Source organism: Apus apus, chromosome Z (assembly GCF_020740795.1).
Source record: "Apus apus isolate bApuApu2 chromosome Z, bApuApu2.pri.cur, whole genome shotgun sequence".
Taxonomy (NCBI): domain Eukaryota; kingdom Metazoa; phylum Chordata; class Aves; order Apodiformes; family Apodidae; genus Apus; species Apus apus.
The window spans coordinates 50,240,196-50,312,284 of record NC_067312.1 but is presented as its reverse complement, the minus strand read 5'-3'; the positions used below and the strand labels follow the sequence as shown (position 1 = coordinate 50,312,284).

The following is a 72,089-nucleotide window of genomic DNA, read 5'->3' as shown; positions in this document are numbered from 1 at the left end:
GCTCTGCACTTGCCTAGCATGATTGCTGTCCTGATTAACAAGTTCTATTCAACTCTAGTTTGAGTAAGCCCAGTAAATCAGGCCACCCCAAGAAAAGCAGAGAATTTTGATTCCTCTTTCCAGTTTTGGATTGGTGGCAGGCTCTAACCCCACCTTCCCCAGTGTTGCGCTTTTGAGCACACCTTGAAGTCAGCGTTAAGCATCTAAGGGAATCTGAGCTTCAAAACAGGCAGCTTGATTTCAGGGACTGCCTTTAAGTACCATTAATACCAGGCAGTTAAATTATTCTCTCAGGGCCAGGCATGTAACAATGCTACCTGAGTTGGCCATCTGATCACACTAAGCTGAACTTTCTATGCTTGGCTTTTTGAGCCTCTTCATATTTTTAAAAATAAATAGAGAAAATTCCAAGCACAGCAGAATATCAGAGGGAAAAAAGAATCTCTGCTTTCTGAGATCTCATACTGTTTCAAATAGTTAAAAACTTCCATTGGTCTCTAGAAGAACTCCATTACAGACTATACATTTCTGACAGAGAATATTTATTGTGGTTTTGGAAAACACTTTGTTAAGTTTGAGAAAATTAGGCAAAATCAATTTAGGTGTATGCTGGTTCTGCTTATACAGTGAAACAGTAGCTATCATGGCAAATTATAAAGTAAATACACTGTATTTTGATGATCACAGAAATGTTTAAGATAAACATTAAGAAAGTGTCAAAATAAAGGTAACTTCCTATCCAGTGGAAATCAACAGAAGCAGTAGCATATTTCCACTCCTCTCTGACTGATTTCTTATTTTATACGGTTAATGCTTTAATTTTCAATTGAGTTTGACTAATCATCTGAACAGTATGTTTTTATAGTCAGCAGATATGGATGGATTTATACTCTGTGAAAAGTGGAATGGCTCAAATCCGTGAGGCTTTACTACAGAGTGGCTGGTTCAGAGTTTAGAAGTCAGAACCAGAGGGCAGCACTACATGGTGGATGTCCCTTACAGACTAGCCTATCAAGACATAATGTTGGATAAAACCTTCCATAAACAGATGGAAGAAGCTTCAAGGTTACGGGCCTTGGTGCTCACTGGAAACTGGAACTGCTATTACATCTTCTGGAAAACACGTACATATGTGATGTCCAATGCATACATATGCAACATGTAAGATCATTATTCCTGTGGGCTGCAAAATCACAGAATCATAGAATGGTTTGGTTTGGAAGGGACCTTATCATCTAGTTCCAACCCCCCTGTATGGGCAGGGACACCTTCCACTAGACCAGGTTGCTCCAAGCCCCATCCAACATGCCCTTAAGTCTGCCAGGGATGGGGTAGCCACAGCTTCCCTGGGCAACCTGTGCCACTGTGTCATCATGCTCACAGGAAAGAATTTATTCCTAATATCTAATGTAAATCTGCCCTCTTTCTGTTTAAAACTGTTACCCCTTGTCCTATGTCCTAAAATGTCCTCCAACCCAGCTTTCTTGTAGGCCCCTTTGAGCACTGTCCAGACACTATAAGGTCTTCTGGGAGCCTTCCCTTCTCCAGGCTGAACAACCCCAGCTCTCTCAGCCTGTCTATATTCAGCTTGACTGTATTCAGTGCTGATTGCAGTGCTACTACATAAACAGAATTTTATCTATTAGTTTATAGCTAACTTGAATGCAGCCATCCAGGCCATAGTGACCTCAGTGCAGCTGCAGCCTAGCCACATAGTCCCTATGTGTTTTGTTTTCTTTATATTGTTTGCCACAGAGAATGGGAGGAAAGCACTAAAAGTAATTCTTTGAAGTTCATTTTGCCCCTAAGGCAAACCTGCGGATAAAACCTTGGCAAGGTAATCACACTGCAGTTCCTGAGGTGGCTGCAGAAGGAAGCAGGGTTCCTGAGCTGGATTTAACCTAACTCCATTGGCTACTTGCACTACTACATCACAATGCATGCACCTATGGCAAGGACCAGGTATTTTTAACACCCACTATGAAGCTAGTGTTATCAAGTCACACAGAATTAGCACATAAATGAGAAGAATGAGAGAGTTCATGCTTATGCCCATTGCTTTTCGTGAAGTACTCCTGGTTAGCATGATTAGATAACAGTATCAAAATGAAGCAATTTGCCCTTCATCAATTTTCAGCCTCCTAGTTAAGCATTTGGTCCACAGACCAAATAGCACAGATCTTTCAATAATCATAGTCTCATGCAAATCCCCAAGGCAACACCACCTCACTCGTGGGGAATCATGTTTTCCAGTGGAAAATGAGCACGTTTGTGGGCAGCAGAAGAAAATCCTGGAGAAACCTGCAGCCAAAGCCATATTCAATGGACAACTAACACTAACTATCTGCAAGTCTCAGATTAAACCAACATGATCTTCAGTGTCCAGAAAAATAATAAAATCCAGAAAATATTAAAATACAGAAAGCTATTATGTAGTGGGCTCACTGTAGTCTGCCTTGTAAATATTTGTCCTATTAGCGGAGCGCTACTCAGGGAAATCCCCTGAGGCTGCTGTCTCGTTCTGGGAAAGCTTCTTGCCCCATTGCTGAATCCTGGTAAAGTAAATAATGTTTACCTAGAAAAAGACAGATTTTGTCAAAGATTATTTTAACACAGGAGCTGGGATAAAAACTGTCTGGAGAGGAAAAGTCAATGGTGAGAACAGTGGTGCAAGGAAGCACTCATCTAGTATTTAAGAAGGGAATATAAAACAAAGGAGCACTTTGTTATTCATAAAAACACATAGAGCTTGAACAGCCATCAAGAGTGAATCTTTTAAACTCTACCTCGAGGCACAAACTGTTATACCTACATTTTTTTTTCTGACAGATGGCCTGCCAGCATGCACTTGTTTATGTTAAGCTATGAAAAGGATATGGGTGTTCAAGACAAGCTTCTATGGTGCTATTCTTCAAACAATGTTCTCTAATGTCTTTGCTATGCTACTCACGCAGTTTCACTGTCCTGGTTTTAGCCAGGATTAAGCCAATTTTTCTTTTCACTGATTTTTTTTCCTTCAGTAAGCTTTCTTGTAACTAGCAACTGTGTGTTCTGCTAGGCTGATAAGACAGTGGAATGTTTTTCTAACTACTGAGGCTTCAAGGTTACACCTTCACTCCACCGGCTCAGACACTATGGGGAGATCTCTGACCCCCCCGTGGGAGGCTGAGTTAGACAGACAGCAAAATTGGCCAAAGATATTCCATTCCATATATCTACGTAAGCTCAGAGGAAGGACAGAGATCTTAGAAGACAGCTTCCTCCTTCTTCTCGCCGCTCTCTTCCGTCCATGGCCGGCGTCCGGGGAGGACTCTGCTCATCCATCACCGCCGACCCTTAGGCTCGAGCTCTCCTGACCCTCATAACTCTCCGCTTTCTCCAGCAGCGGCTCCAGGATTTTCTCGGGACTCTTGCCAGTTCAGGGGAGTGCTGTGGGAGTCGCTGGGGGTGGGGGGAGGCGAGAGGCTTTTGCCCATATCTGAATATATCTGTATATAATTGTATATATTTTCTTGTGTGATTCATTAGTGTTTTAATTAAAGCTGTGTAGTTTAGTTTTCAATCCAGCCAAGTCTCTCTCCTTTTCTCTCTCTCCTTCCCTGACTGGGTGGGGGGGGGAGGGGATCGAGAGCATTGTTGTCGGACCTGAGTCAAACGCTGACAACCTACATTTTTTTTTCTGACAGATGGCCTGCCAGCATGCACTTGTTTATGTTAAGCTATGAAAAGGATATGGGTGTTCAAGACAAGCTTCTATGGTGCTATTCTTCAAACAATGTTCTCTAATGTCTTTGCTATGCTACTCACAGTGTAGCTTAAAGGCCACTAGTAAATATCTTCCCTACTTAGGAGGAAAAGAACACAACACTCATTTGCTCATTGCAGATGTTTTCTGTACTCTTGAAGGCTGTAATTTCCCCTCAGGATTCTTGTATTTGGACTGAATAACCAAAATGTTTTCAAACTATTTCTAAAGGTCAGTTAGATTTCTGATCATTAGTGGTCAGCATTTTTCTTCAACAGAAACTAGACTCAACTTTGCATCTGAGAGATTACCAGTCTCATTTATCTTTGAAAATGACATTTTAGTTTACACATCTCGCTATGCTGTTTGCTTTTCATTTTTCCTGCAGTCTCACATAGGTGAATGATGCTTGGTTTTATTAGCATATTTTTTTATTCAGACCTAAAACTAAAAGATTAAACTGTGGCTAGATGTTTAATTTAATTGAAGGAAGTGAAAATAGTACCAGAGACCAAAAAAAGGAAGGTAATTTCCAGCATTCTTTAAAAATTAGTATTATGTTTATCACTTTCACTTCCTCCAATGCTAAGGATGTTAGAGGTTAGCTGGTTTAATTCCTCAGAAAAAAAAAAAAAAAAAAGAAAAGAGAAGAAAAAGAAAAAAATTGGGGATTTCACAAATTTTATAATTATTTTTCTCTTTGTTTTAGAAATTATCCACATTTTTCCCTCTGAATATTGGGTTTTTTTGGTTGGCTGGTTGGATTTGTTTTTGTTTTTCCCCCCTCTTGTTTTATAATTTTCAAAATGGGCATCTGATTTGACATTTTCATCTTCAAACTGAAAATAATTCCATCATTAAAATGGAAGCATAGAAAGCTTTGATATTGGAGGAAAATATCTCCAGAATTGGAAAGTATGAGAAAGACACATTTATAAATTTCTTGAATAATGTGAGCAAAAAGATAATGTTTAGTGTAGCAAGACCCAAAGAGTAAGGAGTGTGGTAGCAGAATGGTCAAGACAAGTTCTGCATGAAGATAATGCTTGATGACTCTGACACTCCCTTTTTACTTCACGATCATACATTTTTAAACTCTGGTATTTAATTTGCTTAGTGAATGGACTAAATTCATATGGCCATATCTGAATTTTGTGCTTACTTCCAGGGCCCAGGAAGACTGATTGTACGGAGGGATGATTTACTTCTTATTTGGATCAACCCTTCTGTGTATCATCTTGCCTGCTGCTGTTTTGAGAGCTCATTCTGTGTAGCAGCCCCCATTTCTGAAAGGTGCTCCATGGGTTTTACATCCTTCTGAGCATAGTGTCAGCCAGGCTTTGTGCTTTCCAGTGGAAAAATCCTGAGATTCCTGGACATTTGAACAGAATGGATGGTCGGCTGTTTTCTTAGCAGAGCCACATACCTGACAAGCTGAAGAAGCAGGGGATAGTAAATTCCTGTTAAGGGAAGAAATCCAGAAAAGTTGTTGAGGTGGAGGGACAGCAATAAGACCTCCAGAAATCATCTCTTTATATCTATCATGAACTAAATTATGGTTTTGCCAAGATACTTACTACCAACTTCCAAAATCTGGTAATTGGCAGCAATGTGCCCCAGACCAAACCTGATTTCTGAGGGTGCTTTTGCCCAGGCTGGACCTGGAACAGACCCAGGAGAACAGAAAATCAAGATCAAGTCCATAATACTGCAATTATTCTATTATTCTGTCTCAAGTAATTAACACTTTGGAAAAGAGTACTAACAATAGGTCACTTAAAAAATGGATGCTGCCAAGGCTTATTAACTCATTTTCTGACAGTCAGTGGTTCAAGGACTTCCTCATCTGGAGGTTTCTTTCAGGCAGTGTCATTCAGTAGCCCTCAGTGGACCTATCCTGCAAGAATTGATCTAAGCTCTGCCTAATTTAATTCTTACATTGGGGTTCCAAAGCTCCTAAGGCAATTTATGCCACAGTTTGACTATGTGTTTTGTAAAAAAACACTTCCATTGCTCATTTTAAATCTGATACCTTAGAGCTGCATGTCCCTTCTTTATAAGAAACAGTGCATATTCATTTCCTAGCCACCTCTTTTTTCCATTCCTTGGAAATTTTATGAATCACCTTCTGCAATTGACTCTTACGGGTGGAAGAGCTGTTAAGTCTCCTCTCAGAGATGCTCCATCCTTTGCTCTTTTCCCATCTGTCTTTTTCTCAGATGAGGGAACCAGAAATGGACTTGGTATTCATGATGCAGTTTTTGAATCCATACAACTGCAGAATAATTTTTTTTTTCAGTTCTTTTCTAACTCATGTTATGGTAGCAATAATGTTACAGCCAACACCACTAAGGAAAAGCTTTAAATTAAAATCAGATGACCTATTGAAAGATTTTATACTTATCCATAAATCTTGCCTTCTTGATAGGTCACTGTATTTTATTTGCCTTTTTGAATGTTTCTGAATATTTAGCTAATGGCTTTACATCTCTGATCTGCAATATTTTACTTAACCTAGAAAACACAGGTAGGGCATTTCCTTCACATATACATTATGTATCATCTAATACTACTCAATGTCACCTGCCGTTTTAGGATGCTCTCACTCTGTACTGTGTAAGTCTTAGTCAAGCAAGAGTCAAGTTGCTCTAAAAATTGTCAATGATTAATAAGTAAAAGTTCTCATCTCACTATTCAACCCTTTTGTCTAGGTCATAAATGAGAGTGTAAACATGAATTCCCGAGAGATCTCACCAGAAGCATTCTTCATTGTTAAACTTCAGTTTATTCCTGGTATTTATTCCTGTCACCGTTTGACTCAGGTCTGACAACAATGCTCTCGATCCCCTCCCCCTCCCACCCAGGTAGGGAAGGAGAGAGAGAAAAAGAGAGAGACTTGGCTGGACTGAAAACTAAACTACACAGCTTTAATTAAACACTAATGATATAAGAAAATATATACAATTATATACAGATTTGTTCAGGTATGTGCAAGAGTCTCTTGCCTCCACCCACCCCCAGCAACTCCCACCACACTCCTCTGAGCTGGAACAGTTCCAAGAAATCCCGGACCTGCTGCTGGAGAAAGCAGAGAGTGATGAGGGTCAGGAGAGCTCGAGCCTAAGGGTCTCCACACAGCAGCTTTCCACTTCTGGCAGTTCCCTACAAGACAACAGGAGCCATCAGTGAAAAGAACAAATTGTTTCTCAGTCTCTGGTAGATGATCATATGGTGGAGCTTCTTGAGCCTGTCTCACCACTTCTTGTGGTGGCATTCCAAAGTGGGTGCCTTCTGGCCAGTTTGTAATTGCTTCAACAATACCTGGACAATTAGGCCTTCCTATTCGAGCTCGCTGGGTGATTAAAGCAGTCCATCTACTCCAAGTCACATCGGTGGCAGGATGGACAGGAGAAAGGTTGTTCTGGAACATGAATCTCAGGACTGGTAGTCTGGGCACCAGGAGGAGCTGCACTTCAATGCCAATCACTTCTGAAGCAGCTCTAACTCCTTCATATGCTGCAAGTACCTCCTTCTCAGTTGTTGTGCAGTTGGCCTCGAGTCTCCCCTGGTTCTTTCTGCCAGAGGCTCCAGTTGAGACCATTGTGTCCAGCTGCAGTGTAGAGCACGTTCTTGATGTCTGGCCCTGTTCAAACTGGTCCAAGGGTCATTGCCTGCACAGTCTCCTTTTTGATCTGCTCAAAAGCTTTCGGTTGGTCAGGACCCCATTTAAAATCACTCTTCTTTCAGGTCACCTCATAGAGAGGTTTCACAATTTCACTGTAACATGAAATATGCATTCTCCAGAAACCAACAGTCCCTAAAAAGGTCTGAGTGTCCTTTTTAGTACATAGTGGGGCCCTAGCTGTTATTTTGTTAATCACATCCATTGGGATCTGGCGATGACCATCTTGCCACTTGATTCCCAGGAACTGGATCTCTTGTGAAGGTCCCTTGACTTTCCTTCTTTTTGCAGCAAAACCAGCATCCAGAAGAATTTGGATGATCTTTTTACCTTTCTCAAAAACTTCTTCTGGCGTGTCACCCCACACAATGATGCCATCAATGTACTGCAGGTGTTCTAGAGCTCCACCCTTCTCCAGTGCAGCATGGATCAGTCCATGGCAAATGGCTGAGCTGTGTTTCCACCCCTGGGGCAGTCAATTCCAGGTGTACTGGACTCCCCTCCAGGTGAAAGCAAACTGTGGCCTGCACTCTGGTGCTACAGGAATAGAGAAAAAGGCATGAACAATGTCAATAGTGGCAACACCACCTGGATGCTTTCAACTCCAGCTCATACTGAAGCTCTAGCATGTCCAGCATAGCAGCATTGAGTGGTAGTGTCACCTCATTGAGGCCACGATAGTCCACTGTCAGCCTCCACTCGCCGTCAGGCTTTCACACTGGCCAGACAGGACTGTTGAAGGGTGAGTGAGTCCTGCTGATCACACCCTGGCTTTCCAATTCCCGGATCAGCTTATGGATGGGGATCACAGAGTCTGTTGGTGAGATATTGTTGTCTGTGCACCGTTGAAGTGGCAGTTGGCACCTGTTGATCTTCAACCTTCAGCAACCCCACTAGAGAAGGGTCATCTGAAAGGCCAGGCAAAGTATGCAGCTGTTCAGTGACCTCAGTCTCTACAGCTGCTATACCAAAGGCCCACCGGTACCCTTTTGGGTGACAGAAGTATCCTTTCCTGAGATAGTCTGTGCCAAGGATGCAAGGAGCATCTGGGCCAGTCACTACAGGGTGCATTTGCCACTCCTTACCAGTGAGGCTCACATCGGCCTCCACAACAGTCAGTTGTTGAGAACCTCCAGTTAGAAAAACATTCCACTTATCAGCCTAGCTAGAACAGAATGTTGCTAGTTAAAAGAAAGCTTACTGAAGGAAAAAAAAAAATAGTAAAAAGTAAAATTGGCTTCATCTTGGCTCAAACCAGGACAATTCCTCTATATTTAGCTAGTTGTTAGTCATCAACCTTATTGCCTCACAAAAAAAGTTCGTTTCTTCAAGAGATTGTCATAGGAGACCTTGTAAAAAGCCTTGTAAAAACTATGCTTTGTAAGCTGACTTACTTAGCATATTTGACTGCTTCAGAGTAAACTAGTACACTTGGTGAAGCATGATTCCTCTCCAAAAAGCCACTCTTTCTTCCCAAGTGTAACATTTATCTCTGTTATCCACAGGTTCTCTTCCTTATTGCTCTATTATAAATTTACCTGGCACTGCCATTAGACTTACTGGTATTTAGATACCTGGCCCACTCCTGGAGCCCCATTTGAGAATCTGCTGCCATGCTTGTCACCTGCCAGGTTTTCTGTGTCAGGGCTATTCAACCAGAAGTTGCACACTGCTGCTGCTATCTCCGTTTTTTCCCCTCTTGGTCCTTTCAAACTCTTGGGTGCATACCAGCTGAACTTGACAGTTTGTTGCTGTTCCATTTCTCATTCAAATTGTTTTTTTTGAGAAAATAAGATAATTTTTTTTTTGAGCCAACTCTTTAGACTTCTCTGCAAAGTGGCCCTGGCATATGAATCTGCTTTAGGCAACAACAAAAAACTGCTAAGGGATTTTTTTCCTGGGGCATTCCTTCACCTTTTTTTTTGTCTATTAACTCCACAGCTTCCTTGGTATGTTTTCAGTTTCTTTCTTTCTTTCTTTCTTTCTTTCTTTCTTTCTTTCTTTCTTTCTTTCTTTCTTTCTTTCTTTCTTTCTTTCTTTCTTTCTTTCTTTCTTTCTTTCTTTCTTTCTTTCTTTCTTTCTTTCTTTCTTTCTTTCTTTCTCTCTTTCTCTCTTTCTCTCTTTCTCTCTTTCTCTCTTTCTCTCTTTCTCTCTTTCTCTCTTTCTCTCTTTCTCTCTTTCTCTCTTTCTTCTTTTGCTTAATTTCTAAAGAGTTCATTGGAGACTCTGCCTCTCACTTGAGCTTGATTACTGTGTTAAAAAATTCCTTGTCTCACAACTGATAACCATCCTTCTGCTGTTAAACCCTGGTGCTTTTTTGTGTGCAAGCATGTCCTTTTTTGCTCTGTCATGCACATTTACTTGGATTAGTAAATAACATACAACGATGATAGTTGCAAGTGTTTTATATTTTGACCTGTTACTTTCAAGTTCCTTCTAACAAGTTTCATGATTTTTATGCTGAACAACGCACCCACACCCAGTCACTTTAAATAAAATATTAATTCAGCAGATATTTTTCCCCTCTCTGTAGGAATACTGTACTTGACCATCTCCTGGTACATTCTGTAGGAGTCTAAGGTTTATAAACTGAGTCAGGTTGCTTGGATTTTTTATAGCTAGCTAATCCAACTTTACTTCTCTTCTTTTAAGTTCACTGACAAGTTGATTCAAGAGGTAGCAATTTACAGTGTCTAAAATTTCAGTTCCCACGTCATAATCCAATGTGATCCTTCCATTGTTCATATAGTGGCACACAAACAACTGAAGTATCCCATTGCTAGAGTATTTTCTCAATGACATGAAACTTCATTAGAAGTAAATCCTTCAGTAAATGGCCTATTATAAGTTGCTCAGACTCTATCTACCAGGTGAACTGTTAGTTCTCTTCTTGGTGAATCATAGTGTGTAGAGGTTATGGACAAAACCCTGATCTCAGAAACTCTGAGTAAGGAGTGGAGTCATCATGAAACCATAAAGGTACACCCCAAATTGCCCGGAGCTGGCAGACTATGCCATGCTCCTGGAGCAGCTGCATCATGTTAAGAAACACACCGGAGAGAAAGAATGAATTCCAGTGGATTGAAATCCCATGACTTAACAGGAAGGGAGTAACATTTCAAGAGTAGTACTGCCTGCTCGACTGGAATGAAGTGAATAACTGCAACATATTAAGAAAAGTAGAGAGGATGCTGATGAAAAAGATGAAAAAAATACACATAGAGAAGGGCAGGCAAACAAAAAGACAAGAAGAGGTCTTAAAGTTATATTTAAAACAAACAAACAAACAAAACCAAAACCACAAAAAATTACCACCAATGAACCAGCCAACCAAAAAAAAACCAACCCACCAAAAAACCCACAAAACCAAAATCCAAACCAAAACAAGAAAAACTAAGAACAAGAAAAGAAGAATTCCACCACACAAACATCTGACGTAATTTCCTCCAAGAGTGTTTATAGTGAACTGATTAAAGAATCTGTTTGGAGGAAGTTCTGTGAAAAATTATGCATAGGACCCTGATCAGTTCTCTCAGTTCTGCCATCCGTCTCAGCACACTAATGAACAACTGCGATGGCACAAGGAAGTGGGAATTAGTCTCTTCAGGGTAACTTATGAAATTTTAATGAAACACAACACATGGGCAACTTAGACATAATGTCATAATTCAGGAAACAAAATAGTAGAGCAGAAACTAGCAAGATGATCTTTTAGCAGAAAGTCTGTGAGACAGTCAAGGTGAAGTTAATGAAAACACTGTTATCAATTGCATGTTGTGCATGTGAAAGTTTCAATTTTAAAAAACATGCTTGTGACTTCTGCCATAATCAAAACTCAAGGCAATTCAAAATCTCATCAAATTAACAAGAAGTACAGCTACACAGCAACTGTCATCTAGGTGCAGAACAGGTCGCCATGGCATCAGCACCATGGACCCCTGGAGAATGTAATGACAATGAATAATTTCTCTCTTGCTAAGATAACTCTTAGACCAATTTTGAAGAGTATGTCAAATTAATTTCAGTTCAATCCCTGTTATGCTAAATGTCATGCTCTGAAACAGTAGCATTACAGGGGTCTAAGTAAAAAATGAGAGTCAGAAATCCTGATATTTTACAGCAAGGAACTGAATAATGCTTTGTAATTGCATGTAACCTCCCATTCAAGGAGTTTCTATATTTTTAACAACTGAAACTCATATCAATGCTGTGGAGTCCTAGGCAGGACTACCAAAAACCTAGATCTTTTCCAGCACATTGTCTCCTCTGCTCTGGTCTGTCTTATTGTCAGCTCTGGCAGCACACTAGAGTAATTTCTCCGAAGAGAGCAAAGAGAACTGGAGCTTCTTTCATCACCCTGGGAAACAAGTGCATTGTGTGAAGCAAAGAAGAGCAAAATACTCCTAGCCTCAAGTTTTGGAGTTAGATAATTACTTTTTTCAGCTGTTGGTACAACCTCCCATAAATTTTGTGCTTGCATGCAATTTTCATGTGTACTACTAAGCAAGCAATTTATGACATATTGTTATGAATAACAGAAAAATACCTCTGAATCTTACAAGGAAGAACACAATAAATATATTAACTTTGGCAGTAGCTAGTGCAGATGAGATGCCAAGAACAGTACACCAGTGTAAATGTGCCTGAAAGTCTTCTGTCCTTGGGTACATCTCCTTTCTAAAATGCAGACTACTCAATACACATATACAGAAAAAAAAAAAAAAAGAAAGAAAAAAGAAAGAAAAAAAAAGTGCTATCACTCCCTCAGATATAGAACCCACAGACAATGTCTTGGTGCTACATTTCTATAGCATCCCTTGCTGACAAATCATGGCATTTCTCACTATCACTCAAACAGAAAAGACAGTTGGTAAAGCATGAGCTGATTTGATAAGAAAAGAGAAAGGGTCTTACAGACTCCTAAAAATTCTTCTAATACATTCAAAGCACAAGAAATTTACACCTCTCCAAGCCTTAGACTTTAATAAAATGTATGAAGCTAAATTGTCTACCACTAATCAATTAAAACTGCCAGGTGCAAACTCCATATATTTTTCATACAATCATAGAATAGTTTGGGTTGGAAGGGAATTTTTAAGGTCAACCTCTCTGTAATGAGCAGGGATATATCAAGTTGCTCAGAGCCCTTTCTTACCTGACACTGAATGCTTCCAGGTATGGTGCGTCTACCACCAAGACAGGTGGTAGACTTCTTTTTCACAGATTAAGTAACCAACAGTGTTATACCCCACATATCCTTAGTTCAAAAGCTGTAGGTTTTGTTGTGTCATTTTCGACAGTGAATGAAAGCAAGCTCAGAATTTGAACCTTCTTCCACACCAAAAGGCTGGGCTGCAGCTCCTCACGCAGTGGTCAGGCCCTTTCAAAAATTCATACATGCTTTCTCAGCCCCCGTGGTCAGAAGCTTTGTGGTTGTGGTGAGATGAACCACCGTGCTGCTTTCTTAGCATTGCATTTGGAGATTGTTTTTTTACGTGTTCCCGTATACATGTATGTACATGGACAAGCAGAGGCACATGTGAGCACACAGAGCTCTCTCAGGGCATAACAAGGTTCTTGTCTTAGTAACTACACTATTATCATGACTGTACTGGGGAGATTTCATATATATATGCTCAACGGGAGTGCAGACTGTGAGAAAGTGAGGTTTTACCACAGTAGGACCAGCTAGTAAATCTTCTGTTAGGACATAAAGACGGCATGAATTTAGAATAAAGGTCTATAATTTATTACCCTGCAGCACTGACTAAAAGAAAATAAATTAGATGTTGAAAATAGAATCTGAGTTGCAGAGGAGACTGATTTTTGAGATCTGCATGTTTCTTGGAGGATCTGAAGTTACTTGAAGGTGCAGGACTTACCTTTTCTGGCAAAGGGAAAAGGCTTTGTAACTGACTGTTCTACTGTCTCTCTGATGGATGCAACTACACAAGTGCAAGACAGAACAGAGAAGCCTAAGAGCTTTGTGTTGTCCTGTTGTGAAAGAAAGGTGAAATGCCTCTCTGATCTCCATTTCCATTTCCCATCAGGAAGCCTGACAAAGTAGAGAGGGAGAAAGGACCCATAGAGCTGTTGTCTCACCATTGGCACAGGTAAGGTTAGCGGAATGAGAACTTCACAGGCAGGCTTGGGAGGTGAGAGAGGACAAAACCTGGGATGGTCATCAGCAAAGCAACAAGTTGAGGAGGGAGAGAGTTACAGAGGCAGAGCAGAGAGAAGCTGCCTGGGAAGGCAGCAATGGCATAGAGAGATAAAATACTTGGTGGGCAGTAGGCAATTGACAGTTAGAGGCTTGGAGAGCAAGTACTTACTGAGGGCCATCATCTTGGTCTTGCAGTCTGGAAGCACTGCTTATCACCAAGTTATCAAGAGTGATGCATATACACTGTGAGAGTAGAGGATGGACTCAGGGACCAGGAATAATTTCATTTTTCTTTAGGTCTCACAGATTTTTGGTGATTATTTATACAGGGTAGAATAATAAAAAGTTAATGTTTTCCTTTAAAAAAAAATTAAAAAATTACAGTCTTAACAAAATGCCTTGTTGAAGAAATACAGCCTACTCTGATTTTGATTCAGAAGAAAACACAGATACGTATTTGCTCAAAATTTGTCTGAATATAAGGGAATATTGTAGTATGTTGAGAAAAATTCTGCCATTTTCCCACTGATGAGTCAGTATTTAATTGTAAAGTCTAAATGTGAAAACATAGCTGTCTGATACATATTCCTTTCTCCTAGCCTGTGAGTCAGTGAGACAGAGAGACAGACCACACAGACACATCAGCAGAATATAATTCAATAAATTATATATAAAAGAAAAAAACATATCTGTGCTTCTCTGGAATAAAAATGCCAGCAAATGTAATCAGTATGCACCAAACTCCCACTGTGAAAACGCCAGACATGGAGAGCTAAAGGTTGCTGCCATCTTTAGGTTGCAGAGGACTGCTGCGCTGCACAGAGGCGCTGTGCTTGGCTGAGGTCGGGAAGGAAACCTGCTAGAGGTTTTTTCCAGGACGATGCTTGGGCTGCGGTGCCCTCACAACTCTCCAGAGCACAGCCAAAAACCTTGGGCCAGGACAACTTTGGTTTCATTTTTCACCTCTTATTAGGGGTTACTGGCGACTCTTTCTAAATTGTGGTGCTGTAGTTTTCTGGACTCTACACCTAATTAAAAACCAAAACAAAACCAAAAACAAAAAAAACCCCACACCACTTAGATTTTTAAACAATACATACTTAGCAAATGCCTACAACTATTGAGTAATTTCAAAATGCATCTAACTGTGCAACACAACCGTGTTGAGAGTCACTCCTTTTGAGGTTCTAGTAAAACTATTCCTCTTAAGGAAGGCAGTAAGAAGAGACACAGTTTTGGCATTCTTTTCTCCATGCTGTAAAGGTAATCTCTCCAGTATTTCATGCATGATATAGTCCTGTAACATCAGTCTTGTATCTACAGTGTCATGTTCTTGCTTGTGCTTCATAAGAAAAGATATGCTATATTTGATTTGTGACCTGGTGCTCCAGGAAACTTAAGCTTTCTTTGTTACCTGACAAAGCTGTTTTTCCACACAGAACAAGACTTCTCCTTTTTTTGATTGCATTTTCTTAGAATATTAATATACAAAGAATATTTGATTATTTTTCTTCTCTTGAATGAACTACTATAACAAATTCTGTCTTGCATTACCCGTGTAAATCTCTCTGAGAAACAATTGCATAAGTTTGTAAAAAATTCATTATATATGTTGCATAAGACATGAGGCTTGGAAGATTAAATGCTTGACTTTTTAGGTGCAGCTGTAACAGTCTGGGATGGATAAAGAAAACAGTCTAATCAAATTTGTCAGCAAGAAAATAAAGCATAAGTGTGTTAGCTTTTGCATAAGCATATCTGTAATGGAAAATAATGTAGCTGATATAAAGATGATACTCATTAGGTAAATGGTAAGACTTGAAGGCATTATTCATGTGATACCAGGCCCACTAAAAAGTATTAAAGACCACTCAGGACACTAATATGTATCTAAAAACATATGAACACAAGCAATACCAAAAATACAAGGTTTTTCAGACTCTTCTAGATCATCAGGTTATACGAATAATTAGACTGTATATTATGTGGTTGTGTAGTGCTAAACTACACATAGCGTAGCCATGTCAGCCTGCCAGTCTTCTGTGGACCAGTCTTCAGCTGCAGCTCATGAAGGACTTCTGGTAGACTGGCTTCAATGCAACCAGAAATCATAACCAGTTCAGGAAGCTCCATAAAGCAACATGCTACATGGATCGGGATGAAGGTTGCTTCTCAATAGCGTTGGTAAGAAGGCGTTTGCAAACTAAGCACAGTACAGATGGAAGGCTCTACAGTGAACCACATCGCCATAACCTTAAGTGTCAGATAAAACTTTCTTTGATGTTTCCAGTTGTGACAAAGAAGGCATTGAGGAGAGCTTCGGTAGGCAGGCTGAGGAGGTTTTTTAGCTATGTTAATCTAAGGTGATGGCTGGTTATCCACAGGAAGCCATCAGAGAAACAGGACAAGCATTTACCTGGGAGCAGAAAGTGGATCTGTGAGCTCTTGCTGCACAGATGGGAGATGAATTTGTGCTTACAGGTGAGACGTAATTTGAAGGGAGCAGACAAGAGAACATCAGATGAACTTCTGCAGGGAGGAATGATACATACTTCCAAAGAAAATTCCACATCACTACAGGCAAGTTGATATTCTTTGTTCAATAATACACAGCATTAAGTGAGGTATATTTGTGTATCCTTGATCTTTCTATGGAGACACTGCCTGGAAATGAGAATAAGAGTCAAAACAAAGAGATACGTATGTTGCTAACAGCAAAAAGGGTCCTTGCAATTTCCTACCTGTGTCATGTCTGCATAGTAGATTTCAAGTGCCTGAAATCGTATTAGGCTAATATATGGTATCTCTAGTATTCAGGGAATTTGTTTCTTTTCTGTGACTGTGGTTCTTAAGGGAATATTTTATCTATAATCTAGTCAGTCTGATTTGATGATATTTTCCTGTAGACTAAGGGTCTTGGATGCAGTTCTTACTGACAGTTTTGACATTTATTTATTTATTTATTTATTTATTTATTTATTTATTTATTTATTTTATCCCCCCCCTGGATTGCTTGATCTTGAATTCTCCCCAGCTTAACTATTATTCATGCATTTTAGACATGTCAGACTCTTCTTAGAGTTCCCACTGACATGACAAGAGGCAATAGGCAAAACCCAAAACATTGTATTCCATCTGAACACACATGGACCCACATTTTTACTGTGAGGGTGCTCAAACAACAGCACAGGTTGCCCAGTCAGATTATGGAGTCTCCATACACAGAGATGTTCAAAACCCTACTTGACGTTGTCACAGGCAACCTGCTCTAGGTAGCCTTGCTTCAGAAGGGGTGTCAGACTATATGATCTCAATTAACTCCCTTCCTTACCCATCCTGTGAATCTGTGAAATTTTATCTGAAACCTTGCTGCCATGCTGTAATACACTGACTTTCATGCTTACCCCCACATCTTTAGTGTCTCAGAAAGTGTGAGCAGGTTCTAGAGAAATATATAGTCTTGAGAAAGCCATATCTGTATTGTTTTTTTTGGGAGGTAATTTCCTTTCAGTTGTTTTCTTCCACATCTGGGAGATTCAGAAGAATCAAAAAACTGTCAGATAGTGTAAGTTCCACTGGTATCTAAGCTATTCAGTCATCATTAGATACGCAGTGATGTTCCCTTCTAGGGACTCTATGTCTTGAGACATCAATAACTGGCCATGTAGTATACTGAATCAGCTGTAATTTCACTGGGTTTGTTAGTCCCATTCCTTTCTTTTAATAGTTAGAAGAAGGTTCAGGTTATTATCTGCCAGAAGGTTTGCTTTAGGGGCAACTCAAGAGTTGATTTCACTTGGGCATATTTGCCTTTTTAGAACAAGATGCAAACATTACCCCTTACTGTTAGTTAATATCTTTTAAGTTTTTATCACTATTTGTTTATTGACTAGGAGAGCTTTTGCATTTGTTCATTTCAGTGGAAGGCATATCCTGTTGCTGCTTAGGCATGTGAAAATGGATATGCTTCCTCCTATGCTCTTATTTTCTTCTTTGAATTGTTTATCTCCTGCATTTGCACCCTACGGGATCTGACTCATGCTCTACATTTTTCAGTGCATGAGGGTTCACAAAGAGTGCATATTTCAGGTTCTCTTCTTATCCTGACATTTCCTTTCTCTTGAGAACTTTTTGAAAGTCAACATCTTGCCATCCCTATTAACCATTCGGTTTTGAATCCTCTGCTTGGAAGTCTTGCACAGACTAGGTAGCCCTGGCTGAAGTACCACACCCATCTCACAAAACTGAGAGCATAGGCAGAATGGACACCCTCACACAAAGTACTGAACAGCACAAAGAAGTCCGACAGATGTCTGCAAGCAGAGGGACTAAGACATTGCTTTGCTGTGCTGTGAGTTTTGAGGAAGAAAGGTGACAAACATAGAGAGAGAATGTGCAGCGGTGGCAGCCCAAGGATTGCTGAGTTCTGCTGAAATTTTTGTAGCTTGTAGTATCTCATATATTATTAAATACTGCCATATTAGCCTTTATCAATACCCTCTCTGATCTTTTAAATAAATCTCCAGACAGAGGACATAGGAGATAAGCTACCATAATACCAGGGCGCTGTTCTCACTTTAAAGCTACTGAGGCCATATTTAGCCTCCCTGAGACAGCAAACTGAGGTGCCTGAGCACAGTGCCTCCCCACAATATCCCTCCAGATAAGAAAAAAGAAACATTCCTGGGGTGAATAATACCTCTGGTGAATGCCTAGTACGTTCTAGGGCTTGAGCAGTAGTTAGGTAAAAGTGAGAGCTGGTAGCTAAATGTTCTTGTGTCTGTTTTATGTAATGCAGTTTCACATATTAAAAAATAATTAAAAAAAAAGAAAAAAAAGAAAAAATATATTCAGTGAAACTTGAATTGGACTTTTTCTGGTTGACCTTGGACTTTTTAGCCCTTTGGAAATTGACTGCTAGTTATCTAGAAAGTCCTTAATGTATGATTAGTATTATAGCATGCAGGGACATGTTAAGAGAGGACATATGGAGCTATTTACATGTATGAGAATGCCTGGCACCTCTGTGCCTCTTTCTTCAGAAGATTAAGAACAAACAGGAGACTTGGAGTGAAGGGAACCAAAGGCCTGAGCTTGCAGGACTCCCCGTGATGGCTTTTACAGCTAATACTACTCATGGGTATGGGCTATGTACTAATTTATTACACCATGCTGGCTGACTATGTGGACTGAGAGTCTTCATGAAGTTGGACTACAATGCCCACACAAATCATTCAATGCTGAAATCATGGCCCAGGCCTAAACATTATCCTGAAATGCTTCTAGAAATGTCATGAAAGCATCCTGTGGCACAGTGCCTTTGAGAACTGAGGACAAACTTCTGCTGATGCCCTCTAGTCTTGTGTCTCCATGTTTTCTAAATATTATTTATGTGTCTGTTTTAATTTCTGTGCATGGATTTTGCTATGGGTTTTTCATGTGTGTTTTTGGGGTGTTTTTTTGGGAGGTGGCATTGTGTGATGGTTTTTTAAAAATTTTTATTAAGTAATGACAAATGGATAGTATCATTCATTCCATTTACTGCTCTATTTACCCTTAGATACTTTTTGTTTGTTTGTCTTGGCTTTTTGTTTGTTTTGGGTTTTGTACCTCATGAGTATAATGCAAGCTTTTTATCATGAGGCTGGCTGAATACTGGGGCAGGTGGCCCAGACTCTGCAAAACTTCCTGCGAATTTTCGAAACTCACCTGGGCTAAATCCTGAGCAACCTGGTCTAGCTTGCAAGCTAGCGGGACTGCATGGCCTGCAGAGGTCCCTTTTACTAAACCTTTCTCTGAGTCTATGCACTCAAGCTGTTCTCTGTAGTCAAGAGCACTCTTACAAGAACAAAAATTGAGGATCTGATTCTTCACATAAAAAAAAAGCAAACCAGCAAATATTACAAAAAATAAATAATTAAAAAATAAATTCCAGGTTTCATCTATAGTGTTTGTTCTTTATAAACAGAAACTACAACTTGTGAACTTGTTTTATCAGATAACATCAAGCCAATAAACATCTGCCTTAAATACCTGTTTTCCTGTGTTTGATTTGTACAGCAAATACCAGAATATTTAACAAGACTATTATTAGTTTTGACTCACTAGTTCACTTCAGTAGAAAAGTAATCATAATTTACCAAATAGTATATGAATCACCCCTTGTTTAGATTCAGATTTTGTCTGGTCTTCTTCATATCAGTTTCAGAAGTTTTCCAGAGGCTGCTCTCAACTCAGGTTTTCATGTTTTCATTTCCTTTAATGAGCATTATCAGTTAAAAAAGCTAAGCCTGCAAAAAAATTGTCTAACAGCGAGAAAAAATTAAAATTATGCAGGACAGGTAATTATAATGCATAGAATGAACTAGTAAGCTTTGCAAACTTTAAACAGTTTTTGTATGTTGATAATTCTAGCACAAATATTTTAACAAACATTTGTGTAAAGGTGTTTCAGGAAGTTTGGACTGTTTAAAAGCATAGCTAGAGAGAGAACTTAATTTCTCTTCATTGCAAGGTTTGACTAGACTGACTGAAACACAAGCTATGATCTAGCACAGCCTGAGATGCAAAATGGAAAACAGGACTAGTTTAAATGCCTGAAGTCTAGACTGTCAAATGGGAAATACTCTTCACCGTAGCCCTGAGGTACTTCAGCTCTGTTAAGACTCTCATATTTACTGAAGATCCTCCACAAGCACTGAGAGTGATGTTTCTGTGCAGACCTTCAAACTGTCCTAGGCTTAACTGCACTTGACAGCTGCAGCTGAACTTGTGCCTAACTCTCATCTCAATCCAGAAACAAGATGTTCTCTTCACCAATTCATCTGAGACATGTAGACTAATTAGGGTCTGTATACCCAACTTAACACATGCTGCAGTCTCTGCTCCTCACAGATTACAAGTGGGATGACAACTTTTTAAAGCTGGAGGAATGTTACTGAGATTTTTTTTTTTTCTTCCAACTGTTTTCATATAAGATGCCTATTAGTGCTGCATCAGCTTGGTCTGGGGAACAAGTATTCCCCGCTCATTCCCTCCCAAATGGTCCTTCATCACTGTATTTTGGGAGTTTGATAAATCTGTCTTTGCACAGATGTATGGCTTCTCCAGGAGGCACAGAAGCAACATCTATTGAGTTTTCAAATGGCTGAATGAATATTTTCTAGGTAAAGAGGAGTTTGCTTTCCCTTGGAAGATGGGAAACTAAACCCATATTTGTGGCTCTTCCAGCTATTGCTTCAAAAACTGAACTGCTGTTTTAAACAGCATGCAAAGGAGAGGGACAGGGCAGTTAAGTGATAGGCTTGCTATGTTTTTAAGAAGTGCCTTCTGTTCAGCTGAGACCTGGGTTGCAGTTAGTGAGCACAAACTTGAGATGAGCTGTTCCGCTTCAGCTCTGACTCAAAGGTTTTGGGAATGGTATTTTTAATCCTTCTGTTCTTGGTGGTTCTCTGATTGCCACCTCTAAGCAGGCTGACTCTTGCTGACTCTTTTATCTGCTGTCTGTCAGTCAATTTTTAAGTTCTGAAAATTAGACCAATATGTCAATTTGACTGAGAATGAGTGAAAAGCCTTTCTCATGGCATAATATGTAGCAGCCCTAACTTCTTTTCTCCACTTCTTCCCTCAGTGAAGAAAACAACCACAAAACAAAACAACAGCAACAACAAAAAAAGCAGCAAGCCCTGTGTTTTATTTGTAAAAAGTACCTGCTGTTATCCCGATGTTTGAGAAGCAAGGACGCAACAAATGCAGACTAAGGAATCAGCCCATGTTAGACTGTGGTTAAAGTCCTGACTGTCTTAATTTTCTGCCTGACTGATGAAACAAATTGTAGGTATACAACATGGATGTGTTTGAAATGAAGAAGGAAGTAGAAAAAGTGCCTTAAGGAACATATGGCACTTGTGCATATGTTATCTCTTCACAACACTAATTTAAAAGGGGAGACACTGATTATCTGAATTCTTAGGTGGAATTTAGATAACAAGCTGGTAACTAGTATGCAGGAGTCTGCCAGGACAATATTTTGTCAGTGAAAGGCTCCGAACTGTTGAGAACAGCAATAGATTGATTACATATAGACTCCTACATATTAACCACAATATTTTCTAAATATTTCTAAGAGTCTTCTGAGCTGTATGCAATTCAAAGGTATGTTCCCAGCATCAGGGTCTATAAGAGTGAGGATCAAGCTATCTTCACATGAGATCAACATTATCAAGAGACTAGCTTTCAAATGAAGATAAGAAAAGATTTCATAAGTAAACGTTCTCTGGCAGTAAGGAACACCAAAATCTGGAAATCAAGAAAAGAATGCAAACAAAATTAAGTTTGAGGGATGATTGGAATTGATTTTGCTGCTGAAATGCTAATTATTTATCCTATCAGTTATTATGTAAAAATTACACAGAACAATGAAAATTAAACAAATTAAGTGCAGAGAAATTCAGACAGCTACAGTCAGGAGAAATGATCTTACCAGGTAAAGTGAAGTGTGCCTGTGATTATCTAGTTATTCACACCAATAACTGTCAAGTTTATGCCAACAGCCTCCAAGGTTTGCCATTCAGGAGGAAAAGAAAGCAGATAGCTCACTAGGGAGCTAATGCCTGCTCTATGCTGTCATTGCTGTCCCAAATGCCCACTGTCACCATGAACTCTCCTGGGTTTGATGCCCCGTCAGCAGTTCAGCACCTCTTGAAATGTGAGCATTGCCTGTGCTGCAGACCTGGGTTGCTTTACTGTTCTCCCCTCTGTTTCTGGATTAGTTTATTGATTTTTCCTGTCTACCTTGCTTTCTTATGCTACAGTCGTAAACTCTTGGGGAAGAAAAGCTTTTTACTATGTTTGTAGAGCAGCCAGTCCAGACGAGCCTTCTGCTTGACTAGGGAATTAGAATACTCCCATAATACAAATTAACAGTAACAACATGAAAGTTGAGTAACATGAAACAGACACTTTTTAACACACAACTGGGAACAGCTCTCTTTTGAATATGCCAGAATCAGATGGGACATTTTTCTTTGCTTTTACTGGCTTCTGCTTTATGTTTCACAAATTAATTTTTTAGGACTTCTTAACTCTTTTCCAAGTGCTGAAAACACCTGATTGGTTGCTGCATTTTCCTTTGCTATCACCACTATGGGATTAGGCATTTATACACCATGAAGCTAAAATTATTAAGGGGAGGCTGTGATACAGAACATAAAAAAGAACAGTTCACAAGTAAATACTTTGAGACTTTGCAATGTCACCATCATATTACTGATAAAATGCAATGTGCACTAAGGTGAATCTGAGACATCTTCCTTCCTTCCTGTCTCCTTACTTGGCTCATATAAACAAAAAGGCCTTATTTAGTACTGCATACAATTTGTATTAGTTTATGACTATGCTTCTTGACCTCCTATCACCATCAGTGCCCCATTAGGCTAAGCAATAAACAATCAACAGGAGAACTGTCACTGTGAGATAAAACCTGTGGGATTTCTACAATGCATTTCATAAACCAATGCATTTTCTTAGCACAAGAATACGTAATATGCATTTATATAACACCTGAAGAAGCTCAGCCTAGTCTTTTGGTGTGAAGATTGTTGAATACATGAAACATTTTAATTTCAGTCAGGAAAAGTTTTATCTACAGATCCATTGCCTAAAATCCCAGCTAAAAACAAGAGAAAGGCAGCATCTTGCAAAAACAGTCTCTGACACAATCTGACCTCTTTTCTAATTAACTTGGAAAAGTAATACATCTGATATTATTTATGCTGGTCCTTCATGTGTGGTTGTTGCACAAAATGGTGCCTAATCTTGGGACACAGGGTCATCCATTTTGTTGAGGCCAAGGTGATAGAAAATACACCTGTAGCAGCTGTTGCATGTCTTCACTTTGTTTTGGTTAATTCTATAATCCAATAAGAATTAAAGAGTGTTTCAAGTGACAGAGGATATAAATCAATGGAAGAAACAGAAAGGCTATAATTTAAATACATTTGTGTTTATTTTCAATAGGAAGTACCTTCAGTGCTTAAATGGAACAGTTCAATATGTTGCACAAAACTTAATTTATGAAAGAGTTAATTTATCCAGTGGAAACTTTCATTCACCAGGACAGGTGCTGGTTCTCTTCTGAAGCTTACCCTCTCACAAAAATGTATATGTTAAGTCCTACACCCTAAGGACAATGAACAAACACACCCTTTTCATCACAGCTACTAGTATTCACACTAATGTACAAATTAGCTTTTAATTCCCTAAGCCTGTTCATGAGTGTTGAAAATCTAAGATGTTATAATCAAAGAACCAGAAATCTTTATTTCTCTATTCTCAGATGATTGCAATCTGAAGGACTTTCTTCCTCTCACTTTAATTAGAAATATAGTTGGGAATTAAACCACTGCTACTTGAAAAGTACTAATACAAATTTTCACTATTTTATTTTAAACTTTATTAGGTTATGGGTGGTTCTGCAGCAGTTCCTCTCACTTAAAATTTGCTTTCATACAAAATGACCTGATCTGACCATAGGAATGTGTAACATAAGCAGGCAAGACTGGCGAGACTAGGTGAGACCATGGATTAATTTATCTATCTTGATACACAGTCTCTCCTGGCTGTAAATGGAAGCATAGAACCTTGTCATGGAGGTAAAAATCTCATTGCCACTTTCTCCTGAGAGAAAAAGGGTTCCTATGACCGAGCAATCCCCAATGGATTGTTCAATCTGCCCTGAAATCCACAAGAATTTTTATTATTCACAGTATCCGTTGATAAAGAGTGATATCAAAGGTAGCAGCCTCTGTTGCATAAAGAAGCACCTTCTTTTATTGACTTTAAACCTGACTCCTAACAAATTCCTTTGATAACTCATTGTTTCTGTGCTGTATAAGAGCAGTCAGCAAGGTGATCTTGATTAATTTTCTCCCTGTGAAGCATGATTCTGCAGATCTCTGTCTGTCCTCTAAATTTATCATTTTCAAAACTGAAGTCTCAAAGCCATCACTCCTTTGACAAAAACAGTATCTTTAATAATCTTGTCACCTTTTATCAGCAACTATTCTTGTTAGAATTGCAATCACAGGTCCAAAATGGAGCTGTTTGCACATTTAGGTTACATACAGATTAAACACATCTGTTATAGTTCCAAAAAAAGATGGTAAGGTGGGACAAGATGCATTACATCAGTGATTAAGTACAGAGAACCACTGCATGCTGATGGAACAGTCTGAGGAATGGAGGAATTAATCTCCAATTAAGTATTGTGTTTTTTCATCCCTTTTTAAGGTATATGAGAAAATGAAATCAATTGACAAAATGTCTCATTCCCTTGTCAAGGTCATTATCACTCAGTACAATTATTGGACAATACAATATTTTCCTACTTATTACAGAATCAGATAGTGGCTGAGGCTGGTAGGGACCTCTGGAGATCATCTAGTTCAACTTCTCTTCTCAAAGTGGCTGCAGCTACTGCAGGTTGCCTAAGGCTGTGTCCAGCTGAGTTATTAATATCTCCAGGAATGGAGATGCCACAGTCTTTCTGGGTAACTTGTTCCAGTGTTTGATCATCCCGTACTAAAAAGTTTCATTTTAGGATCCTACGAATTTTTGAGCATTCATGCTAAAGGAAGCCATTCAACACATGAATGAGTCCATTCTGATGCTTATTGCTTTATCTTAAACATGAAAAAAAAAACCCAAACCACCTAGATTTGTTATTATCAAATGCTCAGATCACTTGTTTAGCTTAATTTAAAGAGATACTTATATTTCTGAAACAGAGCAGAGACTTCTGATTAATTTTACTTGATTCTTTTCTTTTTTTTCCTCCTCACATGTTAGGTACAAGTTGTTTTTACTGATGATTATGAAGCAGCTGTCAATGTCCACTTTCCTAGCAAGCAAGAAGTACTAGTGTACTTTGAGAGGCTGATTTTAGATCTAGCTGTATCAAAATGGAAAACACCTTCTATTGTAGCTTTCATACATGACACCCTTGAGTGATACCCTTCATACTCTGTCATATTTTATAGAAAACTTAGAAGTATGCTGGCTAATTTTAGCACTGACTAACAAACTTAATCTGGAAGAAAACCAACAAATTTTGACATAGTTTTCTTTAAACTTGTAATTTTTGTAACATCTACAGTAAAACAAAGCTAAGTCTCATTAAACACCCTATGAACCTGAAGTCTACACAGATAAAAATTAAGAACACAGGTCACTGTGTTCAAGCCATCCCTTAACTCTGTTTTTTTAAGCAATCTAGACTGTTAATATCAATGCATGTAAACCAGTGCTTGAGTATCAAATCTTTCTGTTTGTTGTTGTTTTTTTTTGTTTGGTTGGTTGTTTTTGGTTTTTGTTTCTTTGTTTGCTTGTTTGCTTTTTGGTTGGTTGGTTGGTTGTTTTTTTTTGTTTGTTTGTTTTTTTTTCCAAGCAGAACTGAGCTAATTCTACCTCTTCTGGATAAAACTATCCTTTTCTTCCTGGTTATAGAACATGAACATAGGAATAACATAAAAACATCTATTTCTTAATGATAGTGAGTCAGCCTTGTGTAAAAAAACTTATCAGTGTTATGTGCTATTAGAAACTCCTAGGGGAATTTTCTGTATGAGAATAACTGTAAAAAAAAATGTACCATAGACACAAATCCGTTTACTTTTTCACACTCACCTCATGTTTTGCAGAGTGCACTTACAGAGTTGCCTGCACTTCAGCTTTTTTGATACTGGTGACGGAAGCCAGAATCAGAAGAGTGCAAGCAGTTAAAAGGATAGTGTGGGTGTATGCTTTTGGCATGTATTACCAGAAAGAATGCCTAATTTCAGTGGGAGGAACTTTGCTGTTATTTCAATATGAATTAAGAAATTTATATGAACTAAGAAATACAAATTAAAAAGCAATGATAAAAACCAAACAAAACCCAAGCCTCCATTCAAAGTTTATATAAGCTTCAGTTGGAAAGACTATCTCTGTTGGAAGATTATTTTATATTGATCTTGATTTCAAAGTTGAAACAGTTACCTCATCTTTTCAGGGTGCTGGAGTCCTAAGAGGAATTTTTTATTCAGTACTTGTCTTTTGTCACAAGAGCTTTTGTTAAATATTGGAACAATGTCAAAGTGGACCTATGCGCTTCATAAGCAATGAAGAAATGTGTATTTCTGCTCTGGTTTAAAAGTAAATATAAGATTATGAGTAATTAGCCAGAGTCATATCCTTTATTCTGTGCAACGAAGAGAATGATTCAGCAAGTTCATTGAAGGGACTTTGAAATCCTATTTGCCGCCTGATCTGCTGAACAGAAAAAACAAGCTTCTGAAAGCTTTCGATTTCTGTGAGACTTGTGCTACTACATGCTTCTCTGTGCAATACTCAAACCCTCCCTTCCATTCCAGGTGTTTTAACTTCTGATACTCTCCACATTATTTGTCTCCCTCTCCTCTCCTCTCCTCTCTCCTCTCCTCTCCTCTCCTCTCCTCTCCTCTCCTCTCCTCTCCTCTCCTCTCCTCTCCTCTCCTCTCCTCTCCTCTCCTCTCCTCTCCTCTCCCCTCCCCTCCCCTCCCCTCCCCTCCCCTCCCCTCCCCTCCCCTCCCCGCATGCATTGGTGTACAGGCATTTCAGAAAGCAAGCAGAGCACACTGGTGGGACCCCTGGGAGGCAGGAGGCCTTGTGGCCAGGACCTAAATATCTATCCCTTTCTCTTCAATGATTGAAAATCCTCCCTAGACCACCTTCCTTTAGGCCCTAGCATGTTGTTCTTGGCCTTGTCCCCAATTTGTTTCCCCTTCCCCCTTCACATTTAGTTTAAAGCTCTCTCAATGAGCCCTGCTAACTCCTGCCCCAAAAGCCTTTTCCCCCTCTGGAACAGGTGCATCCCACTTGCCACCATCACGCCAGGTGTCTCATATAGCAGCCCATGATCAAAGAACCCAAAGCCCTACCTTTGGCATCAGTCATGTAGCCATTTGTTGATCTGTAAACTTCTCCTGTTTACCTCTCCACCCATTCTTACAGGAGGTATGGAGGCAAACACTACTTTTGCTCCAGACCCCCTAACCAGCCGTCCCAGGGCCCTGAAGTCTCTCTTCATTGCCTTTGCACTTCTTGTAATAATTTCGTCACTGCCAACCTGAAAAAAACAGCAGTGGGTAGTAGTCAGAGGGTTTTACAAGATAGAAAGTTTCCTTTTAATATCTCTAATCCGAGCCCCAGGGAGGCAGCAGACTTCCCTGTGGGATCGACAGATGGGCCCTTCTGTTCCCCTCAGAAGGGAGTTGCTCACCACAATTGCTTTCCTTTTCTTCTTGACTGAAGAAGTCCTGAGGGGTCAGGGTGACTGACAAGCTCTAGGTGATTCACTAGATAGATCTACCCCTCCTGATGACAGGAGGGAAATGGATCCATCACTTGCTCAACCTCTGCCATCTGCCCTTGCCTCAGGGTGTAGCTCCACCGATCTATTTCACTTTCGCATTCTCTAATAGTTCTTAGCCTTTCTACGTCCTCCCTCAGTTCAGCCACCTGCCTAAGGAGATCACTTCCTTGCTCACACCGCACACACGCGGTGCCACTGGCTCCCTCCAGTACCAGCGCCAGGCTCAGGCATTTGCTGCAGCCCCAGACCTGCATGGCCGCATGTCTGCTCGGAACCTCCATCTGAGTTCCCACATTCTTTTTCACTACGGTTTTTGGGTGCATTGTGACCATGATCAATCTGGCTGATTTGCCTGTCTTGCTAAAGAAAGCCACCAGCATTCCCTGCTCCCTGCCTCCCCCCGCGCTGCTCCTGCAGCCCTCTCCCCTCTCCCCAGTCCTGCTCCTGCTGCTGCCGCGCTCAGCTCCCGCAGTCTGTAGCACTGCCTGGGGTTATTGTGGCCAAAGTGCAGGATTCTGCACTTGGTCCTGTTGAATTTCATGCCATTGGCCTCGGCCCATCAACCCAGCCTGTCCAGATCCTCCTGCAGCTTCTTCCTCCCCTCTGGCAGATCAACACTGCCTCCCAACGTGGTGTCATCTGTGAACTTACTGAGGGTGGACTCAATCCCCACATCCAGGTCATCAATGAAGATGTGGAATAGGACTGGGCCCAGCACTGATCCCTGTGGGACACTGCTGGTCACTGTATGTCAACTGGATGCATCTCCACCACCACTCTCTGGGCCTGGTCACCCAATCCAGAGAAGGGTGCACCTGCCCAAGCCATGGATTGCCAGCTTCTCCAGGAGGATGATGTGGGAGACTGTGTCAAAGGCCTTGCTGAGATCGAGGTAGACCACACCCACAGCCTTCTCCTCATCCACTAGGTGGGTCACCCAGTCATAGAAGGAGATGAGATTGGTCAGGCAGGACCTTCCTTTCTTAAACCCATGTCGGCTGGACCTGATCCCCTGATTGTCTTCTACATGCTGCTTGATGGCACTCAGGATGATCTGTTCCATAACCTCACCAGGCACTGAGGTCAGGCTGACAGGTCAGTTCCCCTTATCCTCCCTCTGGCCCTTCTTGTGGATGGGGTCACACTGGCCAACCTCCAGTCATCTGAGACCTCCCCAGTCATCCAGGACTGGTGATAAATGATTGAGAGAGGCTTGGCTAGTTCTTCTGCCAGCTACCACAGCACTCCATGATGAATCCCACGCAGACCCACAGACTTACTGGGATCTAAGTGGCACAGCACGTCCCTAACTACTTCCTTCTGGTTTACAGGAGGGGGATTCTGCTCCCCATCCCTGTCTACCAACTCAGGAGCCCAGTTGTCCTGAGGGTAGCTATTCTTTTTGTTAAAGACTGAGGCAAAGAAAGTGTTAAGTACCTCAGCCATTTTATGTATTTATGTTATTTCTGTTATTTATGTTTTTTATGTTATTTATGTATTTATAAAAGCATTTTTTATTATCCTTTACAGAAATGGTCAGATTAAGTTCCAGCTGAGCTTTTGCGTCTCTAATTCTCTCTACATGACCTTACAATATCCTTGAATACTTCCTGATTCACCTGCCCCTTTTTCCAAAGTTGATACACTCTTACTATATTTCTGAGTTCTTGTAATAGTTCCCTGCTCAGCCAGGCCAGTTTTCTTCCCTGCCAACTCCTTTTTCAGCACACAGGGACAGCAGCTCCTGCTCCTTCATATATTCATTCTTAAAGTAAGCCCAGCCTTCCTGGACTCCTTTGTTTTTGAGGGCTGCTTCCCAAGGGACTCTCCAAACCAGCGTCCTGAATAGACCAAAGTCAGCCCTCCAGAAGTCCAAAGTAGAGGTTTTCCTGACGACCTTCCTAACTTCACCACATATTGAAAATTCTATCGTGTCATGGTCGCTGTGCCCAAGATGACCTCCAACCACTACATCTTACACCAGCCCTTCCCTGTTCATAAGCAGTAGGTCCAGCATGGCACTACCCCTGCTAGGCTCACTTACCAGCTGTAGCAGGAAGTTATCTTCCATACATTCCAGAAACCTCCTGGATTGTACTTCCAGCAGACGTCTGGTAAGTTGAAGTCCCCCATGAGAACAAGGGCTAGTGAACGCAAGATGTCGCCAGGCTGTTGAATGTCTCGTCAGTGTCTTTATCCTGGTCAGGTGTTCTGTAGCAGACTCCCTTATTCTGCCTACCTCGGGCAGGTCAGGCCCATGACCTACCTCATGAAATTCTGCCTCACCAAAAGGTCACTCTTCAGAAGCAAAATTTTGAGGAAAAATGGCCCTGCTTTCCCAGACAACTAAAACACCAAAATAACTTTCACAGTGACTGTATCCAGACATGTAAATAAGGAATCTGGCTTGATTCTGAGGGGACAGGTTTGAAGAAGCACACAGGTAAGCCTGGTGTTGAGCCACAGCTTCCACCCAAGCCCTGTAGAGGAGCAGCAGACAGAGTGGGAGCGGCACAGTTCCATGAGAAGGCCTGGCAGTAGCTTACATTCCTGTCCCAAATCCACAGGGACATCACAGAGGTTGTAGAGGAGGATCCTGCTCAGAGGAAAGCAGTGAGAGCATGAGAGGTAGCAGTGGTAAGCTGCAATAAGGGGAAGCAATCACTGTGGGAAACAGGAATAGATTGGTCAGGAGTCACCTGTCTCTCAAGGGCCTAGGATGCAGGTGTGAGGACTCCCCTGCAGAATCTCCGCTTTTGGTTTGTCACACTCCAAGGCATTGCCAATTAAAATTTTCTCTAGTTTGGGTTGTAGCAAAATCAAGCTTTGATGCATCAGAGTGCCGGCTCACTTTAAGAACTAAATGCAGACAGATACACTTTGAAACCCCAGCCAAGGGACTTCTCAACACAGCAACATGAATAATTACCAGATGTACGATAAACATTTTCTAAATTTTAGAAATTAGTCTGGGCTTCAGACTGATGGCTGAACCACCGTCAGTTATAGCCTTGATTTACAGCTCTTTTCTTCTCTGGACTCTCAATCAGCAACTGAGCCACCGTTTATCAAGGTCTTTGAGGACAGTGAATTTCAGGTTTCTTTCAGGTTTCTTCTGGTTTCTTCTTTCTTCTCCACCACTCTCGATGATCAGCACACAGAGGCCCGAAGACAGCCCACTGGCTGCTCTGGCAGCCCTTCTCTATAACCCTAGGCAGAGCGAATTGTGGGGCTCAGATTGGTTCCCTTTTGGACCCTCTCATTGATGATTGGTGAACTTTATAGTCCAATCTTCTCTTTGCCTATATGCCAATGCAACAATGTTGCATTTTCCCCCAGCACAGTCCTGCCAGACAAGTTGCCTTTTTCCTTGAAAGACCTTACCAACCCCATGGCAGCCATTTTCTCTCTCCTAAATCCCAGTCAATTTTGAATGAGAGGCATATATATATTTATCATGAGGGACTGGCTCCTTACACAGTGCCCCATGAAGATACCTAGTCAGGCTGCTTGCTAAGTGATTTCCACTTCTTTAGCTCGCCTTTTCTTTGCTACCTTGTAATTCTCAAGAAGCTTTGCTCAAAACACAAGAACAGCAAGGTGTGCATATCCTGTGTGTCTCCCGCATTCTTTCACTGCATACATAGGTTACTTTTTGGTGCTTTCCTTCTGTTACATCATTACCTTTACCTGCAATAGCACTGCCAGTTATTTTCAGAGTTCCAGCAGATTAAAAAGAAAAAAACCACAGACCCCACGCCGCTACACCTGTTCAGTGAAATGAAACCCAAGTAGTACTGAACTTCGAAGGAAAGAGAAGAAACTGGTTGAAAATGAGTAGAATTTCAGGTCACATCATTTTTCTAATTTTACAGTGATCTCATAATTGACACCAAAACCAGATCAGGCTCAGGTAGACAACACAAGCACAAAAATATAATGTTGACAAAAAGTGACTTCTAAAGGGCACATAATGGCTTCATTAAAGATGAAGGTATCAAAATATGCCTGAAGAAAACCCCCAAGTCTTAACTCTCCTACACTTCAAAGAAAGCTTCAAGGTTCATTGAGAATGTTTTCATAACAGATTGCTGAACTAACAGGTGCCTCAGATAAATCCTACATACCAAGACTAATTTACTGGATGATCTGTTATTTTAAAAACAATTTCTTATATTGTCAAAGTGTTGTGCAAGGTACTGAAATAGAATACTGAACACTGAATTGCCTTCTACTATTTGAGCTATTTACCTTTTACTGTTCTCACATGGGTGATTAATAACTTTTAGTGTTGTTCATAATAATGGGAGTGCAGAGCATTCACTTTTTGAAATGAGTTTGTGTGGCTTATACTTGGTGTTTGACCCATTCACACTATAAACAAACTTTGTGATCTCGTCCTTAATAACTAGTAAGCTTCATAAGGCATGGTACTGTAAGAAAACAATGTTTCTCACTACAGAACTCGGAGAGAAAAGATTCATCAAACCTGACAGCAAAAATGCTTAGGAGCTACTGCAATTGTTTTGTGTAAATGCAAAGTATGGGTAGGGAAGGAAGGGAAAGGGGAGGGAGATAAATGGCTGCACCCTGGATCACATAAACCTTTGGACAAAGGCTGTAGATGTTTGAAAGTTAAACATTTCCTATATTTTCTTAACCTTTAAGTTCTTTCATCTTTCCGTAACATGTACTCTTCCTACAGCCTGATCCAAACTTCATTTGACATCAATAGGAAAATAAAAACTACAATTAGTGTAAGTTTTGGCTCAGACTCCATTAAAAGAACACATGGGAGGATTATTAATATAAGCTGTGTACAAAGTTCTTAGAATAACAGATTTATGAATCTACTTTAACTCAGTGTTTTTATCAATGACTGGGATGCAGGAATTTAATATACCTTTAGAAAGTTTGTTGATGATAGTAAACTAGGACATGCTGTTGACACTATCATGGGACAAGATGCCTTGCACAGAGATCCAGATAGATTGGAGCACTGGGCAACAATCGGCATGAAATTGAACTCGCCCAAATGCTGGATTCTGCACCTCATACCAGGCACAAGTCTAAATGGGGAGAGGAGTAGCTGGAGCACTGCCCCGCAGGGAGGGATCTGGAAGTGCTGGTGGGCAGCAGGCTCACCAGGAGACAGCAGTGTGCTCTGCCACAAGGACAATCCACATCCTGGGGGGCAACAAACACAGCACAACCAGTCAGTCAACAGAGATTGTCCTGTTGTACCCAGCATTGGTGCGGTCTCACCAGGAGCGTGGTGTGCAGTTCTGGGCCCCACCATTTAATCCCTTGAATGCATCCATAAGGGATAAACAAAGCTGGTGGAAGGGCTGAAAGGTATCTCCTGTGAGGAGTGGCTGAGGACTGTGGGTTTGCGTGGTTGAGAGAAAAGGAGTCTGAGGGGTGACCTCACTGCACTACAGCTTCCTGAGGAGACGAGGTGGAGAGGGGAGATGCTGAGCTCTTCTTCCCAGGATCCAGTGACAGGACACCTGAAAATGGCTCAAAGCTGCATCAGGGGAGGTTCAGACTTGACATGAGGAAGCATTTATTTTCTGAGAGGGTGATCAAACACTGGAACAGGCTTCCCAGGGAGGTGGTCAATGCCCCAGGTCTGTCAGTGTTTAAGAAGCACTTGAACAACGTCCTTACTATGTTTTAGCTTTTGGTCAGCCCTGAAGTGATCAGACAGTGGGACTAGAAGACTGTTGTTTCTCCCTTCCAATTGAAATTATAGTATAGTATAGTATTCCATTCCATTCCATTCCATTCTCTCAACATGGCAAGCAGAAGCACTCTTGGTATATTATGCTCTGGCCCTTAAATTTCAGAGACAGCATGTTTTTTTCTGAAAAGTAACTGGCCTTCACATAAGGATTTCATATACCAGAAAATTCACATCTGCATCATGAGACACTAATTCTGATTCTTGGAAGAAAACTTACCCATCTGCAGCTTGTTGACCCTGGGTCATATGTTTAATATTTCTGGCTGGGTAAAGAGCCATTACGTGTTAAGAAAGCTCCCTTCTTTCCTTTTTGAGATTTCCTGGGTGGTGACTGTCATACCTTAAACTACTAGCAGACCCATTCATCACAACAAAGTTTTGTAATTCTCTCATCACCAAGCTGACGAGGCTAAACATGAGGTATTTATTGATGTGCAAGATCTATCCAACCTCCCACCTTTGTGCATGACACTGTTCCTGTCTTGTAAAAGGGATCAATGGTTGCTGTTAAGCAATTTTTTCCCTATCACATCCAAGCAGAAATTGTTGAAATGAGACTGCATCCTGCACAAAATAGTCATACACAACTTTCTGATTGCTTAACAGTCTTCCACCATCCTAAAATTGTTCCTGGTATGATTTGGCACGTTTTCCCAGCTTTTCCTAAAAATAAAAAAATAGCTTGGGTGAGTTTTTAATTTAATTAAAAAAAAAAAAAACAACAACCTTTTTTTACCTTTTTCCACTTTAAAAACATTTTTTTCGGGTGATTCTCAGGGTGATTTCAGATTCTGGTTTATTTAATATCATAGGCATCAGTTAATGTGGTGCTAACTCAGTATGGTTTTTAGAATAGTGTGGGAGGGAAGTAAGGGATAAGTCAACTGTTAGAAGTTTAGTATCACATTGATGATTTATGTAGCACCTACATTTAAAATTTTGCCTTAGGAATCATATGCAGAAAATGCAAATTTCACTGAGGACAATGTAGGTACACTTTGATTACTGCCCTCTTCCATCTGCTGTTCTTAAATCTGCATCTCTCCAGTGCATGGCAAGAACTAGAGCAGAGGATCCCACTGTTCCTTGCAGCAACCATTTAATGTCTCCAGGCCTTTAATGTATTTGACTTTTATGAAATAAAGACCCAGTCTTTTGCTTACTCCATGGAAATTTTCCAGTTCATTTAAGTCCTTGATCTACCACTGCTATAATTTTTCCAACCAATAAACACATTTATGGGCACATAGAAAAATTATTGTACACTTTTTAATATGAAAGTGATGACAGGTATTACTTCTTGAAACAGAGGGTGGGGAAGATGTAGAAGAGAACCCATTTTGGCAGGAGCATGGCACTATGGGCACTGCATGGGAATGCTGCTGCCCAGGTAACAAGATACAGATAAGAAAATGAAGGATCTGAGTAAATTAGGTTCCATATGAGTGACAGAAGTCTAAGACAAGGTGTTGGATCTGGAATGACTGACTAACTTGTAATGAGGACATCAGTGTAAATATCATACTGGTAACTTAAAGACAGTAGATGAGGTGTTGTGAAACCAGGCATATAAAGTGTGTAGGAACGACTGAAAATGCACGTGTAGTGCTCTGGGTAAAGGGCAACCAGATGAAATGGGATTAGAAGCATGTTTATGCCAATGAGTAATGTAGAAACTCAGTGGGCTGAAGTTTTCTGGCCGCAGCGAAGGACTGGGTTGTACGTTACTAACTGGCCCTCCACAATATTACCCTCATGCCTATGTACCAAGGGAGACCAGGAAAGCTACATGGCAGTAAATAGAAAAGTAACAGATTGACACAGCTACCCCCAGTTTATAGGCTAACATCACCACTGAGCAAGATGTTGAAGTAAGTTTTAAACACAATCAAAGACTGCTTGTTCCCAGAAAAGAAGCATAGAAAACAAACAAACAAACAAACAAACAAAAATGCTACAAAGCAAGAAAATCTCAATGAAAGGAAAAAAAGACAATGTGACCAAATGTGACAGTAAAGGAAATAGTTAAAAAACAGCTTTAGAAAAACTATAGTTCCATTCTAAAGAATACTAGATGGCATTGTAAACAAAGCCAGAAGAACTGTGAAAAACACAGTAAGGTGGGATAGGGAGATGGACAAATACCTCACATGGGGCATAAGAAACCAATAATCAGCCATTACCCCAATACACCTGGAATAGGAACCTGGCCAGAGAATATACAGCACCAACAGATCATCACGATGAAAAGAGGGAAGCAGAAAACATGGCCTTACCAGAAGACAGCTAAGTTTTCTGTTTATGTGTTCATAGTGGAATGGTTTGCAGCATTTTCAGAAAGAAACTCTTCTCTATGGGTGATATATCAGAAGTGCTACCTCAAACTGAACCAGCAACAAAAGACGTTACAGAACAAGCAAAGTCAACAGCAACAACTGCCACACTGTTAACTCTAGAGCTGTAAAGGAATTCAGGGAATGAATTTAATTAAGTAGCTTCAGTACATCACCACTCAAAAAATTATTTGGTATTAAAAGATTAGGAAGCGGCAAAGGTGACACACTTTTTTCAAGAGTCTCTTAGGGGAGACCCAGGAACCTACAGACCAGTCTTTTGAACAAATTAATAAAAACATGTGGTAAAGAATAGAGTCAGTGGTCTCGGTGTATGCAAATCTTATTAATCACTTAACGAAGTTTGATCCATCACACTGGACGAAATTGCTGGGTTAGCATAGGTTTCTTAGAGATTGCTAATGGATGGCCCTCACACAGAGAAAAGACAGTGGCTGTATAGTATCAGTATAATACACAGCCACATTGCCTATTTCTTTGCGAAGAAGACAGAAGCACATAGTTGTGCTAAGCACAGTTAGAGCTGTTTTCCAGGTAAAGCAGGAAGAACTCACATGAATATAGGTATAGAGTGATGCTCTTCCCTACATATTTTGGAAAAGATTAATGCTTGTACTTATCTGGAAGGAGAGAGGGATAAGAATAATGCAGGAGTTACTAGTTTCATTCGTTTCACAATGTCCAGACATATATAATTGTATTTGCCATATCAACAAGAATGGAAAGATAAAAATTTGAACCATTAATCTGGTCTGGACACTTTGAAGAACACATCATGGAAGCATTTGTCTTGATGTCAGAGAAGAAACTAATTGCAAAAGCAGAGAGGCAGGATGCAAAGTCACCTCTTGGTTAGTGTCCTGCTGCACTCAGTTAAAAGCAAATGTCACTCCTATTGTCTTGCATCTGAAACTGCCACTTCCTTCACTTCCACCCAGATTATCATACTAATAATTTCATACAGGACATTCCACAACCTGCCTCTCCCCCTTCACCAAAAAAGGAGAAAAAAACCCCAAAACATTTCAGAGCCACTTTCTCCTGTACTAAAACAGTAAATTATTAATGCTACACTTTACCTACCAGGTGGCGAGTATTCCTCTTGGCACCAGATCACCCACTGGGGAAAAACTTTGTGAACTGCAGATCATTGATCAGCTGCTGTTCCTTGTGATGGTAAAGAAAGACCTACAGAAATCTTGCATTTTTTTCTTGTGTCAGTGTCTTACTTCCATCCAAGCGCTGGCAGCTCCAGCTAGCTATTGACTATGTTTCCAGATGAACAAAACAGTCCTTCTTCCCAGGGCTGTCCTAGTTGCAACAGTTCTCATTAATTCTACAGCCAGCCATGGATATAAATACTTCACTGTTCATGCCTGCTTAAATGATTACTGTAGATACCATCAGCATGTTACCTATTTAGTGTATTACTCACAGATACGGTCAAGGTGCTAGGTAGAAAAAAGGAACTAAAAAAAGGAAACTTCCATCCTGTCCTCATGCATTTCAAAACTTTTGGGTTGGCATCTAACTAGCTAGCAGTTTGCTTACTGGTATGCTTAGTGGGGAAAAGGCATATATATGTATGTTTGAAGGTGGGTTGATAGTTCAGAAATGGTTTTATGCTGGAAAATGTACCTGTTTGGACAGAAATGTGCATACACTGATTTCCTAGGGACCACGGACAAGCGATGGCCCGATGCTGGATGCGTCCTAACACAGGGGCTCATGACAAGGAAATGTATGACAGTGAACAGTACTCACAGCTGAGTTCTGATGCTGTTATGGTTTTGCAAAAAGTGGCATATGAGTAAGAAGAAAATGAAACTAGCTCCTCAGCTGAGGGCAACAGACTAGCATTGCAAAACACCTGTATCAGACTCCTTCTGGAAGCCATTACCAGGATAATCAAGCAAACAACAAACAAGGAAGCTGTCACTTCTACAAGCACCCGAGGGGCCCTTCTGACACACTTACCAAGCAGCTGAGAGCACAGAGACAATCTAAATGATGATTAAAAAACAACTGCTTGCAAATTCATCCTTGCTCTTCACTTTACTGTGAAAGTCACCACTCTCAATTCAGCCTACTTTTTGTGAAGTTTAGAGCCAGCCCTGTCAGAAGTCAAATTGTGCATAAGGGACCATAAAGGAAGAACATGAGATGCAGTTTGAGCAGTCAGGTAGATCCAGGTAGTAAGCCCATAAAGCAGCTGAGCACCCAGTTCATCAGGGGCCATTTTGAAGAGTGTAAATACTGAAATTTATCCTTCTCTGTATATTATTCAGGGGAGATACAAAAGGATTAACCAAAAAACCACCAATGGACTTGCCTCACACCTTGCAGACTATGGTCTGAACTCACACTTTTATCTGTCAAAGAAATCTCAAGGTAGCAGCATCAACACAGTACCATCTCTGGGAATCACAGATCATAAAAGCAGACCACAATCTCCCAGTACAGTCAGGATTTTCCAAGGAAATGTTTTTTCTTCTCCCAAAGTCAATCTGATTTATAGTCAAACACGTCTCACCTCAGCTGCAGAATGTTTGAAAGGCAATTTGGTATCTGGTTCAAGTGTCAGCTTTTGCATGGCCCTATGAAGGTTGTGCATGGATTGTGCATGGACACATCAGTCGACTCTAAAATTGATCATCAAACATTTTGCGTCTGCAAAGAAATTTTGGGCATAACCCAGGCTACAGGCAAGACTGAATAAAAGAACACTGCCTTCTAGACATTGTTGTTAAGATCATGATGACACAGGTTGTCCCTCTGGAGCCCAATGAGGAACACAGTGGAGCAGATACCCATAATGCAGGCTGTGAAGGACCTCACACTGGGGTGTGAGGATACTGCAAACGAAGTTGTGACTCTCTGGAGCATCACAACTGGAGCAGTGCACTGGTTGCAGGAGTTGTGGCCTATGGAGAGAAGCCCATGCAGGAGAAGGTGTTCTGGAACGATCTGTGACCCTGTGGGGATCCACACTGGAAAAGTCTATTCCTGAGGGACTGCAGCCCATGGGAAAGACCCACTTTACAGAAGCTGATGAAGGACTGTTTCCCACGGGAGGGACGCCACACTGGAGCAGGAGAAGAGAGTGAGAAGGAGGGAATGGCACAGACAATGTGTAATGAACTGACTACAATCCCCATGCCCTGTCCTCCTGCACTGATCGGGGGCAGGTGGTAGAGAATTGGGAGTGAAGCTAAGCCTGGGAAGAAGGAAGGGATGGAATGAAGGTGATTTTAGATGTGTTATTTCTCTGTATCCTGCTCTGCTTAATTAGAAATAAATTAAACTAATTTCCCCAAGTCTGTTTTGTCCATTATGGTAATTGGTGACTGATCTCCCTGTCCTTGTCTTGACCCATGAGCTTCTTGTTATGTTTTTCTCCCCCCATTCTGCTGAGAAGGGAGAATGGTAAGAGTGGTTGGATGGGCAGCTAGCAGCCAGGCAAGGTCAACTCCCCACAGCATGCTAAGGTGTTGTGATGTACTCATCAGTTTTCCAGGCATTTCCATAAAATCTGAAGTCTAAACGAGTCTTGCCAGATCTTGATAAATGATTTAGTTACTTTGTTATACAACACAGAGACTCACAAGATTAACAAATAATACTATATTCAAATCTTCATGACATGCATATAACTCACCATTCTTCAGCAGAAATTTTGTTTTCTTTTTTAATGCTTACATTCTAGTTCTGGACATCTTAGTTGTCTCTGAGCATACATCTGAAGCTCAGGAACCATCAAAAGCTGGTATATGTGTGTTTGTGCAAGTAAAAACCTATTTTAAGTCATTTATCCCCTCCAGTCTTATTTACTTACAAAATCTCAATAACAGTTTATTTTGTTTTTTGGAGGTTGTTAAAATTCTAAATGGAAACCACACATTCTAATGTTCTTTTCATATGAAAGAATTAGTGGATTTTAGAAACATCTTGAAAAGTCAATGACATTTTGAACTACCATCAGTTTGTCAAATTATAACTGTGTTGTTTTCAAACTACTTTCTTACTTGCTTCAAAGCTCTATAGGAATAGAATAAATAAAAAAAGTGGAAGAGAAGAGGACTTAGGAAGATGTATGCACCTCTGGAAAAGTGAGTACCATGCAAGTACTGGATGCAAAGAAAACCTTACATTAAAGTCACAAGGTAGAGCAGGAGGTCCCTGACAATACAACATTCTATTTTCCACAATGCTAAATCATCCTGTTTAATAGTCGTTGCAAAGGTATTCTGTTACAAAATGTATTCTGTATTACTCAATATCAGAACTCCAGTGGGAAAAAGACAGATGGACATGGAAGGCAGAAAACACAACCTCAGCAAAGCCATGAACACAATCCAGAAAGCAACTGGGGAGAAAATGTAGGGTTTGTGCAAACTCTAAAAAAGGTACATTCTCATTTGTTTGGTAGTTCTGCCCCTAGCACATCCCACCTCACCCTCCACACCACACAGCTCTGCAGCATTCACAGATCTTCCACACACCTCCAATGTCATTCTCATGATGATGATTAATCCTGAGATAATCCTGACCTGATAACTCTGTACAATCTGCAGAGAGTTTGAAGATCTGAAAAGCAGCTATTCACATTTTAATTGATAGAAGGGGAAAAAGAAACCCTGACAGATGACCAACAACTTGCAGCTGCAGAGAAGACAAAAGAAGCCATGCATCAGAGCAGAACCATCACGATTTGTGTTCCCTTATGCCTCCAGCTATAAGAGCACTACAATGCTTACGGCTGTCCTGCTGTGGAAGCAGAAGTATTAGTTTCCTGAGCAATGTCAGTTACAGAGCTCCCCCAATAGCTCCTAAGTATGATTCCAACTTTTTATATTGCACCCTGTAAGGTTTTCCTAATACTGCATTTAATAACAGAAAAAGTTCACACTGACAGTTTTAGGAAGTTTTGACTTTTTTTTTACTTATTATGTCAGCAGTATATTTCCTTTGTGACCTAAAATGTCTATTTAGCACTTCCATTGAGAAAAATCTTGAAGTGGTATTTAAATATACAATTATTTTCCCTTTCATGGAGTAATCGGAACAATTTTTCAACTGCAGTCTATTTATTAAGACTGAAGGGTGTTATGTTGAAATTTCATTACTAGAGAGCATTAACCAGACACAGATGTGTCAGAGGGAAAAACGCACAAGTGAGTTTCTACATTATGTTGGCAAATGAATTACATTAAATAGCCAAAGAGGACATGACACATTCATTTTCTTGGTAAGAGCAGACCCATAAAGGTGACGAGTAGCTGTATTTTATTAAAATATAATTTGTATTAGCTAAACTGGATGTTAGACTGGTTACACAACAGTTACTTGCATCACTGCATCTTTTTTGCCTTTTTTTTTTTTTTTTTGCTTGCAATGGAAAGAAAAAAGCCCCCTGCCACTACACTGTAGACATGATTATGCACATGTAATTACATAAGAAATTGTCTCCTTCCTTCCACTGTGCTCAAGTAGCTGTTAAAGTGATATGTACATCCTTGGCAAGGAGCTTACATTGGTAAGCACATACTAGGTTTCAAGAATCTGCTTACCCATTGTCTTTTTCTTCTGCCTCATTTTGCATGAAGTTAGACCATGGGCTGGAGTCTCTGAAAATCCTGCCTGTGCTTGTATGTTTCAACAGGTTTAGACTTATACCTTAGAAACCATAAAACACATTAGTCTTCTGCATGGACATGAAAGATTCCACATTCATTTTGAATGGTACTTAATAGAGCTGATACCAGCTAGGAGCTGAGAATCAAGGCAACTGTCAATATTGCTGCTTCTTCCTACGCAATGTGCTTGAAGGCTCAATATTACATTAACTCAAGATTCCATTTCAGGGATAAAAAAGTTCAGCTAGTTACAATCACTGCTGCAGTAAAAGCAAATCTGTTTTTCTTTTCTAGAGGTACCCTAAAACCAAGAATCAGGAACACAAATTTATAAGCCTGTTGCCTCTAGAAGTTCAGTCTGCACAAAGAGACAAATTGCCTGTACAGAACAGAGTTGAGTCTTGTCCAACAAGTCCTTTTGTTCTGGACTTGTCTTAGTGCCAAGCTTAAGGCTGTGAAATAAGAAAAAGAGTTAGAACTTCTGGCAAATGCTAAACCATCCCTTCTATTTTTGTTACTTTGGTGGGCAAAGTCACATTTTGTCCCTACAGTTTGAAAAATAAGAGGAGAGTGATACAGTATCTCACCCAGATGAAGCTGCCACAGGCAACATGTATTGTAGACAACTCATTAGCAGTCTGAATAACAGTAATCAAAAAACTGTAACTGCAGTATTAGACTGCTGTATGCTGGTATTTAGCTTCATTGAATTTGTGCCTTGATTTGAAGGGAAGATGTAGATGGCTTTTTTTACCCCTCCCTGTTGAAAAGCTGAAAGAATCACAGAATGTCCCTGGCTGGAAAAGACCTCCAAGATCATCTGGTCCAGCCCTGGACCTAACAGCAGAAGTTCACCACTAAACCATTTCCTTAAGCACCAGGTCCACGTGCTGTTTAAATTCCTCCATAGATGGTGACTCTGCCACTTCCCTGGAAATCTATTCCAATGCCTGACAACCCTTTCAGTGAAGAAATGCTTCCTAATATCTAATCTAAACCTCCCCTGGCACAGCTTGCATCCATTCCCTCTGGTCCTATCAAACGTCACCAGGGAGAAGAGGCTGTCCCCCTCAGCACTCCAGCCTCCTTCCAGGTAGTTGTAAAGAGCAATGAGATCTTCCCTCAGGCTTCTCTTCTCCAGACTAAACAACCCCAGCTCCCTCAGCTGCTCCTCAGTGGGCTTATGCTCTAGGTCCTTCACAAGCCTCGTAAAATAAGCCTCAAATAACTGGCTTTTTAGCTGAGCTAGTTTCCAAGTATCAGTAGAAAAAAAGAACATGCTGGGCTTAGTAACTTACATTTAAAAACATCTTTTGAAAGGTAAAGACAGAAAGAGACTTTCAAATGAAACCTTCCATAAATACTTAAATTTGGACATTTCCACTTTTATCAACTTTTTGTAATTGAGAACAATAATCAGCTATGGTTTATCTGTATTTCTGGGCAATTTCTACATTCCATTTTCAATATTGCTTCTTTCCCACCCTCAAATTTTGCTCATGATTTGCCAAAGTGTCTGTGGAGGGGCTGCAGTGGTGAAGGTAAAGACCAAATTATCCTTATTCTGCCAAAAAAAAAAAATCTAAAACCAGTTTTATCTAAATCCTTAAAATCAGATCTACTTTTAAAACACAGATGCCGCCAGTTCTTGATTAAATAAAAGTTCTTACTGTTTCCTGCCCCTGCTGGAGACTTATTTCATCTTCTAATGGAAAACTTGTCAAACAGTTTATTCATGTTTTGCTACTGCTTCTCTTCCCATAAAGGTCAAGGAACACTGTTGTTACACGCTGTTCTTAAATCTCTTGATATACCATTTAGTAAAAAAATTTAGTGTGGGCTCTTCTTGAAGTATCACTGAAAGGGTAAATAGTTTGAAAGTGACCTCTGCTAGTCCTGAATTATACCAATAAGTATCTTAAGAGTAGAGAGGATAGTTACATGGTAAAGCAGAGACAGGCCTTATTTACAGCACATGCACTATTATGTTTGTGGCTGAAGGCATGTATCCAGTCACTCATCTCAGAACAAGCAAGACAGACATTAGCTTACATAGTTCGAACTTGCTGCTAAATTCAGAAGAGCTAAGAAAAGCATGTAATTTGATATTAAGTCTTACAAATTCTGCACAGATGTGTAAAACACACTGCACATCTGAAGTATTACAGAAAGCACCCAGTGGTAGATTAATTCATATGTGTTCCAAAACAGCTCTGCTAAAAGGAATGAATGTAGCTGGAATCCAGCTAAAGAATGCTGTACTCACACCAACACTAGATCGAAAAGCTCTATTCTAACATATCTGAAAGTAACTCTGATCTGTAGGATAGCTCTATTAAAAAAGGGCAGCTAATTGCCATGGTTTCCAGTAGACCTCGTATCTCAGCCTTCTGGCTAGTCTATTGTCAGTTACTACAGATCAAGGCTTGCTTTTCAAGAGGCGTGGGTAAGAAGCCAAGGAATTCTTGGGAACATTACACTGAATCTGTATTTCTTAGTAACACTTCTCTTCTTGAAATCAGCTCTCTTATTTAAAAATTATTTTAAAAGTCAGTAAAACAATGTACAAAAAAGTTTGTACCAGGAAGAATAGAGTGCATAAGAATTTTTCTTATTCCAGAAAATTAAAACCTTACTTTATACAGCAATTCACCATTTTGTTATTTTCAGTAGCAGATCCTTCTAAAGCCACGTATTGATCACCCATCTGAGCTAAAACATGAGTACCTAGATTTAAGTTCCAAATGAAAACCAGAAATACAGTTACTGTACACATATAATTAAAATGTTAAAAAACATTTTTTTAACCCTACATTCATTTATATTTTTGCATGGGCAAAACCAGCAACTCTGGGCAAGCCAGAGTACTACTTCTTTTGAAAGGTAAAGAGTATACAGGAAGGATTAAAACATGTTAATTCTAACTGATGGGAAGAGAACCAAGAAAGAACAGCCCTAAGCAAATGGCTTTTTTACTGCAGAACACCAGCTGTAAGTTGACAGCATTCTGCCAAAGTTAAATGTCTGAGACTCGGGCATAGACATAACTGTAGAACTCTCAGCAATGAAAGCAAGAGAGTGTTTGACAAGTTAACATTCTAGCACAATATCTATTTTCCCCCTTGTAGAATATATAGACATGTTTTGCATTTCGTATGACAAAGTGTTTTCCCTAAAATTTTATTCCTAGAAACATATTACTGCCCAGTTTTACTGATATATCTGCAAGTGTTAATCTCCAACATGCACGTGGCTACAAACTTCGAGGCAACTCTGATGAAACAGTTGGCTTCAGCTGAATATAACACCTTGGAAAAGGCTGGTTTTATGTATTAAAAACTGGAATGAAAAGCTTGACTGGACAAAGGCCTGAGCTCAATGTCGTCCTTGCTCAAAGCAGGAATTTTGACTAGACGATCTGCCAAGATTTTTTTCCAATATGGATGATTATGTGATATAACTCTTTTCATACTCATAGAAACCTTAAAAATATAAATGAGGAATTGAACATTTTGCCCAAGTTCTTGCATGTAGTTTTGTTAAACACATCCCTGCACTTAAGAAAGCTAAGGAACTTGAAAAATCCATCCTGAAGCCTATACAATAAACTATAACACACAAATCAGGATTCTTTTACTTGCCTCTTCAGTTAACTACTTCAAAATATTTACAGTGAGCTCTCATTTTATTTCATTGCTTCCACTCTATACACTAAATTTGCAATTAACAACATTTCAAAATAAAACCAGATCCCAAGTTAACTGTACTTTCAATTTCAACACTTACACATTTAAAATACATGAAAGTTAGGTTAATATCAAAGTAGACCCACGAATGATGTAAAGTCAGAATTTATGAACAGCAACACCTTTTTAATTATTTTGCCATTACTACTTTTTGTGGTAACTACTATACAATAATTAATGATTAAAATGCACATCAATTTACAGTATTCACAAAGGTAGACTTGCCACATGAAAGTGTAAAAAAGGCAGCAGCCTCATAATAGTTTAAAAGCAACTTTCCACAAGCTTGTTTTATTTGCTAAAAATAATCCTCCTCCCCAACTTTCATTATATTTACTGATGAAACCAAGGAGGACTAAATTTTGAATGAACAGAACACATTTGCAGACTGAAAGTCTTGATTTACTAGAAGATGAGGGCAAAAATGGTACATTTCAGTTATTTGGTTGCACACAAGCAGAAGTAATTCTGCTCCCAAAGCATCTAACCCAACAGACTTTAAATGAAGGACATCAGTGCTAAATAGTGAGTAGATAACTGCATACATCCCTGTCAGACCTAAAAAAAGAGAAAATCCAGAAATAACCAATTAATTTTTTACACTTTCTACACACTTTGAACACTGATACTACGTATATTTTAAGGTTATTCTACTCTTATATGAAGTAGCAGAGTAAAACTAAACCCTGATGTTACTGCTGGAAAGTCAACTAAAAATGGCACTTAAACATGCACACATCAACTTCTAACTTCCTTTATTCACACATTTTATTTACTGCAAGCCTTGCAAACAAACTGCAAGACAGACAAATTTGCATTCTGTGAAACTTTGCCCAAACCCAAGCTTTTGTTTTTTTGTACAAAGCAAAGGATTCTTCTTTGTTGTCTTCTGCCACACTGCAGCAAATTAAGTACTTTTATATGTACCTGTAAATTATAACATTTATGTTAAGTTACTTTTACAGTTTCTAGTTTGCTCACAGCTCCATTAACATTTCAGTTGGAAACATCTTTAAAAGTCTTTGAACTGACTAACAGCCCAAACGAAATATCAAATATGATGTTTGTAAAGCAGTTAAGAATTCATACCCATTCCTTAAGTCAGTTACCTGGTAAGAGAAAAAGTAATCCTCACTCCAACCACATTTGAAATTCAATCCCCTTGTGTATGACTACATATTATATATCCATTTTGTGTCTATACTTATAAATGTATACAGTACTTTTTAATTACACTTAGGAAACTATATCCCCATTTTTAAAGTTCATTTACACTGTAAGGAGAATTCACGGAGTGGATTCTCCAAGCTTAATCTTCTAAGCCATTTTAAACAATAATTAGGTTAGTAAGTGAATCATGTCCACTATGCTAAATCCACACCTGAAGAGACTAAGAAACATTTTGAAGCAGTGTGGAGTAAATGATTTTGGTAAGCTGTAAAAGTGCTACATGCAAGGTATACTGTACTATAACAGCTCCAAATCCCTTATAAAAACCTAGCATTCCTTCTTCCCGTTTTATAGTATTTATGCAGTCTCTCATTCCCTCATACTGAGTATTGATCGGAAGCACTTCATAGCCAAGGTCTGTATTGTCAATTATTGTGCGTGTCCCTTGAATATGAAGGCGGTGTAAAACAGTCTCCAGTGGGTAGAGCATGACATCAGCACAAAGGCTAGCTGCAAAGCTAGCAATAAGTTCTGGAAAATATGCATCCAGCATGCTCTGCACAGAAGAAGAGCTCTCAGTTGGAAGATTGTGGGAATTATCCCGTTTTAGAACAAACAAAACAAGCTTCTGGACAATGGAACTGATGACATAGTGAAGAACTCCATGTAGAGCAGTTGGAAAAGTCAAGACCATCAGAGGAAGGAGACGCTTGCTATGGGGTACTCCCATGCCTACAACTCTGCCAATTCCTTCTTTCACGCAGTCCAAGATGCCAGGATTATCTCGAATTATTTCGCTCTACAAGCACAAAGGAATAGTTACAACTTGAGCTGCCTATTTCCCAACCTTGCTGACATCCACTTCCACCCTTTATTGCTGCTGATCTTTTTAAGAGTTAAACATTTGCATGCAATTGTAGATATACCTCTATACTGATACAAATTATTCGGTTTAACACTCTTGATAGCATTCAGGTAAACTTGCTTTTAAAGAAATGAACACAGCTTGAAGAGTTTTTATTTAATGGACATTCCAGTTATTTGTGTTACTACCAAAGAAACTTAACTTTCATCCTGCTGCTGAAATATCAGTCTGCAAAACAGACATGTTGAAAAAGCTTACTTCCACAGCAAAATGCCAGGAGTATGGATCTAATTTAAAAATCCTTTTTTTTAAGGTGTATAAATACTACTTTGAATAAGTGTTTTAATTTTAATTTAATAGGTTCAGCTCTGAACATTTCCATTCCGTTATACATCTTAGAAAGGAGGTAATTATTTTGTTCATATAGTAAAAATAAAGAATTCACTTAGTAATTATTTAGTTTTATTCTACCCAAGACTGTAGGACTAAGTTGAAGACATTGTTTCCTCTTCTAATGCTTATATAAAAATCAGTGTTTTATCTCTGTTACACCCATTATTCAGGATTTGGGAGCTCTCTGAATCCATGCTGTCTGTCTCCTGACTTCATGTGAGGAAAAAACACCAGAATATTTTTCAATACTCTGAGGAAGAACTAACAGCCTGCAAAGCTGCCATGGTCAGTCTGAGCAGAAGAAAAAGTAGTTCAAATACTTGAGAATGTGATGTTGTTCCACACTTTTAGTACAAGTTAAGCATCATAAACCCTACCGAATCCTATTCTGCTCCATATCGCTGTAGTCACTGCATTTCAAAACTGTACTTGCTTTTGTCAAACACGCCACCATGTGGTTGGAAATGTAAAGACAAAAATCAGTTATATGCAGCAGCTACAAATTTCTACCATTTACAGTTATTTTGATGAAATATATTTACTTGGAGAAGTGTCAAATTAACACTGTTGAATGGTATGGTTTACCAGAATTTATCCAAATTGGCTCCCTGCACTGGTTAATACAGCATAAATAAAATCTTCACAAACACTATCATTACTTCTACTGTGTTTCTTTTAAGAAAGCTCAGTATATTTCCAGGAACTGCAAAATGCGTTTCATTTGGTATATATACATTTATTCAGTAAAATACTTGCACAGAGCTGAGCCTACTAATCCTAAAACTCTCAGGTCTCAGTGGAATTATTCTTATAAGCAATCACCTATCTGAAAGGCTGGGGGAGATGATGTTTTGGCTTTTCAATTACTTTTCTATTAAGCTGCTTTCTAGCAAAAAACTTACTTATTTTGCAAACAGAAGACAGGGTCTAAATCATTTTCTCTTTTATAATTTATTGGTAAATACATTCTCATGTCCAACAAGACAGGTAACATCCCTTCAGACTAATACAGAAATAGTAAGACAGCTGAATTAAACATTTCATTCTGTGGCCTGCTATGAACTCAAGACACATGAACAGTGTTCTACCATAGTTTCTAGTTCCAGGATTATGTCATGCTTAGGGTAAAGTTGCTCCCTAGAACATAAAGGAGTTTCCTAAATGAGCTTCCCAGTATGAGACCAGTTAAATCTTGTCAAGGCTTTCACAAAGTTAAGAGATCCACTTAGGCTATATTTCTGGAGCATTACTGAATTACTGAATATTGAATAATTCAACAGGAGACTGGAAGAGGGTTTCCTAAATACAGAGTATCTTTAGAGAATGGGGGCTTGCTTTTGGGAAGTCTACCTACATGTCTGTATGCACAGACATTTAATCTCACCTGTCCTGTTAGTCCATAATATGGCTGGTTTAGACAGAACAGCCTTCCTAGTACATTATGGCTCTTTTAAGTTTAGAACCTCTGTCCAGAGAGGAATCCTGTCCTTTAAGAGCACCTGCCTCTGAAGTACAGGCAGAGACTAAGAAACTAAAAATCAGCCTTGTTTGCCTCTTCTCCACAGAAAATGCATCATTTTGCAGACATATATGAGCAGTTAAACTACAGGTTTAAACAGTTGGATCTAAATCGGTCTTGACAGTACTTACAGCTTGCCTATACTATGCATGATATTTACTGTTTTGATGACTGAATGACATGAGTATCTTCCATCACCCTCCATTCACTTTACAGCAGGAATTCCATTAGCTGCACAAAAGACTACCGTGTTAATTAAGAGCAACTCATTTAGAGAGATAGCTGGAAGAATTACCATGGACCATTTCTGCCTAGCTAAACCCTGTCTCTCTCTCCAGAAAAAACATCTGTCACTCAAAGTCAATCTGCAACACAGTGCTATTCGTTACTCTGCACAGTTAAAGAACAAGTTAATCTCTATCCTAAGTGACTGGTCCTGATACTGATTTTCTTTGCTAAGAAAGGACTAGATGAAAAATTAAAAATAAAAAGCTGACTGAATGAAAGTAGACCTGAAATAGTAAAAGTTCAGTATTTTGGCAAAACAAAGCTGGAAAAGCTTTTTAGTTGTTATACAGAAAGGGGTCACTGCAACAACTTGCCCAACATGCCTTTTAAAAACTATACATGAGAAAAACTTTATGTTTTATCTAATAGAACATATAGATGTAACTTGTTCTTATTTTCATAGACAATATATTCCAGCTATCTATATTAAATGCTAAATTAAATTCTAGAGTTTGATTTCAGACAGTATTTCTAATATACCCATATGAGTAAATACTTTTTCTAAGTTAGTAAGTCATAGTCTCAAGCAAAACAAATGCAACTACTGCAACATAAACCTGAATCCAAAGCTAAAGATTAATTTCTCCACGCAGTCTATAGAGACAATAATGGCGTATTTTAAAAAGTTGTAAAAATACGTAAGTTACCTGTACAGTTTCAATCAGGCTGGCAGAATAAAAAGGCATTGCTATCACATGTGTTAAACTGTAGAAATTAACAAGATAAGAATTAAAGTCATGACAATACTGTAATTTTAGCCAAATATGCATCTGAATGTTGACAAATTTATCTACCAAGTCATGCCTGAGAGAAAATTAACAAACCATAACTCAATTTCTAAAAAGCACATCAACAAGTGAAGATGAGCTTCAGTCTGAAGTTCTGTTAAATCCATTTCTATGTGACCAGACTGATTCAGGTGTCTCCGACATAATTTGAAAACTACTATTAGAGCCCTGTCAAGTAACCATAGCTGCATATTAAACTAATGTGTATATAGTTGTTTTATTAATGCTTAGATACTAAGACATAAGGTAATAACACGTTATACTTACCCTTTGAGTAGAAGGTGTCCACCTATCTGCTTCAGGTTCCATTTATGTGAAAGCTCCCTAAAAAGAAAAGTATTTACCTTAATATGGATAAGAACATGTTATTTTCAATCATTTATTTCATGGGTGTCAACATTCAGTTTCCATACTGTGTTCTACTATTGGTTTACGTTGCAGGATTTCCCACAGTGGAAAGACATCAGCTACACATTTATTAAATCATGCTTAACTTCTAGAAGTTATTTGGGCCTGCTAGGCATTCTACCAGAAACGCTCTTCATTATTAATAAGGTGTCTAGCTCTCCCACCTACAGGCTTCTGTGCTTTGCACTTATTGTGCATCCTTAGTTACTAACTCTTAAAGCCATTTTCAAGGAATATTAGATTATTTCAAAATCTCAATAGTTTTTCTTTATCAATATACATGTTTTTACACTGTTTTGGTTATACTTTTCCTGTTCTTTGCAGTTATGCTTGCCCAGCTGTTCCGTCTTTCCTGAAAACCTAAATCACATTCTGACAGTTAGACAAGATCAAATCAAGAACAACAGGTCAGAACAAGCTGCAGAGTAATTCTGTACAAACTTTTGGCTTATGACCAGTCTTTACCAATCCTGATGAAACAAAAGAAAAAATGTGTTTAATAGAAAGGTGACTTTTAAAAAAGGCCCTGAAAGTAGTATTTTCTAGTTACTTCAAAATATGAGCAGTAAATGTTAACCACACTTCACTCGATAGAAAATGTAATCCCACCTGGCTCAAGGTAACATTCAAATACCAAATACCTTTATAATAAATTTTCTAAGTACTCTAGCTATGAGGTAAAGATATTTCTCCCTGAAAAGTTGGACACATTAGATCACACAATTTTAATAACAAGCTATAGAGTATTCAGTTTCAATTCTTGTTCACGAACTGCAGTCACCTGCTTCCTGTAGTTGGAACAACTCCAATGCAAGAAAGGAAACTCTAAGAAACACTCATTTCTTACTAACACACTAGTGGTAGTAAGAATTATCACTTTCCTAAGTGCTATGACTTTAGTCAGTGACTAAAGAAGGGGAGATCATTCACGATTACATATTTTGGACACGTGTATCACATCCACTGAGTGTAATACTGAAAAAGATGAGGGAAATAAACCCAGCCAAACTCATGTGTGAAAGCCTAGCCCGTCAGTCCACTAGGTGTAACTGTTCCTGCAGTGGAAGCACAATTAAGGAATGAGTCTCTGTAGTACACAACCACATTCAACTTGTCACAAAAAGATTAACAACCATTTCTGGGTTCCTCTCCTAAAGCAGGGGGATTCTTTTATGATATTGTAATACAGAATTGGAACTTATATCTCACTTCCTTCTGTCCTTTTGAGGTTGATAATGTAGTTAATTAAGATTTTTATATCAGATTTGCTAGCACTGCTGCTATAATCAGTAACTTTTAGCTCCCTGTGACAGCCAAAACATGCATGCTACCATTAAACAGGAGGGAAATCACCCAATAAAAAACTGCATGGGGCTGTGCACATACAAGACAACCACTTCAACCAGATCACTTCCTGAATCCAGTTCGTTTCATCACTGTTCACATACTGTGTTGGCACAAGGGTGAGGTAGCACTGAGTAAGGAATGAGAAGGTACTAAGCAGAAGGAATTGCTTCTTTGGCAGCTGCACAAGCTTACTCTGCCAATTACTGAACAACTGGCCAACAGAAGAAAATCCTTGCTCACACTGGACAGAAATCAGAACTATGAAAATATAAACACTATATTGCATCTCATGAACTCAACTTAAAAACAAGAATAAAACACAGAGAAAAGTATATCACTGAGAATTTCAGCTACGTTTGAGACAGAACTGACTAAAAAGCTTAAAAACACACCCCGTCTAACTGAAACATGAAATGCTTTTCCTAATGCTTTTGATGAATGGCAGAACCTGCAAAGACTTGTTTTTATTACTATGCATACATGTATCAGTTTGATTCAGCCTGCTTGTATTTCTTATCTTTAAAATTAGGTCAGATTCCATGTCCCTGTGTGGACTCTGTCCATACTTTAAAAATAGATACTTACCTCTTCTGAAAGGAAACACAAATGTCCAGCCCACTGGCCCACGTACACTTAACCAGCTGTAAATCCAACTACTTGCCTGCCTCCCTATTTTATTTTCCAAAACAGATCTTTCAAATATATATTTTAAATTATACTTAGAAATACATAAATCTTTATAAATGTAAATTTGTATTTACTGGCTTAAATGTGTGCCCTACAACTGTTAAAAACAAGCCTGGAGTTACAGTTCAGCATAAAAAGTAGTAGAGTCACAAAAAAAAAAAGATGACTAGACTACTCTAGCCAAAGATGGACACAGTAAAGTAGAATGATGACTACCTCTTTAAATGAAGGAACTGATTTATAGTTATAATCCCTTTATTATAAGAATACTGAACAGTGTACATATAGTTGCTTGTAAAGGCAGACAGAAGACAAAGCTGTCAGTCACACAGACTCTTATTTAATATGTCTTATCATTTATTAATGCAGGCAATTCTGTTCCCTCACCTACAAATGACAGTGAAAATGTTCAGCAAGGCATCAGTGCTGGCTCATTAGCTGTTAAAATTCCCTCAAGTTTCCTGTATTTAGATTAATGAAACTAGAATGTTTTACCTCAGACACGGTATTTGCTAGTGCCACACAATACACACCAAAATACAAAATGCAATTTAGCAATTATTACAATGAAATTATACTGAAGACCAACTTGCTACTTTATTTCTATACTCAGAACAGCAGACAGACATCCAAACATACTAAGCTCCCAGAAAGTTTCTCATTAGTTATTCATTACAAGGTCATCTTTGCCAAGACAACCATACTGTGCTGAAAGCACCTACTCAATGTCTTACTGCTCTAAGTAAAATTTTTCAAACAGCTTTAAATTTCTAACACTCTGAATATAAGTCAGCAACTGATGATCGGTTTCCCAGAAGCAGTAAAAAAAAAAAAATCATGCAATACCTTGGCAAAGGTGTAAATTCACTGATGATGCCTTCTGTTCCCATAGTTATACCCTGAACAATGAAAGTGCTGCCCATTCCTTTCCATAGAGCTCTTGGACCCTGTAATTTGAAATATGGAACATGCTTTGATTCATGCAACATAAAACTCAAAAACTTTCATAATTTTTATAAAGTCTTACCAATGTTTATAAAATTTCAGCAAATCAAACTGCAGAGGGCTACAATTATACAAAGAAATTTCACCATCAAGTTCAGGAAACAACTAATTTTTTAACTCCGAAGAAACTTCTGTTTTTCAGTATTTTCAAACAGTTGTCAACAAACTTGGAAGCATAGCTCTCACTCTTAATACCCTGTATTATAAACTTAACACTGTTTTCTAGGGACAAAATGAACTCGCAATGTTAAAGCACATCTGTAAGAAATCCAGATTTTCTCACTCTCTTCTGAGCTTCAGGATTGCCATTGCTACACAGAACTGGAAACTTATGCAATACTGTCTCTGGAAGTAGTAGTTTGGATAATCTCTTTATTCACATAGAGATTATTTTTTAAAATCCTACCGAAAACAAACTAGTTTCGGGACATTTTTTTGTTCTCTAACACCTGCAAATTTTCCAGATTAAGTGCTGTATTTCTTAAAAAAAATTACAATAATCTCCTTGAAACATTCCTGCAACCATTAACAAACCCTAACAAGAGCCATGTTTTTAACCACCAGTTACACAGGGAGTTAAAGATAACCACATACATATGTGCTACAGTAACCATAACTGCTCAGATACAGCCTGATACCAAATACTTACCTGAGTCTTATTGATGCTGTACATAATATTCACAATAGTAAATGGAGTGAGATGATAATTTCGAGCATGATAGTTAACCTGTTAAAATAGAAATTATTTTTATAAACACACTTGCAGATGTTGCATCTACAAAGAAAAAAGCACTTCCAAAATATGAACTTTGTGAAGATCTGCTAAAGTGACCAAAATATGAATAAAATTTCAGTGAGAATTAAGGAAACAGGCAGGAAGTTTAAGTTTTGTATGTGAAAAATGTAAACAATAAAGCAAGCATAAACCAGAAAATACTGGAAACCAAGTGACCATCAGTGGGGATCTGGAAGTTGCCCCACAGACTCTGAAACATTTACTTGCTGTAATTAATTTTCCACTGTCCAAACAAAAACTACTGAGAATGTTCATGGTAAGTTCAATTTCAGAATGGAAAACATGTATGCTACAAATAAAAACATGTTAATGTAGCAGAGTTTCCCTAAGAACTGCAAACCTTCCTTATTCTCTACAGAGTATGAAAACACAGAAATATTGCTGTACTCGGGAGCTGTGACTGGAAAAAGTAGTATGAAAGACATACCTGACACTGGCGACGTAGAACAATGCAAGGATGTGCCAACACATTTTCTGTAAATAGGCTTTAAAAGAAAAGTGTATTTAAAGCACAGGATGCAATCATACAACTTATTAGAAAAAGTATGTTATTTTCCTCTAACATTAGATCAGTATTTGGAAAAACTATACATTAGCTAGTGAATTAATGAGGCATTTTGAATGGCTACCTGATAGATAGTCTGCCTACCCTATGAATGAGCAAGTGTCAAAAATCCTGATACACACATTCACTATGAAGAAGCCCACAGTTAGAGCATGTACCTCTACAGATCATCTGGTCCAACTCCCCTCCTAAAGCAGGATCCCCTAGGGCACATTACTCAGATCAACAATACTATTCCAGGATACTTTGAAAATATACTTGAAGGCACTTTCATCTTCATACAAAACAGAAAGTGGCAAGAGTGAAACCAGTTTTCTAGCAGTATTTTCAGACTGCTCTGACAGGGTACACATATCCTGGGCATGCTGTATAAAAAACTTTTTCTTATTGCGGATTAAATAATTTTGAGAAACACTGCATTTAAGGAGACCAGAAACCTACATGGATACCAGGTAGTAGATTTCTAAAGGCATTTCAACTGCATAAAGTTTACTGGCATAAAAACACAACACAGAAGTGTAGATAGGGAACATAAGACAATAATAGCTTTACTACTTCAAATTATTACATGACTCTTACCTTGCAAGGCCAATACCAAAGCCTGCAAATCTGTTCAACTGCTCTGAAAAAAACGCAGAGATTATACAGCAGTGATAATGACAAAGGAGGAGAAAATGCCATACAGATGATCTGCTAAACTGATTTTATACTATCCTTCTTCAGAAAATTAGAAGCACTAAACCACAAGGTCTATGACAATTCAACAAGATGACTACAAAAAGTTATTCCCTCAGCAACACTTGCACTTCAGACTGCATTTGAGTTTATACATACTTTTGTAAATAAAATTATCCTTATCTTATAACAGCTACATGAGAAAAAAAGAGACAAAGTGAACAGTAAACCAGAATATTTTAATACATACAAAATCTAAAGCAAACCAACCACTGAAAAAATGAGCATGCACAACAGTTTACAATAATGCTGCAACATGAATTTAGGTATTTGAGGCGAAATTAATTTTAAACCCAAAAATATTAAAAAGAGAAACGTTGGAAAAGATAACACAAAACACCAGTGATGATGTAGCAAGCATCAATATGATGCAAGTTTTCAAGCAAGTTATCTCCAGTCCACTGCAAAAATCCAGTTACCAGAGAACTGTCAAAATTGCCTTAAACTGTGCTGTCTGCTACCAGACCGACACTGACGTGTTGGCAAGTATAAGGTTTTAAGAAAAGCATCAGAAATGGAAAGGCAACTAAAAATTAATGCTCAGTCCTATAATACACCATAAGCATGGGGTACCCTCAGTAACTACACAGATGTGGGAGCCCTCCTAGCAGGAGTGGCAAAACACTCTACACTTGCAGAAGCTGGACTCAGTGATACAGCTACTCCAAAACACAGTATCAGCATACCCTCCATGAGCAGACAGCACCAAAAAACAGGGTAGAGTCCAACTGTTTAAGAATGTTTAAGCGATGCTTCCGTGGATGAAAGCCCAGCAAAGGCCTGCCCTCACTGTAAGACCTGGAAAAAACCCACTGCACTAGAAGACTCACTCATTAATCTAACTCAGTTTCAAAGAAATTAGTCTTTCATAAAACTTCAATATGTAAACTGATCCAGCACATCCCTACAATTAAAGAAGACAATACGGAGCAGCCTAGGTCTCTTCCTCCTAGCGGATGTTTTTTTCTGGCGCTCCCGCATCACCAACCCGCGACAGGCACGCGTGTTGAACGCGCCCGCGGGCCCGGCGCCGCGCAGCGCGGCCCCGGCCAAGGCGGACGGCGCTCGGACGGGCACGGCGAGGCCTGCTCGCCCTTCCCGGCCCCAGGGATCCACCCTCGCCGGCCGCAGGGCCTCGCCCGCTAAGCAGGAGGGCGACAGGGACGGGCAGACGGACGGCGCGGAGCCGGCTGCCCTGCCGGGCTGCGCCAGGGCCTCCCTTACCAGCGCCGGGGGCGCCCGCCCCGGGGTTGGGCTCCTCGTTGAGGCCGGCGCCCCCCGAGGGGGTCCCCGCAGCGTAGGGCGGCGTCCTCTCCCCCCAGTGCAGGTTGCGGCTGCCGGGGATGTCGGGCGGGCTGGTCACCCAGGGGCCCAGCTCCGAGCCGCCGCCGAAGGGCCTGACGCCGGGGTTCGGCTCCTCCCGGCCGCCCCCGCGGTAGCCCAAGCCGTCGAAGCCCTCGGGGCGCCGCGGGTGCATGGCGGGAGGCGGGCGGGGAGCGGAGCGGCGGGGAGCGGAGCGGGAGGCGCTCAGGCCGCCACCGACCGCAGGGGCGCTGCCCGGGACCGCCCCCACCGCCCCTTCCGGCCGCAGGGCCGCGCCCTGCTGGGGTCACGTGAGGAGGAGGAGGCGGGGCCCGCGCCGGCCGGACCAATAGCGTCGCTCCTCTCGCCCAGCCCGGGAGGAGCGGGCCGGCGGGCGGTGCGGGCAGGAGGCGGGCGGGAGCGCCCTCTGCCGGCGCGGCGGGGCCCGTGCGGGGCAGCGGGAGGGAGCTGCGCTCCCCCCGGGGCTGCTCCCAGCCCCCTCCTGCCCGCGGGGAGCTCCCAGCCCCCTCCTGCCCGCGGGGAGCTCCCAGCCCCTTCCTGCCCGCGGGGAGCTCCCAGCCCCCTCCTGCCCGCGGGGAGCTCCCAGCCCGGCTGCAGTCAGGGAGTCAACCGGGTGCGGAGCCGCGAGCTGCCGTCGTGGCTTGCGGCGTCGGTGCTGGCGGCCTGAGCGGCCCCCGCGGGGCGGCAGGGGTCAGTCCGGGCTCTGCCCGGCACAGCCCCGCCGCTCCCGCTCCCTGCGCTTCCCTCGGGAATGCCGAGTGCTCCTCCGGGCTGCGGGCGCGGGCGGGTACAGGGTGGGGCCGCGCGTCCCCGCCTTGGCCAGCCAGAGGTTTCTGAGGGGGCAAGGCGGGTCTGGCACCGGCCGGACACCTCCCTTGTGGTCTTGGAGCTCTCTCAGCTCTGCCTGCCCTGAGAAGCTTGTCCAGGCCTCCCGCAACGACATCCCCATCTGATCCACGGCATCTCCTTGTTGTACACCCAAGGCTTAATCCAGCATTAGCCTGCTCAAGCCCAAGTACAGCACAGGCAGCAGGAGTCCTGCACTGCAGCATGCTTTCCCAGCAGTACAGCCCTGTCAGGCTCTGCACACTTCCAGATTCTTTTTCTGCCCTTAAATACTAGTTTCATTTCACCAGTAGAGCTTCAGGTATTTTCCAGAAACTAGGAAAAAAAAAGCCAACATCCGTGCTTGACATGAGGAGACCAGACCCCAGAGGGCAACAGTGCTTATGTGGCAAAGCCTACACGGAGCCTCCCTCTCTCTACCTTTATTTTCATTGGGCCATGATATTTCCTTGTTAACTGAAAGTTGGCTGGGAACCTTGTACTATAATGTTGTCATCTCAAAAAAAAAAACAAAAAAAACAAACAAGCAGAGGAACCAACTGCCTCTGGAGGCAGGGGCCAAAGCACTGCAGCTCTTTTTTGGAGTAATGATTAAGGCCAACAAGGTTGTTTCTCTTTCTAAAACTGCTTCAGCCTGCATCAGGTCAATAAATGTTGAATGAAGTTTATGATGATTGTGTGATGAAGGGATGTGTTAATGATAATTCTTAAGTATGTGTTTCACAAAGGTGAGGAGTGGAATGTACTCGATTTATGTTAATCACCCAGGAGGGCCCATGGGATTAAAAATTTGTCAGGATGAAGTGTTACATGCTCATGTAATGACTAAACAACTATCAAAGGTCTGGTGACCAAAGCAGAGCTCATATCCACTGCAGTTCTTTCTGTTCTGGGTAAGTAGGTTACTGGTGGCATTTGGGAATGGCTGGATGGTTGCTACAGACTCTTCACTCCTTTGCAAGTGCACCTTCTTTGCACAGGATGCCCTAGACACAGTGGTGGCAACAGAGGTCCACATGTCTCAAAGTATTTTGCAAGTGAATGGATTGATTCTATTGGACAAGTTCTTACTGTGGTAAAACTCACCTCAAAAAACTCTCCTAGTCACTACTAATACAGGACTTACATGATCTCAGGGAAATCTTGAAACAGAAGTTCTCCCTCCTTTCTGACCTTTTCAGCCTATAAGTGTAGAGAAGGTCAACAAAACCTCTGGCAATTTTGCTGGCGAGTACAGGTCTTGGATTTGGAACATTGTGCCTCAGCTACTGTAGAAACTGAGATACATCATACTGTAGGAAAACAATTTTTTAATTTTTTCTTTTTAAGGGCACATGAAGCAAGGTCTCAGGCCTGAAAAAAATCCATAAAAAGCTTGATAGCCCATCTTAGTTTTGAATGGAGATAAATTTCAGATGACCTTTAGTGAAATATCCACAGAAGAACATGGAGGTCCTCCTTGGAGGATCCATTCCTCTTCATCTTCCTGGACAGTGGCAGCTTCAACCTTAAGAACCTCTTCCCGAAGTCCTACTTAGTATCAAAAGAAACATGCAGATGTGTGTCACTTTTGAGTGAGGGGTATTTATTTCAGTGCCCAAGTGTAGATCCTTAGAGGCCTCATTTCAATCACTGTTTTTTGTTTTGCTTTGTTTTTAATCTCCCCATTTAAACTCTTCCATCATGCAGACTCAGATGCAGGGCTAGATGGATTCAGTGGAGTGCTTTCCAGTTGCTCCATCTCAGCTGTCCTCTGTTGGCAGAGAAACAGGATGACAGAGGTGGAGTGTGCTTCTCCCTGACAGGTGCTAAGAAATGCTGGCTAAAAACCAGCCTGCTAGGCCGCCTGAAGACAACAGGCCTGTAAAGCTAATTTAGCAATCAGTTAATACGCATATAGGGGATAATTGATTTGACCCTGAGGAGCAGCATGGTGGCCCTCCCCCATTAAGTGATTAAGCCCAATGTGTCTCTGCTGATTAACATCTTTAGCAGCCTGAGCAGTGCAAGCTTTTTGATAGTCAGAAAGTCAAACAGTGTATTGCGTTGTTGTTAAAGCAATTCTAGCAACATTTTCCAGTCACACGGAGTCAAAACATATACATTACTGATTCCCTCTAAAAAAGTAAGCACATGAGAAGAGGAAACACCACCTTCCTGCACAAGTTTCCAAAGCTCCTTCACCACTAAGTATGACAATTCCTGCAACTCTGAGTTGCCTTGAGCCCCGCAATAAATAACAGGACATGCAGTCACAACCTGCAAATCACCGGCAAGCAATGCCTCTTCCCAAGACTTTTCCATTTATCAGCATTAACAACAGCACACAAACGCCGATCAGGAGGAAAGAGATCTGGCTTCTGCTCCAGGTCGACCTGTCCAGGGCCAAAAGGATTATAGAATCAGTAAGGCTGAAAGGGTCCTTAAAGATCATCAAGTTCCAACCCCCTGCCATGAGCAGGAAATGCCACCACTAGACCAGGTTGCACAAAAACTCGTCCAATCTGGTCTTAAAGACCTCCAGGGATGGGGAATCAACAGCCTCCCTGGTCAAGCCATTCCAACTCCTCACCACCCTTATAGTGAAGAATTTCTTCCTAATATCTAACCTAAATCTCCCCACTCTCAGACTAAAACCATTACCCCTTGTCCTATCACTATCTTCTCTGATAGCTCCCCAGCTTTCCTGTAGCCCCTTTCAAGTACTGGAAGGGCATTATAAGGTCTCAGAGCCTTCTCTTCTCCAGGCTGAACAGCCCCAACTCTCTCAGCCTGTCTCATAGCAAGGCTGCTCCAGGCCTTTGATCACCTTGGTGGCTCTTCTCTGGACCCTATCCAACAGGTCCATATCTTTCCTGTGCTGAGGGCACCAGAACTGTACGCAGTACTCCAGGTGGGGTCTCACCAGAGCGGAGCAGAGGGATGGAATCCCCTCCCTGGCCCCACTGGCCACACTTCTTTTGATGCAGCCCAGGACACAATTGGCTCTCTGGGCTCCAGCACACACTGGCAGCTCATGTCGAGCTTCTCATCTACTCCCGCCCCCAAGTCCTTCTCCTCAGGACTGCTCTCTAGCCATTCTCCCTCCAGCCTGTATTTGTGCCTGGGGTTGTGCTGACCCAGGTGCAGGACCTTGCCCACCTCTCCAGCCTGTCAAGGTTCCTCTGGATGGCATCCCTTCCCTCTAGGGTGTCAACCACACCACACAGCTTGGTATCATCAGCAAACTTGCTGAGGATACACTCAATCCCACTGTCCATATCTCCAACAAAGATGTTAAACAGCACTGGTCCCAATACTGACCCCTGAGGGACACCACTTGTCACCTGCCTCCATTTGGACATTGAGCCATTGACCACAACTCTCTGGGTGAGGCCATCCAGCCAATCTCTTATCTACCGAGTGCTCCATCTGTCAAATCCATGCCTTGTCAGTTTGGAGACCAGGATGTCATGTGGGACAGTGTCAAACACCTTGCACAAATCCAGGTAGATATCATCAGTTGCTCTGCCACCATCCACCATCTCTATAACCTTGTTGTAGAAGGCCACCAGATTGGTCAGGCACGACTTGCCGTTAGTGAAGCCATGTTGGCTGTCACCAATCACCTCTTTATTTTCCATGAGCCTTAGCAGACTTTCCAGGAGGATCTGCTCCATGATCTTGCCAGGCACAGAGGTGAGACTGACTCACCCGTAGTTTCCCGGGTCTTCCTTTTTTCCCTTTTTAAAAATAGGGGCTATGTTCCCTTTTTTCCAATCAGCAGGAACTCCACCAGACCGCCATGACCTCTCAAATATGATGGACAGAGGCTTAGCAACTCTATCTGTCAGCTCCGTCAGGACCCCAGGGTGAATCCCATCAGGTCCCATAGATTTATGCACCTTTAGGTTCTTTAGATGGTCAGGAATCTCAAGAGATACTTCAGATACTCTCTTACTAGCCAAAAATTAAGACATGCAATATTTTGATACCAGACATTGCTAAACTGTTCCTATACAGATGTTATTGCTTACATGCTAGTACTTTCCTCCTGAAAAACCATCATGAGGAAAAAACCCCCAGTCTTACTACTCCTGCAGATAAGCAGGTTTCAGTGTCTTCCTCCTCTACCTTAAAAGAAATCGCTGAGGAAAATGTTGGGAGGAGGGTCGAAATCTGCATTTTTCTCTTTACGTCATGACTTGGCAGTGCCTCACAGGTGCAGCAGCCCTCTTGGGCTATGGGAGATGCTGAAGGCTCAAGAGTTGGAAGCCGTTCCAGCGGGTTTCTCATTTTGAGCTGTCTTTAAAGTAATCATGATAACCCCTCATGTAGCCAAACGCTCACAGGCTGCAGACACCAACTCTGGCAAGTTCATAGAGTTTCTTTCCTACGCTTTGCCAAGTGTCTAACTGGAAAGTGCCATCCTGGGGAAACCCCAGGACGTTGTCTGCAGTCCAGTCTATAAGCGGACACTTCCCGGTTTTCTCTTTGCGGAAGTCATTGCAAGGCATCTAGATTCTGTCTTTGTTCTAGGGATAGCTTTTCTCCCATGATTCCCCCAGCTGCTCACCTTCTTTGAGGTGTCAGGCACCCAGTGATTCCTCTTTGCTTTGCTTTGCTCCAGAGCCTTCCTTGGTTCAGCTGGGGTTTGCTGCCAGACCGGCATCTATTTCACTGCCGCGTTTGAAGTTTGGGTGCCATTTGTAGTGAATGAGGCACAGACCTTTGTTCTGGTACAAACAGGAGTAGTTTATTCCGGACAAAAATCTCCTGTTGTTAGTACAGACGAAAATCCACTCCTTTTAGTAGTACATTATCTCTTTTATACCCTAAGGCTTGTCCTTGCTAAACATTGTCTCTTCCTCTGCTATGTTGCACGCGCTTAGCTAACCAGTCAGTTCCCTGTCCATGTGATGTCCACGCGATTACACAAGCAGTTTACCTATTAATTAGTTATTTATATCTAAATAAGTATCCACCCATTATGATGTTAAGTCCATCAGTTTATCAGGGAGTCTTCTCCTCCTGTCTTCCTTTTATCAGCAGTGGAGATAGAAGACATTCCCTATCTCAGCTCAACACTTCTTCAAGGACACCTGTAGTCTATCCCTAGAACTACAAATAAGCTCATACAAAAGAATCTCACAACTAACTAGCAACAAGTTTGAGTGACAGATTTACAGCTTGCAGCTGACCTCTTCTATTTGCTTGGCCCCTTAATGACTCTCCACAAAGGCACAGCACCTGAAGTATTAGATACACCTCCAAACTTGAAGAATGACACCTAATTCCATCAAAATAAAGAAAAAAAAAAAAAAGGAGCCAAGCCAATATACAATATAGTGTACAGTATAATGCATTAATTATCTTATCTGGATTTGGCAAAAACATATCAAATCCTGTAAAATGCTGAATATATTATATGGATAAGCAAAATTCAGAATCTTTTCCCCTGAATTGAAGAAATACAGGTGGGAAATGGTAATCAGATCTGAACCAATGGAAAGATTCTCGTTGGTTTAAGTAGTGACTGGAGTAAGCCTCTCTGCTACAAAGTGGTATTAGCCATGTGGTTTGTGATGAGAAAAGGGCATTAAGGGCTCAAGGAACTTGTCTCTGATCAAGATTTGTGTTTAATTCACCTACACATACAACAACAGAGATGTGCACTGGCATATGTATATGGTTAGAAAAATAAGATAAGGGAAAAGTGAAGTCATTTAGAGAACACCTGCAGTAAAAATTTTGCCAAAACAACAGAACTCTTAACAGTGAGGACATTTATACACATGTATATAAACACATACACATACATTTGCACGGTGGCAGGTATCTGTTCTTGGCAACACTAGCGCAGGTTTCACATTTGCTGAGCAGCAGCACCACTGCCTGACACTCTGTAGGGTTACTCGCCTATGTATTAACGCTGCGCTTGCTTTGTTCTGAACCACAGTGGAAGCTGTTGCAGAAGATGAGATGCCTCTTGATGTGATGCCTTGGCAGGGTTTCGTTGCTCTCTTCAGTTGTTCATTCCACATCCAAAGTCAGAAACAGTAACTCCCATCACAGCTTTTTGTGCTTACAGTAAGAAGCAATCAGGGCACAACCTGGTAAATTTATACCAAAGCTGATGAGTTGACTGATAAGCCACTGCTAAGGGCATACTGTGAGTAAGAAGGGTTTGATGAAAAGAGATACTACAGATGAAGCAAGAATTTGCAGGATAATTATCCAGAGTTGATGCCATCATTCTTTCCTTTTAATGAATGTTCTGGAGGACAGCAACCATTGACAAGCAGAGCCTACAGATGATTAAATGGATTACTGGATGAAGGGGAGGAAGTAATCTTCAGGGAACTGCATGCCAGTTAGGTTAGTTTATAACAAGCATAAGGTAGGATCACTGCTTTACATGAATTTACTGTAGTAGTTTGCAAGAAACTAAAATTAATTTAAAAATATTTATAGCTCGCATGTTGTTTAGGCTTACGATATTAAGAAAATGCTTCTCAGCTGGTGGATTAATATTGCAAAGTGTTTGAGGGCAGCAATGAACTAAGATCTGTCCTGCATCCCCTGTGCCCAGCCACTCATTCCTGTCTTCAAGCTAAGGCAGCATTTTTTGCTGCTTCTCTGCAAGGAAACTTGTCCCACTGTGTGTGTGATTGTGGTATTAACTAGAGTAGGGAACTTAATCTGAAAGAGAAGGAGGTCACACCTGGTGCTTTGCAATGGGAAATACCACAGGAGTCAAAATATGAAGGCAGAAAGGGATATCCTACAGATCTCTATGCTGCCTAAGCCTTTCTAGCCTTTCCCCAGTGCTTAAATGAGTCTTGCTTTCTCACCAAGTTTATGATTTGCCCACTTTACCACTTCCTATGGCCTGCCCACCTGGCCTTCAGCCTCACAGCATCCTTGCCCACAACCGCATCACATTAAGCTTTGCATCTATCAGAACCTTGCCCATGGTGACAAGCCCAGTACTCACATGCAGGGGAGAGAGGGCTCATCATGGCTCGGTGTGTCTTGTTGCTCTGGTTTGAGCCAGAATTAAGCCACTTTTCCTTTTACTGCTTTTTTCCCTTTCAGTAAGCTTTTTTTTTAACTAGTAGCAGAGTGTTCCAGCTAGAACTGGTAACAGCTGGAATGTTTTTCTAACTGCTGGGTCTTCAAGGTCACATCTTTACTCTGCTGGCTCAGACAACATGAGGAGATCTATGACCCCTCGTAGGAGGCTGAGTTAGACAGCAAAACTGGCCAGAGATATTCCATTCCATATATCTACGTAAGCTCAGAGGAAGGTCAGAGATCACAGAAGACAACTTCCTTTCTGCTTCTTCTTCCCTTCTCTTCTGTCCATGGTGGGCATCTGGGGAGGACTCCGTCCATCCATCACCGTCAACCCTTAGGCTTGAGCTCTCCTGACCCTCACCACTCTGCTTTCTCCAGCAGCTCCTGGAATTTTTGGGACTGTTCCAGCTCAGGAGATGCTGTGGGAGTTGCTGGGGGTGGGGAGAGGTGAGAGGCTTTTGCACATATCTGAACATATTTGTATATAGTTGTATATATATTCTTATATCATTAGTGTTTAATTAAAGCTGTGTAGTTTAATTTTCAATCCAGCGAAGTCTCTCTCTTTTTCTCTCTCTCCTTCCCTAGCTGGGTGGGAGGGGGAGAGGATCGAGCGCGTTGTTGTTGATTCTGAGTCAAATGGTGACACCTGTAGGTATTTGCTTCCTCACTTTGGAGAGGTTTAGTGGAATATACTGTAGTGTAATGTAGTATAGCACAACACACCTGTCCCACCAGCTTCAGTGCTACTAGCTGCCTCTGTGGTCATCTGTGTCCCAAAATCATGCATGAGGTGAATTGCAGACCATGAATCTCCTACCCTTCTCTTTATGCAAGTGGTGCTGTTTCAGCATACCTGGGTTTGGTATTCAGGCTTTCTCCCCTTAATCCTACTGGCATCACACCCTAACTGGTAACTCTCGAGTCAGTCTTTGGCTAGTTCCCTCTCGATGCCCTCACAGAATCAGAGCAGCCCTAGTGGCACTGCTTTCTCATGCTGCCTCCTTTTGGTGGCTGCAATTCAGCAGCAGAAGCTTGTTCATATGCTTTCTTCCATCTCTGAGATCATGCTAAGCCCAGCTAAAATGTTAGCTCCACATTAGGCCTCTGATCCTTGGACTGCATCTTAGCATCACTACCTTCACTTTTCCTATAATTAATGTCACAATGTTTAGACTTATGTGGGGAAGAAAAGAACAGTTTCCCACTATTAGTAATCAGATTTTTCTTCTGAGTTTAGGATAAAAATTATTTGTTTATTTTTGTTAAATTTTTGCTTTTTTTGCTTTATTTTTGTTAAATAGGTTAAAAATGCTATTATCTTAGTAAGAAATGTAAGTCTAGTGATGCAAATAAATTCCTTTGGTAGTGCTTTGAATCTCACCAAGTCAAAATGTAACACACTAATCATGGGAAGATGTTTGAAAGTTAATGTGAAGTTTTTTCAGAAAGAAATCCCACAGTTCATTAATAGCCCATCTGACAACTGCCCAGTCTTCTTGCAGTGCTGTATATATGGAACTTGTAATTGCTCCCCACTGCTTAACCATCAGACACCTGAACTCTTGCAAAACTTATTCCTCCAGTGACATTGTAGAACAAGCTTGTGCTCTGCTTCCTTCATAGATTTTCTGATTCTATCAATTTATACTTGCATTACTTCACCTGGTCCTGTAGTCTTTCTGAAGCCAAAGGATTTGCCTATTCATGAAAGTAGATCTACACATGTGTGTGAATGTTCACAGACTGAGGTTTATGTAGTGAATTGTCCCATTCACTTCAACTTCATGAAGTCCTTCTCGATAACAGATTGACCAGTCTGTAAATTTGCCAGCCTCCTGTAAATGCCTAGGGACATAATTGTTTTAATTATTATAAGATAACATTTTGGATTTAGCGGACATGCTCAGAGTAGTAAAATAAGCACGTACATAAGGCCCCATAAGTACATTTAAAATGGTTTTCTGAGTTTGTTATGTCTCTGCTCTCTTTTACTGTATTTTTTTTTTTTACTAGTAATAGGTCTTTTAATAGAAAAATATTTGAAATAAGAGAGAGGAAATAGAGCACAATAGTATGTGAAACAACATTTGATATTTTTGTAACAAAAAATTATAAATTTATGGATCAGCTTGCAAATGCCAGTTCCTTTTAGGAAGGATACATGTATTGAAATGATTAGAGAAAGAAAATCTAATTTTAAAAACTTTTATTCTAGAATAGAACACACAAATTTTATAGGTTGTGTACAAGGTGCTCAAGCGCGTTTTCAGGTAAGGGAAGCTGATGCCTGATGATAAGGTGTTTTGGGGTTTGTGTGTTTCTGACCACATTATTTACCCAGTAACCTGCAGCAATATAACATCAGTATCAAGCACAGGATGTTTTAAAATGCAGTCTAGTGCTTTGATGCTAAGCTGTCAGGTAACGTAGAATTTCTCTCCCTGAGCTTGATTAAGGCAAAATGCTTCCTGCAACCACCAAAGAGAAACTGGGAATGGAGAGGAAGAGAGACTGATGGCAACAGAGACAGGAGTTTATCTCAGGTCTTGAAGACCATGTTTCTCCTCAAGGGCTCTGAGGGGGCAGCTTCAATGCCCTCTGTCACTCTCCACCACCTTTGTTGGGACCATGGGTTCAATTCATCAAGGGAGCTGATCTCTGTAATAAGTAATCACTTTTTTTAACCCCCCTCCTCTTTGGTAGATTTAGTTTCCAAACACATGATCTTCCTGGGCTGATTTGTGATACAATCACACGTGCTCAGTGCTGTGTTGGGACTGGGCCCATATTGTCACTTAAAAGCATGATACCATGTAAAACCACTGCCCAAGTGAGTCTTGTCTAAGAGCAAAAGCTTTTTCAGTCTTATTATTAGTGATTATGGAGTGTGACAGAGACAATTGGAAAGTATGAGTGTAATTAATATTATTTATCTTGTACAGCATAGTAATGGGATGTCAAATCAGTAAACAGCTTACGTATCATCAAAAGGATGGTCTTCTGTCTGAGGTTCCAATTCTAATGTTTACATAGTTTAAATCATACCAGGAGAATATACAGATTTTAACTAGCTGACAGTTGTATAAATCTTAATTTTTGCAAGAGAATTTTTAGCAACCTTATGAGGAGCAGTTTAGATGTAATAGTGCTTTGATGAATTTCCTGTTTTATTTTATTCTCTCCATTAAAATCTTTGCAACTCTTTTGAACAGACAAAACAGTAAACATCATATTCTGCAACCCAAAGTGTTTCCTTGTGGGCTACCTAAGGCAAAACCTGATAATGCATACAAGCAGAGTAGTCATTTAAATTGAAAGGATATTATGAAAGTGATACATAGGGCATTTAAGAAGCTCCAAAGAGAAGGCTGTGGTGCCACATCTAAATGGAAAGTGCAAAATTGTAAAACATACTGAAGGCCCTGTTTGCGAATTATGGACTTTCATTTTGAGGGTTATTCTTTGTGCTGCAGTTCCTAAATTGGTTGTGAAAGAACATTAGCTAAAAGAGCTCAAAAAACTTATGACTGGGTGGCATTACGCAGGTTAGTCTGCAACTGCAGATAACTGCCTAGTTTTCCTAAGCTTGCAGCTGATATGATCTTTTGTGTACAAAACTACTGCCTTCTCATTAAATACACCTATGTTGGGAAAGGAAAGGCTCATTTTGATTCCTTAAGGGTGAAATTACTGGTGCATGAAGCCAGCTGATTCCGTCAGCCTCCAGTATCTCTTCTAGGTGGGTGGCAGTAGAAGAAAGGAAAGAGTGTTCTGGCTTTTCTGTTTTTCACAGGAATTGCTGAATGTATACAAAATGCTAACAGATCTACTTGTTAAGTATTTTCCTCATTTAATTAACAGAATGTGCCAGCAGTGTGGCTACCGAATGCTCCATGTGGCTATAAAACTATTGAGGAAAAAACTGGCTTGATCTGCAAAAATGTGAATAACAAAACCCCAAAATAGTGGAGCATTGTCAGATTTCCCACAGATTTTACTGTTACATCGTTCACCATAAAAGAATCCTTGCACTACCTTGTCTGGAGTTACAGATTTGTTAACAGAGGTGGTAAATAATTGGTTTGTTGGTATATGCTTAAATGGGTAATAGGACTATAATTATAGGTATGAATGCCTGTTCTTACTTAAGTAGTAACTAGAGATTTAACACTGCTGCCTCATTAATTGCTACTCTTGAGTTTTGCATCAACAATTTTATTTAATTTTGTCTCTAGAAGATGCACTTTTCTTTCAAACACAGTTGTTTTTTGCTTGTAAGAATTATGCCCCGCTAAAGGCAAGGGAAGTAGACTGAGCAAGAGACCCCCTTGGCTTAACTGTGAGCTTCTGGTTCTGCTCAAAACCAAACGGGAAATGCACCAGAGGTGGAAAAGTGGAGCACTACTGGTTGGAAATTACAAGGGCATTCCCAGGGCACGCAGAGATACAGTTAGAAAAGCAAAAGCTCGTCTTGAACTGACATTGGACAAAAATATCAGAAACTTAAAGGAAGGTTTCTTCAGACACGTTAAGCACAAGAATAAACAGAGGAATAAATTGGCCCACTAAAAAAGGAACAGGATCAATGACGCTGAAATGGCAGAGGTCTTCAACACCTTCTTCACCTCTGTCTTTACTAGTGCTGTTGGGTCCAAAGCCATAGGAACAAAAGTCCAGCTTGATGCAGACAGTGAACTGCCATCAGTAGAGTTGGTGTGTCAACTATTATACAAGCTTGACCTGTAGAAATTGATGGGCCCGGATGCCATCCACCCTAGGGTGCTCAGAGAGCTGGCTGATGTTGTTGCAAAGCCCTTCTCTTCAAGAATTTTCCTTTAGCCTTTTGCACTTTTCTTTCGAGAGGAAGAAACAGAGAAAACAGGGTCTTAGCACTTCATATTCTGGGGAACATGTGAATGTTCCAGTAGCCTGGAACAAAGCAATTATGCTGTCTCCGTGCAAATGTGATATTCAAGAAGATACAATTTTCTCTAAATTATATTTCTGTTAATTTCTCTGAGCCTTTCTAACTAAGCTGTGAAAGCTAACTTGATTGCTCTCAACTAAGGAATTTGGACTAAAGCCAAGATGAAAATGGCTCACATTGTCAACGAAGCAGCTACATTTTCTGTCTGGAGCTCTCTTTTAAAGTTTAATTTGTGAAATTGCAAAATAATTTCCATTTAAGTGCCTTTCATCTTACAGTTTTTAATGCATAATTTCTTTATAACCTATTTCAGAAATAACAAGGAAAATTATTAAAATAGTATTTAATAATCTAAAACTAAAAGCTTTCAATAACTTTTTCTTAATTAGTCTTACTAATAAAAACATAAAATGTCAATGGATATATTATAATATAAATGTTAACTATTTTTAGCCGGTTTTTCTGAGCAATACATTATTTTGTAGTGATTATGTGTATTTGTCTGTCCTCTCAAAAAATCTTCAGCTTGCAATGGCCTGTTGGAAATTGAACTTGATGTTTCATAATATGAAGCTGATAAAGTTTATGAAAATCAGCAGTTGGCTGGAGAAAAGGAGTCAGTGCTCTACTGTGTGCATTGAGGGAGAGGCAGTTATAATTCAGAGCTATATCTATCCATTTTAAGAGGCAGGAATGAGATGCTCAGTCAAGATGTGCATACTAGGGCAACCACTTGTCACTTAGCTCCAAACCAAAACCAGAACATGCTGACTGTCAGCCAGTCAAAGAGACAGGGACATGAGAAGTAACAGAAATACTGCAAGAAAGAGTAAAATGCAAGGGAAATAAGATGGTGTTGAGTGTACTAAAAGAACAGAGGAGATGGCTAGGAGGTACAGATCTAAAACTACAAAAAAGGAGGCTTCCCATTCTGCTGTTCTTTGAGGAACTCAAACACTCTGAAGCATACCTGGTAAAATCAGATAAGAGGAAACACTATCAACTCAGTTGTACAATAAGCATCTTTACTTACACATAAAACTTTAAGTAGAATAAGATTTATGTATGTGAAATATTATTAATTCAAAACCAGCTTTGTGTACAGAATCAGAATCATAGAATGGTTTGGGTTGGGAGGTACCTGGAAGATTGTCTAGTTCCAACTCCCCTGCATGGGAAGGGACACCTCCCACTACATCAGTTTGCTCAAAGCACCACTCAACCTGGCGTTGAACACTTCCAGTGATGGGGCCAATGGGGTCTCCACAGCTTCTTTCTTTCCCCCTCCCCTCCCCCCTCTTTTTTTTTTCCTTTGCATCCAGTGATCAGGGCAGATGTCTGAGAAGGGTAAGAACTTCTTCATGGACACCTGCTGGAAGGCTCCAGTTCCAGAGCTGCCTGCAATTCTTCCGACAAAATGGAAGAGCTCTTTCTTGGAACAGGTAAGCAAGAGCTGGCAAAACAGAGAAATGGTGCGCCTCAGACTGAACCCAACCCTCCATTCAGACCCCAGGGACCTCCTCACTGGCCTCCAGCAGGCTGCCTGCATCACAGCGGCACAGCAGCATGAAGGATTCCAGGGCCCCATACCTCTTCTCCCCCAGGGCTCCATGCAAAAGAGACAGAATGTCTGCACACTCTAGGGGCAGGGCTGGGGAGTGGGGAAGAAACTTCCATGCAACACCCTGCAATGAGCAGTTCTTTTATAGAATCACAGAATCATCGTATTTTAGGGGTTGGAAGGATGATCTAGAGATCATCTAGTCCAAACCTCCTGCCAGAGCAGGACCTAGGGCAGCCCACAGAGTAAAGCATCCAAGTAGGTTTCGAAAGTCTCCGGAGGAGGAGACTCTGCAACCTCTCTGGGCAGCCTGTTCCAGAGCTCTATCAACCTCACAGTAAAG

At 40.5% G+C, this 72,089-nt stretch overlaps 1 protein-coding gene across 1 annotated transcript; it reads right to left on the bottom strand.

Moving 5' to 3' along the window:
• Positions 1 to 45,566: 45,566 nt before the first annotated feature.
• SLC25A46 (solute carrier family 25 member 46) lies at positions 45,567 to 57,598 on the bottom strand. Its single transcript, XM_051643086.1, has 8 exons — positions 57,252 to 57,598; positions 55,872 to 55,914; positions 55,155 to 55,212; positions 54,581 to 54,658; positions 53,773 to 53,873; positions 50,752 to 50,808; positions 50,344 to 50,401; positions 45,567 to 47,430 (listed from the first exon to the last, which is right to left on the bottom strand). The coding sequence occupies exons 1-8, from the start codon at positions 57,502 to 57,504 to the stop codon at positions 46,852 to 46,854; spliced, it is 1,227 nt and encodes a 408-aa protein (XP_051499046.1). The 5' UTR covers positions 57,505 to 57,598; the 3' UTR covers positions 45,567 to 46,851.
• Between the last annotated feature and the right edge of the window lie 14,491 nt (positions 57,599 to 72,089).

Coding starts and splice junctions, on each gene's coding strand:
- SLC25A46 (XM_051643086.1), bottom strand. CDS start 57,504: ATGCACCCGCGGCGCCCCGAGGGCTTCGACGGCTTGGGCTACCGCGGG. Junction 53,874..54,580: donor ACAGCATCAATAAGACTCAG/GTAAGTATTTGG, acceptor TTCAAATTACAG/GGTCCAAGAGCTCTATGGAA. Junction 47,431..50,343: donor GCCTGATTGAAACTGTACAG/GTAACTTACGTA, acceptor TTGTGCTTGTAG/AGCGAAATAATTCGAGATAA.